Below are 71848 nucleotides of genomic sequence, written 5' to 3' on the forward strand. Positions count from 1 at the left end.
CTGGTTATTGCGAACGCGGAAGGAGGCGCCTCCGCCCAAGTGGAGCTTACTATGAAAGTCTGCTCGGCTTGTGTGTGTGTGTATCTGTCTGTCTGTCTGTCTGTCTGTGTGCAGTGCACTGCCTGGGTGCGGCCGACAGAGGGCGCCAAAGTGCAGCGCCAGTCAAAACACAAACACACACACACACACACACACACAGAGTCCGTAAATACACAATATTTTCGAGCTGCGTTCGCTTCCAGCGTTCGTGCGTCTTACTTGTTAGTAACAGGAAATAGGTGTAACCTAACAGCGTGTGACAAACTATTTTCGTTCTACGTCTCACTCTCTCCCAGAAACACACGCACGCTGTTGAGAGAGAGAGAGAGAGAGAGAGAGAGAGAGAGAGAGAGAGAGAGAGAGAGAGAGAGAGAGCACAAAGCAGAGGATTTGAAATGTGCCTAATTTTGCGGTGATAATTAATGAACAGCCGTGTCATTATCAACCGGTCAGGATGTCCGGGGAGATTTATTTTTTCCGGTCTTTGTCATAAAAAAACAACAAAAAAGCCATGGGTTTCCGAGGCTAGGACAGAACAGGATAGCTAAATACAACTAAAGGCAAGAGAGAATAAGTGATTTTTTTGTACGTTTTTAAATGCCCCAATCGACTGGGCAGATCTAATGGGGAGGGGCAACATATTCCAGAGCCTGGGGCCCGCAGCCGCAAAAGCACGGTCACCCCTGCTCCTCAAATTAGGCGACCAGCAACAGCTTGTCCGCAGACCTTAAGGCCCAGGTTGGGATATAGGGCTCGATTGTATCAGAGAGATAAGTGGGTGACAGGCCGTGAAGGGTTTTAAAAACAAATAAAAGAACCTTAAAATCAATTCTAAAATTAACAGGGAGCCAATGAAGAGTGGCCAGAATTGTGGTCACGTTTATTAGTGCCATATGAACATGAATGTTCATATGAAAGTGTGAAAAGAGAAGAGGAGAGGTAGGCTGGTCCTGTGTAAAAAAAACATATAAATAAATGTTTTTAATAAATTCAACGCAGAGGTGAACCAATGTGTGCGGGCATTGTTTTTTTTTCCTTTTGGGTTGGACTTTTGGCACTTTGAATCACTGCACAACAGAAGAGAGAAAGCAGTTCGCGTTTTTAATTCTGAAACAAATTCCCAAAAAGTCCATAATACATTTTGACGTTGTGTAAAGGTGAAGGAATGGCATTATCATTATTCCTATTCTACAGTAACTTTTTTGAGTTATTTGTTTAACATCTCTTCCCACCGACAAACAATGCAATGATACGCCCCATTCCTTCCTCAGTACTTGCCCTCAAGGTTTTTTCCTAAGAATGTTTTTTCCTCTACTTCCTCAATACCTGAATGCACCCGCCACACCTGACTGGTGCTCTGATCTAATCCCAACCTCAACTGGATATAAATATGAGTTACTTTCAGTCATTGTATCATACCATACCTGCGCTGAGCCACTCCAAACTTACCAAGGTAAGCCTTGATCTCCTTGTAATAGAACATTTAGAAATAAAAGCAGAAAGGGATTTGTATTGATATTCATATCAATACAAAGTCGTTATATTATGAGTAAATTATGAGTGAATTTACTAGGATACTAAGTTTATTTTTATTTTTATCGATTCTGACATTTGTGTATCTCTGTCAGTCTTGTCCCCCCCTCCCCAATATCCACATGATATTAATATTTGTTTGATGAAAAAGAGTTTTTTTCCTTGTTTCCATCGAGTGCTTCACCTGCTGCTTCAGTGCCACTACACCGAAGAATGCTGTGAACTTGTATGACTCACAGTTATTCTCTCAGTCCGGCCTAGGGATGTGAACGACTCTGTTTTGCGAGTCGAGGTGTTGGAGGCAGTCAGTTGATGTGTTTGTTTGTTCGTTTCGCAATTAGCTATCATGTTCAGAATTTGCATCTAAGCCCTAATGTTTCAAAGCCATGCTTAAATAATTAGAGGTGCTTTTTTTTAAGTAAGCATGCGTTTACTTGAATTCCTTGTTGTAATAATAATTTACTGTCTTGTCAGTGAGAGGGGAAAGGCTCACTTTAGCTGAAATCCTGCATCCTCCATAACTGCATAGGGCAGCATTTGTTTCGCTATAAACCCCCCAATGTTTAGTTATGGAGTTTGATGTGTCTGAAGTGCATGGAGACACTGTTTAAATGCTACAGGGAGTGTTCTTTCCAACCCGACTCTCTCTTCCTCGTGCTGTCCTTGGAGACCTCTTGAATGAATGTCTGTGAATGTGGAATGAATGTGGAAGTATACTGCTGCCAGAATCTGTACATGTTGCACAATGATTGCATACGGTCAGCGTTTTATCCACTATGCTTTTTTTTTTTTTGCATTATCATCATAATAGCCCCCCCCCCCCCCCCCCCGTTAACGTCTAGTTCAAATGGTACAGAGCATTTTCCATCTTATCCGTACCCACCCCAGAAAGACCAAATACTTATTCTTAAACTCAATTTACACAAAATGGATTGATCAAAAGTCTATACAGTGTAATCCAGGACATATTTATATATATATGTATTTTTTATTTTTTTGTATGATATTGTTTTATGTCACATGTGATCAATGTCTCTGGATGGGGGTGGGTGGGAGGGAGGGAAGTTGGGGAGGGATGGATGAATATTAAAAAAATGAAAATACTCCTTTTAATGTCCTGCAACAATTGTAAAACTTGTTGGCACAGAAAGGTTTAGTGTTGTATAAAATTATCACAATTTAGAAAGATATTTTAAAAGACTTTGATGACAACCAGATTGACAGAACCACAATAGGAAGCGTATATTGTAGGTAGTAAGTACAGTTGCAGAACATTACCTGACAATACAGAGCACTATGGGTGCTCAAAGACTTTGCTGGCATGAAATCCTCCTGATAGTGTAGTAAATGTTATTTTACATTACAGGGAATCACATGCTGATGAAGTCTTGAGGAAGACTTCGGGATCCTGACTTTCACGGCAGATTCTGGTTATAGGTCAGAGACAATAACTTACTCCATATTTATTTCACAAGGTATTTCAGCTTCAAACAATACTGGCTTTACACTAAATATATACAGTAAATTACATTACATGTCGTCACTATTACATTTTTTTTTGCCGTTAAGCAGATGCTTATCTGTAATGACTGCAGAGAAAGCTGAAAGCTAATTAATGATAGATCACTTATATTATACACAGGCAGTATTAAGTAATGCAAGATCAAACTCAGTGTTCAGTATCTGTAGGCAAGTGAGCATGTTTTGTATGAGTTTGAATGAACTGACACATGTTTGTGTATTTTATCCAGTACAGTGTGAGCGAGCCATGGACCCAGCAAGCCGTAAAACCACGGACAGACAGAACAGTGGAACTATAGCGCTGGCAGCTCTCGGTCGACCCTTCAGTCTTGGAATGCTCTATGACTGTCGCAGAGACTCACTTATCCCAGGTAACACTTTAAATGTAGGACTAATGTGAATGTAGGCCACTGGCTTTTTGATCGATTGATTAATGTTTTTTATCGACAAAACAAATATTAGTAAAATATAAACCAATAATAAGTATAGTCATACAATGTTAACATAGCAGAAAATTAAAATAGCAAAGAACAACATGGGTCCATTAAAAGGAACCTATTACAACTCAACTAATTGAGATGTCAAGCCTGGCCTTTGACGAAATATCAAACATATATAATAATAATGGATTGTATTAATAATGCACTTTACATTTGTGAAAATCTCAAAGTGCTAATACATAATATTGTTGCTGTATGGCTGCTCCAGTGAGAATCAACCCTCCTAATCTAACAGTATTACCTCCAGTTCTACCTATTGACCTACACAAGACCAGCAGTCTGTTTCACTTTGTCTAATTGTCTGTTGACTGTGCCAGACCAAACAACTCAAACTTTTCACTCACTATACTTACATATAAACACAAATGTTTCTGTTTTGGTAATGCTTCTCAGCAATAGAATTTTATACCAGGTAGGCCTAGCCCTGTAGCCTACCCGTAAGCTTCTTTTTTTTCATCGGTGCAACCCACATAGCCTACTCAGCTGCGTTGCTAATCCCACAAAGGTATGTGCCTTACAAACGGGGCAGCATTTATAAGGGGAAAAACAGGCTTCCCAACGGTATATAAGTAAATTCCAGTAAGCATTGTTACAACAGAGAAATAATATACCAAACGCAAATATCAGAAATATTTGTTTATATATTGTCACTGTCGAGCAGAAAACAGCTAACTCCAAATGTCAGCTTTTTTTCATAAATCAACGCTATTGAACACCTTTTACGTCTGTTGATGGTTAAAACAATATTGAACCAATGAAAAGTATTAAAAAGCGCTTCTAACAAAACCTTCTAACTCCATTTGGATCCTCAAACTGTCGACCAAACCAGCTAACTACTCCACCCCCTCTCCCCTGCATGGCACACAGAGCTGCTGCAGACTCAGAGCGGAAGAAAGCAAACTTTAACGAGGCACTGACGCTAATGTTATGAAAACAAATCATTGTTTTTCTGAAATCTATGTAGTGTTTTCTGAAGAGAGCAATGTGACAAGAAATGAGTTCAAATATTCAAATAGCATTTATCTCGCTACTCCCTGAACCCCTCTTTGCAGAAGTTATTGAAATATTTAAAGTCCGGCTTATTATTGTATAAGCCTATATAAGCCTATATACGCAGTGTCATGAAGCAGGACAATAATTCACGCGTTGTGATGCATTGTGAGCTTGGAGATCCATTGTTAGCTGTTTCTATCAATGATGGACAAAACCTCCTAACTCCACTTGAGCTGGATGTGGGTAAAGTGGTGATAATATAATGACACAGAAGCGTCTGACAATATACAAAGTCACAATACCAACTTTGATGAGTCAGTATTGCCTTGTTTTTTGCCTGATGGGGGGGAAAGGAACCGGTTGGAATAATGTGTTCCTTCCATGCGCTACGTCCAACCGGGGAAATTCTCCCCTGTCAGGTGATAAGAAGGTCAGTTGGCTCTCATGCATTGAAGGAGGCATGAGCTCGGCCCTGGCCTCCCTAGGTTGGCAGAGGGAGTGTTGTGCCAAGGATTACATAGACAATTGGCACTGGGTGTAAAGAAAATGGGGTTACAAAATCGTGGGATAAAAAAAATAAATAAAAAAAGGTATTGACTTTTAAAAACGTTTTTCTTCATATGTCAAGACATTTTTATTTTGTTTTTTCAATTCCTGAAAAATGACAATTTTGGAGACAGCTGGTTTCTGCCCGACAGCTGAGATATATTACAGTACATTTGAAAAAACAATAAGATAGAAAAAGAAGCGCTCGTTTTGAGGCGCTGGTCAACACGTCTCCTCATACCTCCAAGCCGTCAAGGGGTTGTCCCACTACCCATATCCGAGGCCTTCATTTTCCCATACACCTGCTGGCCTGAGTCCCTCTGTTTTGATCGAGGTTTTCCCCCAAAGAGGGGAGAGGGGAACAGCTAGGACATCCTGGAGTCTGTGTCTCCCCATAGAATCCCACTCTAACAGACACGTATCCTATATACTCAGCTGTGCTGCTCATCCAAAGAATGCATGTTCCCTACAAACCATTGGAGCACCAATTGGAAATAAACAGGCTTTCCAATAGTGTTAAAGTTATTGTCAAGAAGCATTGACACTGTGTCTTAACTTTATTTAGGTGTTATTTCGTTTTGATGGCAACTGAAAGCACTTTACGATCAATATATTATATATAAATACACATAAGATATAATAAATGTTACTACTTCAAATACATAAAAGCGGCCCAGTATGAATAACATCACATGTAGGCCTAGTTTATAACTTGACCGGTTTATTCCATCTATTACAGGACTTACATTGTGGGATTATGAAGATCTGAAAAATCATATACAACAAAGACCCCAGCCCAACACTGAATTTGACATAGTTACATCTGAATCAATAGAGGACAAAACTGACTCACTGAATGTTGAAGCATCCTTGAAAGCAAGTTTCCTGTGTGGACTGGTAGAGGTTGGTGGCTCTGCCAAATATCTCAAAGATAATAAGACTTCACAAAATCAGGCCAGAGTAACCCTGAAATACAAAACCACCACAGAGTTCCGACAACTGTCAATGAATACACTTGGAAGAGGCAATATGAAACATGAAGATGTCTTTGCTTCAGGTATAGCAACACATGTTGTAACCGGTATCCTTTATGGGGCACAAGCCTTCTTTGTATTTGACCGTGATGTGTCTCAGGAAGAGAAGGGTCAAGATATTGAAGGCAGCCTGAGAGCAGGAATCAAATATATTCCCTCCGTGGGCATTGGGGGTGAAGTTTCTGTACAAAATAAAGACACAGACATCACAATTGATGATAAAGTGTCCTGCAAATTCCATGGGGACTTTTCACTGAAGAAAAATCCAGTGTCTTTTAAGGATGCAATAGAAGCTTACCAATGCCTGCCAGAGTTACTGGGACCAAATGGAGAGAATGCTGTACCAGTGACAGTCACACTGATGCCTTTGACAGTTTTAGATTCTTCTTCTGCTCAGCTTGTCTGTCAGATTAGCAATGGATTAGTGAATGAAGCTGAAAGTGTCATTGAGGACTTCAGGGAACTGGAACTGAGGTGCAACGATGCACTAAAAAGCCCTATCGCACAAGAGTTCCCTCAGATTGGCAAAAAGCTGAGAGATTTTAAAGATCTGTGTGAAGAGTACACGCTGGAGTTTCGGAAAACCTTGGCAGAGAAACTTCCTTCAATCAGGGAAGGTAAGGAAGCTGAGAGTGTGCTTGCAGAGGCCCTGAAAAGAAGAGCCTCCTCTCCTTTTGACAACACAACCCTGAGTGAGTGGATGCGCTACAAAGAGAGAGAAATAAATGTCATGAGCTCCCTCACAACGATGATGAACAAAACAAAGATTGTCTCAAGTCAGAATGAACTTGAGAAAATTATCCTCAGTTCAGAAACCCAGCACGCTGTATGCTTTGCTTTCACATCACTGGAAACAACTGAACCATATCTGTCAGCTTTGTCAAGCTACTTAAGAGAAACACCCAAACAAGTGAACACTCCAGATACGGCACTGCTTTCCTCGCCCCTCCCGTCTGTATGCGAGAGCTGGCGAAAACTGTCGGTAACTCAGATTACTGCACTGCCTACCCATGATGAAAAGGAACAATGGTACTTTTCAGAAAAAGTATTTCAGTCAATGAGAGAGAAAGCAAAGCTTTTCAGAGATTTTTCAGAGGCCAACGAGAACAACAAGAATATTCAGTTCCTCACAACAGCTAAACCAAATGAAACTCAAAAGGGTGCAAGTGTCCACCTTTATAAGGATGGGTTTGTGGTCAATGACAACTTTGAACCACCTTCAAAGCCTGAAACACCAACAGCAAGTGACATAACCCATAACAGTGTGACACTCAAGAAGTGTCCAGCAGACGACAGCCAGTACTTTATTGAGTACTGTGTCACTGGACAGGATGACTGGCAACAACAGACAGCATCCAAAGCTGATGAAGTCACAGTATCCAATTTGACTCCAAACACAGAGTACAAGTTCAAATACCAAACAGCGTGTCCAGTTGGCAGAGGGCCAGCCAGTGAAGTCAGTGACTTCGTTAAAACTCTACCCACAAGTCCACCAGAACAACCTGAAGTTCAAGCACGCTCAAAAAAACTATTGGTCAAGTGGAAGAAACCTACTGAGCTTGGAGATGGTGTGACTGTGGAGAGCTACAGTGTGGAGTACACAAAAGAATCCCCTGGAATGAAACCTGAACAACTGAAATGGAACAAAGTGACATCAAAAGATGAAAAGGAGACCATTACTGGTCTTGAACCAAAGACAACGTATGTTGTTAGAGTCAGTTGTGAGTGTGGTGTAGCTGGCAGAAGCAAGGAAAGCATTGAAGTCACAGTCACAACCGAGTCACAAAAATCTGTAAAATCAGTCAAAAATAAGAACTAAATAACATAAGCCTAACCTAACCCTAAAACCGAAATAAAGTAACAAAAAAACGCATGCTGCGCGACTGGTGTGCACCCTCACAATTTTCAACTGCACCCTCAGTCATTTCATCCTGGCGCCGGGCCTGATTCCGACATGTTTTAGACCTGTACACTAATTGGACCCATGATATTTATCCCGAGATCCGATTTGTTCAGAGATATTATAGAACCGACCCTGACTGTATTATATGGACCTGACAAATAATTGCCATAAGAAAAACATTTGGGTATTACACATAATTATAAAGCTGGGACCCGAGTTAAAATAGTATACACCAACCCGGACCCAATTGACAATAATAAAACACAGACCCAAAACCATTTGGATGTCGCGCATTGGTTTGGGTAGATTCATGAAGACCTTTACCAGGAGCTAGTTTCACCATAGAATAATGTAGGCGTCCGATTTAAGAACAGATTTGACGAAGTCTAGTCAGTACATCCTGGCTTATTCTTTTACATGTAGGCCAAGCCAGGTTAAGGAGTGACTGGCTTGGACCAGCTTGCACCCATTCAAACTCGATCCTTCACCCACACTGCTCCCTGGTACACTGACAAACTGCACCTTCTAAAATCTAAGGGTTGACAGTTAGAAAGGCTTGCAAAACAAAACAGTCTCACCCTCCACAAAGACATCTATAATTACCTGCAGCTCTACAAAGACACTCCACCAGCTCTTCCTACTACTCCGGAATCATCCAGTCTGGCAGTGGCAACCATAGAGTTCTCTTCTCCACCATCAATAAACTCTTCAAACCCATGGGCAGCATCTCACACTCCTTCACTGTCGACAAATGCAATAAATTCCTTTCATTTGTCCATGATAAAATCAACACTATCACATAACCCGCTGTTCATCTCACCCCCAACCCCCTCAACCTGCTCCCCATTCTCTCCCCACTCATCACTAAAACTTTAAACGCCTCCCTCTCCTCTGGTTTTGTCCCCCCTCCCCTAAAGCTTGCCGTCGTCACGTCACACCCATCTTTAAAAAAGAAAACGGTCTTACTCTTGACCCCGACTCCCAACTACAACTACCGGCCCATTTCCAGGCTACCTTTTCTGTCAGATATCTTGGAACGTTGTGGCTGTTCCATTCACCACATATCTGGAATCAAATGACATATTTTAACAATTGCAATCCGGTTTCCGCTCCAAACACATCACAGACATCATCAAGGTCACGAATGACTCTCCAGCGACACCAGCTCACTCAACATCCTCATCCTCCTAAACCTCAGTGCTGCATTTGAGACCATAAACCACTCTATACTCATATCATACCTCAAATCCACCCTCTGAATGTCTGGCACTGTCCTCTCCTGGTTCACATCCTACATTTCTGACATGCATCAATTAATTTCTATAAACAACTGCAAATCAATAACAACTCCTGTCACCCATGGTGTCCCCCAGGGCTCGGTGCATGGCCCTCTCCTTTTTATCCTCTACATGCTCCCTCTCGAACAGATCCTTTGCCACCTGACCTCTGTTTCCACTGCTATGCTGAGACAGTCCAGCACAGTCCACCAAAACCATTACTGCTACCACCCACTCCACCCACCACCTGCCTGACTGACATTAAAACTTGGATGCAATCAAACTTCCTGAAACTCAACTGCAAATAATCCTTATAAGTCCGCATCATTGGTCCAGACTCCCTCACCAACTCCACTCATAACTTCTCCCTGCACATTGACGGCTCCACTGTCACTCCCTTCACCCAAGTCCGTAAGCTTTGTGTCATCCTGGACCCCACCTTCTCCTTCCAGGCCCATGTCAACCTGATCACCAACATTTCCCGCCATCGTCCCACACTATCCCACACTGCAGAGACTACTACAATAGCCTCCTATACGGCGCCACCTCCAAAGTCCTCAAGAAACTACAGTATGTGCAAAACTCTGCTGCCCACCTGCCATCACACCAGTCCTCCACCACCTTCACTGACTCCCAGTCAAACACAGAATAGATTTCAAAATACTGCGCACCACCTACAAGCAATCAACAACAAAGCTCTGACCTCCTTCACCGCCATGCCCCCTCCCACTCCCTCAGGTCTGATGATGAAGACAAAGAAACCTGGGGTGACGGGGCTTTTTCAGTTGCAGCCCCCTCCCTTTGGAACTCACTCCCAGCTCATATCAAAGCTGCCCCCACCCTTGCCTCAGTTAAAACCACCCTCAAAACCCACCTCTTCAGACTTGCATTCCCCACCTATTCAAAATAAAATCCCTCTTTTGCATTTTCATTTGTTTGCTTAGTTTTTAGCGGCGCTAGTTAGCGGCGCTAGTTAGCGGTATAGAGCGGATATTAGCCCTCTATGCCTGGCTTTTGCGTCAACGTTCTGATTGGTCAGGCGCGTCAACGTTCTGATTGGTCACTATTCATGACATCACTATGTTACTATTCATGACATCACTATGATGTCATGAATATAGAATATAGAAGAATGTCTATATAAACAATGACTAAATAAACAATGAGTAATATCTAGAAATATTTAATAATTTCATTTTATTATTCATTTGGCTAAAGTTTATTTTTTAGGTACCCACTCTATCAGCTATGACAGATCAGTTTTTGCCACTTACCTTGGAATGTATTTGGTGATTCACTTCCAATGGCACTATTTAGTGCCAATGGAAGCCTTGAAATAAATTGACAGAGATTTAATATTGTTTCTCTAGTAGAAACAAATATCTATGACAAAATATATCAAAGGCGCCGCTACCTTCACACAGGTGTGATATTTACCCTTTTAACCAGTTATTATTTTTTGTCTCCGCCAGGAGACATTGTTTTCACTTTCCACATGTCAAGCTAACATTGTTCAAGCCTCACGTGACACGTGACAATACGGTGAAATAGTGTGATCTGATTGGCTAGTGACGTATAGCGGCCTATAAATACATGTAGGACACTTACATATGACACTTACATAGACAGGACGGATAGGACACTTATACAGACAGGACGGATAGGACACTTATACAGACAGGACGGATAGGACACTTATACAGACGGATAGGACACTTGTGTCATGTTACTATGACACAGTAACATGTTCTATTTTTTGTAAGAATTAGAACATAAGAAGTAGAACATTCCCAACATTCCCAAGTCTGCTGGCGGAGACTTGTGCTCCAAGGAGCACTTTTTCTAGTAATTAAGTTGTTTTTGTTTGCTTTGTTTTTAAAGCGACTTAGACTGCGCTATGTTGATTGGATGTATTATTATAATCACTATTATTATTATTGCAGGTGAAGCCAGGCTAAATTAAATCAGATGAATGCGTGTTCACGGCTTCTTTTACCACTTGAATTCCAGCATCCATATTCTGAGGGGAACATTAGCCAAAAATAGTCGATCTACAGCGTTGTGAGCTTGTACATCAGCTATGTCTGGCAAAGAGATTTGGTGTAGACAGAAAAAAACAGTCCAAGTACAGAGACAACCAGGTCCAGTTTACTAGGCTAAGTCTAGAGATTTTAAGTGGTTAAAAGACCATGGGGTCGACCCCAGATTTGTTCACCAGACTATGAGTTAATTCTATCACAGATGTATTGATCCTTGTTGTGTGAGGACATGACATCATCTGTATCATGTGACTGTGCCTTTAACTATCTCTCCTCTGACATCTGCAGCTCATTCCTGATTGCAGCCGCAGCCCTACCAAACACAGCTTTAAAAGCTGACCTCAAAGAGATTCCAGAAGAGACACCACTAAATTGGTCGTCCCACAACCAGCTTCCAAAGCTCTACCTCCATCATATTGGAGTGATAGCAACTTGTGGTTGGTTAAAAGAACATTAAAAAGTCATGCTGTACAAACAATTGTATTCTAATCTACTATCAATTCAGTCTGTGTTCAACTGCGAAAAAGTATTATAAATACATACTAATATAACCATTTACTACATGTATTTATTATATTTATGAATGGATTGTTTAATTCATGAAAAAACAATCTTGACAATCATGGATTCATAATTACAAATAATGACTCTATTATATAAATGGACATTTAAACCCACAGTGTCAGTCTCTGCTAACGGGTAGATTAGACTATAGACATCGGGATGAGCTGTTAGAACTTCACTGAGTTTAAATGACATTATATTGATGCAAAATACACAGGACAGCCTCATCAACAAAGCAAAGGCAACACAGAGGATTGCATAACATTGCATTCAGACTTGTCTTTCTGTCATTGTGTCTGTGTAGGTTAGGTTCATATACTGTGCTGTTATATTTTAGACACCTATATGGCGGTAGCGCTGCCTCTGCGCCATCTAGTGGTGATGCCAAAGGTTTGTTCTGGAATCTCTTTGCTGGCCTGCTGCAGTAGGCTGGAAGACACAGACCCAGCCAGTAGCCTACTACTGCACCCAGTTTGTTCGGTCGGGCTTAGATAGCCTTTTTGCTTGTTTCATTTTAGTTTGTTATTTTAGTTTGGCCTGGTGATGACCGGTAGTTCTATTAAAGCCGTTAGATTTTAGTTCAGAGATTTATGTTTTCTAGTTAGGGGGGGGGGCTAGCTCCAACGGCCCTATAGGGGCTGGCCTAGCTCCCCCTCCTTTATTTTCAGTTTTGCCGGTGTTTTCAGGCCTTTTTTTGTTCTTTGATTCATTTCCTTATAGATTTCTGAGTTCAATTATTCTGTTGATGAGATTGACTTGATTTTCTGGTGTGGGTAAGACAATAAAAAAAAACTTTTCTTCATCCTTTGGCATCCTTCCTTTATGTTGAGGTCTTTTGTGTCTTTTGAGTGTTTCTAGTTATCTTTGGTTCCTCTTATTGGAAGCCGTAACATCCTGAAATGGAGAAGACATACTTAAGAGTAAGTAAAGCAGATGAAAAATTGGTATTGAATGAACGCAGATACTGTAATAAAACGGTGAGAGCAAAGAGCAAAAGAGCAAAATAATCTCCAAAATGGAGCCATTCCATTTGTGCACTTTCAGAGTTATGGGGTTCCTTGAAAATAAAAAGTTAGAGAACCACTGTCCTAGTGGACTCCTAATGTGCCATAGTCATAGTAAATCAGCGTCATACATATTCTGAGGGAAACCTGGAGACTGGCATTCAATAATTAGGTCTAATGATCAAAATAAGAACATAATAATGTTATGTAAAAAAACTAAAAATCTAAAATGTTCCACTGACGAGGCCAAGTCTTGCCACAGACACATTTATTAATAATAATAATAATAATAATAATAATAATAATAATAATAATAATAATAATAATATATTTTATTTGTAACACACTTTATATTTGAACAAAATCTAGTGCTACATTTCAAGAAATAAATAATTTGAAAGATTTAACAATAATATTAATAAAAACAATGAAATTAATAAAATTCAGATCAATGGTCAACTACACAGCTAAGAAAAAGTAAGAAAAAAACACACAAGGGATCAATATGTTCATTTGGCAAAATGCCTTGTTAAAAAGAAAGGTTTTTAGTCCCCTTTTAAAAGCGTCAAGGGACTGTGGTGCTCAGATGGTCAGGGAGGGCATTCCACAGCCGAGGAGCAGCTGCGCAGAAGGCACGGTCCCCCATGGTGTGGAGCTTCGTCTTGTGGGTTTAGTGTGTTTGAATTTCCAGAGCGGAGGGAGCGGGTAAAGGTCCAAGGTTCGAGGAGTTGCTTTAGATAGGAGGGGGCATTGTGGGCAAATGTGTCCGTATACGGACCCCTGAGCGCAAGAACAAATGTTCTGTTGTTATTCTCAGTGTCAGTTGGTTGCAGTGTTTTTCTCTTCCTTCATCAAGTTGTTACTGTAGATTGTTACAAACAGGCTTAGATTTGCATCCAAAGGGGTCAGGGCACTAGAAAGAATAACAAACAATATATTTATTGAGGAATCAACTCAACTAATATAAAACTAATCGATCAAAACCAATGTACCAGCCGAGGATCAGTGTATAAGCAAGTGTCTCTGGTGTGTGCTCCATGAATTATTAATACTAATTATACTAATTAGTAATTATGAATACTCCATGAATTGAGTACGTGAGGACCCCATTTGAAACAAGCCAATGCGGCTTTTTTCTGGGCTTTTCAATCCTATTTAGTTGACCTTGTATTGTGAACTGTACTTCCATGTTCTTTTTTCTCTGCAAACTTCTAAATAAAGTAGGCTATTCAATCAATCAATGTGCCCAATATACTGTAAAACAATAGGTTCTCAAACCTTTTCATATGAAGGACCCCCAAATCGATATGTATTTGGCTACAGACCCCCATCTGTAACGAAAGAAAATGGCCAAAGTGCACTAACAGTAGGCCTATATTCACAGTATGTCGTCCAATTCTACGGTTAGTGAGAAATATACAATCTGTACCCAGCACAAATCATATCTATCTAGGTTATCTCTCTCTCTCTCTCTCTCTCTCTCTCTCTCTCTCTCTCTCTCTCTCTCTCTCTCTCTCTCCCCCTCTCTCTGTGTCATACCTCCTCCACCAGGGGGCGAAGGGCATTAAGGCAACCCCTAACTCTATGCTCGATCCTTCATTGCGCACGCGCGAGCTACGTTGACCCGGAAGTAAGTGTGTTGTGGTTTACAGGGTTGCCATGCCCGCTTATTATAAGCGACGTTGGGCTTGTTTTTCCTGTAAAGCTGCTTGAAAATATTGGTAGTTGAGGCCGGGGTTGAGTTTAATTGGGGTTCTTCTTAAGTGTAGTTGCTTATTTGGGCTTGTTCCCTGTTGTTATTTAAACCAGCGGTTCTCAAACATTTTCATGTTAAGGACCCTCAAATGAATATGCATTTAAGCTTCCAAGGACCCCCCCATCTGAAAATATTGTGTGACAGGGATCCCCCCCCCCCCCCCCCCCCTCCACAAGATGTGTGTTGTTAAAATGTTCAAAAATATTCTGAATTTTTCACTTTTTTTCCCTCCAAGATTCCTTTGAAAATTGCACATCTGCTATTTTCAATTAGCCAAAGTTTAAAGCGCACGTGTCTTCTTTTGGGCTTGTTGCAATAGCCCTGGTTGCTTATTTCTTTCACACAATCTGGCAACGCTGGTTGTAATTTACTGTGGTCGTTTCTCATCGTGATGCTGTGGAACATTAAAGAGCTTGGAGAGAAAACATGTCTCATTTTATCCGAGTGAAAATAGAGTCTCCAGATGAACACCTGACGGTGGGAAAGGATTACTCCGAGCATGATGATGATGATGCTGTGTCTAGTAAGTTAACTGAGGACACACGTTTAAGATGGTTAGGTTATTGTGCGACAAAGGGGATTATTATCATGCCAGGGACCTGTTTGGACTGGATATAATGGTGGAAGAAGTACTCTGTGTTTTACTTAAGTAAAAGTAGCAATACCACAATATAAAACGTAATCTGTTTAGTAAAAAGGCGTGTTCCAAAATGTTACTTGAGTAAAAGTACAAATAGTATTGGCATCAAAATATAATTAAAGTACCAAAAGTAAAAGTAAATATAGCTGCAAGCAGCGATAATACGGGGCCAGTGAGAGACATGGAAACTGGAGAGAGAGAGAGAGTAATGGAAACTGAGAGAGAGAGAGAGAGAGAGAGAGAGAGAGAGAGAGAGAGAGAGAGAGAGAGATGGAAACTGGAGAGAGAGGGAGGGAAAGAGACAGAGAGAGAGAGAGAGAGAGAGAGAGAGAGAGAGAGAGAGAGAGAGAGAGAGAGAGAGAGAGAGAGAGAAAAACTGGAGAGAGAGAGAGAGAGAGAGAGAGAGAGAGAGAGAGAGAGAGAGAGAGAGAGAGAGAGAGAGAGAGAGAGAGAGAGAGAGAGAGAGACGTGGAAACTGGAGAGAGAGAGAGAGAGAGAGAGAGAGAGAGAGAGAGAGAGAGAGAGAGAGAGATGGAAACTGGGGAGAGAGAGAGAGAGAGAGAGAGAGAGAGAGAGAGAGAGAGACAGACATGGAAACGGAATAGATTGAAAAGAGACATGGAAACGGAATAGATTGATGAGAGAGAGAGAGAGAGATGGAAACAGAATGGATTGATTGGACATCTCAACCTATTGCCATTGACAGGAATCGAATTCTCAACCTTCGGACTAATAGGCTTCAACATTACCTATAGTGCTATAGCTTTGTCCAGGCTGATGTTGTCTGTTGAAGATCATAAACTCTTGCCTTCTGTCATGAACCAAGCCAACACTAAGATCACTCGTTCACAAACCATTTACCAATAGAGAAATTGTATGTCTCCTCGCAACCGAAAACAGTGAAAGCAGCTGATCTACAAGCTCAGAAACACGTTGCTATCTGAAAAGTTTTGAGATTGTAGATCGGCTATTTTCAGAATGAAGTATGTCATACATTGAAAAAGCGTACTCTCAAATAAGCATTTCAGGTTATCTTTACCATTTGCACATGTATTCATTGATACAGTCATGTTGTTTGCAATTCAACTTAAATGAAGTCTGCATCAAGTGAGGCTTGAACTGGCGACCTTGAGATTGTGAGGCACTCATTTAAGGGAGACGCCATTGGACCAACAGACAAGGAACTGTGAAAAAGGAGACCACACAGATGATACAGTTTCACGCAAATAGCTGAAAAATCCTGGGTTTAAGTGTTTTTCAAACTGCTCAAAATTGCGGACAATCTAAGGGCGGAGCTTACTGGTCAAAGCGATAGATGTGTTCCTCATGAGTCAAGGCACAAGTGTAAGCAAGTTTCACGACTTTCGGCCAAACGAGGCATGACTTTTGCCTGTTTAAAGTTTGCATTTTCAAAAAATTGCTATAGCGCCCCTTTGGCCAATTGGAGTGAGATTGGTTTCAGTGATATTTGGAATGACTCTCTACATTACTGCAACGTTTCAAAGAAATGTGAGTCTTGCATGTATGTGTTAGGGGCAGATGAATAATTTTCATAAAACTGCAATAGTTAAAATCTATTTCCTCCTGGGATTTTTGAGTAATCTGCACGAAACATTTTACACATGAACTTAGGACCTTTGCCGACAAAACAAAAGGTCAGAGGTCAAAAGTCAGAGGGTGAAAGTTCAGCATGAGGAGACGCATATGTGTATCCAAGTTTCATGGCTGTAGGTCAAACAGGGCATGAGTTGTACCTGTTCAAAGTTGCCATTTTCAAATGAGTGCTATAGCGCCACCTTTGGACGAAAGATTGTGGCACAAGTGTAAGCAAGTTTCACGACTTTCGGCCAAACGAGGCATGACTTTTGCCTGTTTAAAGTTTGCATTTTCAAAAAATTGCTATAGCGCCCCCCTTTGGCCAATTGGAGTGAGATTGGTTTCAGTGATATTTGGAATGACTCTCTACATTACTGCAACGTTTCAAAGAAATGTGAGTCTTGCATGTATGTGTTAGGGGCAGATGAATAATTTTCATAAAACTGCAATAGTTAAAATCTATTTCCTCCTGGGATTTTTGAGTAATCTGCACGAAACATTTTACACATGAACTTAGGACCTTTGCCGACACAACACAAAAGGTCAGAGGTCAAAAGTCAGAGGGTGAAAGTTCAGCATGAGGAGACGCATATGTGTATCCAAGTTTCATGGCTGTAGGTCAAACAGGGCATGAGTTGGACCTGTTCAAAGTTGCCATTTTCAAATGAGTGCTTTAGCGCCACCTTTGGACGAAAGATTGTGGCACAAGTGTAAGCAAGTTTCACGACTTTCGGCCAAACGAGGCATGACTTTTGCCTGTTTAAAGTTTGCATTTTCAAAAAATCGCTATAGCACCCCCCTTTGGCCAATTGGAGTGAGATTGGTTTCAGTGATATTTGGAATGACTCTCTACATTACTGCAACGTTTCAAAGAAATGTGAGTCTTGCATGTATGTGTTAGGGGCAGATGAATAATTTTCATAAAACTGCAATAGTTAAAATCTATTTCCTCCTGGGATTTTTGAGTAATCTGCACGAAACATTTTACACATGAACTTAGGACCTTTGCCGACAAAACAAAAGCGGCGGATTTTCCATAAGTGAAAAAATGCAGAAGTTATGAGCCAATGGCTGTTTTTCATATAATTCAAAATGGTGGGCGATCTAAAGGTCAGAGGTCAAAAGTCAGACCACGAAAGTTGTCGGGCATGAAGAGACGCATGTGTGTATCAAAGTTTCATGGTTGTAGGTCAAACAGGGCATGAGTTGTACCTGTTCAAAGTTGGCACTTTCAATTGAGTGCTATAGCGCCACCCTTTGACGAATGAGTGTGAGAATTATTTCTTGATAGTTTTTCATGTGCATCTACCATATGGCCGAGTTTCGTAAAAAGCCTATGCACGGTTAAGCCAGAATTGCCAAAAACAAGTATTTTTCAAACTGCTCAAAATTGCGGACAATCTAAGGGCAGAGCTTACTGGTCAAAGCGATACATGTGTTCCTCATGAGTCAAGGCACAAGTGTAAGCAAGTTTCACGACTTTCGGCCAAACGAGGCATGACTTATGCCTGTTTAAAGTTTGCATTTTCAAAGAATTGCTATAGCGCCCCCCTTTGGCCAATTGGAGTAAGATTGGTTTCAGTGATATTTGGAATGACCCTGTACATTTCTGCAAAGTTTCAAAGAAATGTGAGTCTGCATGTATGTTTTAGGTGCAGATGAATAATTTTCATAAAACTGTAATAGTTAAAATCTCCTGGGATTTTTGAGCAATCTGCACGAAACGTTTAACACTTCAACTTTGGACCTCTGCCTACAAAAATTTTCAACGGATTTTCCATAAGTGAAAAAATGCAGAAGTTAGGAGCCAATGACTGTTTTTCATATAATTCAAAATGGTGGGAGATCTAAAGGTCAGAGGTCAAAAGTCAGAGGGTGAAAGTTCAGCATGAGGAGACGCATATGTGTATCCACGTTTCATGGCTGTAGGTCAAACAGGGTATGAGTTGTACCTGTTCAAAGTTGCCATTTTCAAATGAGTGCTATAGCGCCACCTTTGGACGAAAGATTGTGAGAATTATTTCTTGATAGTTTTTCATGACCATCTACCATATGGCCGAGTTTCGTAAAAAGCGACTGCACGGTTCAGCCAGAACTGCGAAAAGTGGCAGAAGAAGAAGAAGTGACAGAATACTGCCAATAACAAAACAGGTCCAGAGCTGAGCTCTGGCCCCGTAATAAAATGTTTGAAAATAGCCGATCTACAAGCTTGTGAGCTTGTAGATCGGCTATTTTCAAATAGCTGATGAATATAAATGTAATTGCTCATGTGCCCGATTTTGGGCTTGTTTTCATAGACCTGGTTGCTTATGTCTCTAGCCAAACCTGGCAACGATGATCAATCAGACTGAGTCTGGGCACACTCAGAGCAAAGCCGGCTAAGTGGCTAGGCTAGCATAGATAGTGGTGTGTTCTAGTTTTTTTAGGAGGCTATACCATTACCCATAATAGGTTCTATTCACAGCAGCCATATTATGAAGACATTCACAGGTGTTACCAATGATACTAATGAAGGCTCTGTTCCATTTAGTGTAGCACAGTGGTTTCCACGACCCCATAACTCTGAGAGTGTACAAATGGAACCAAATGGACCCGTACACATGTAAAGGGCAATTTGGGAGTGTTTCCAGTGAGCCAACATGCACAACATTAGCACCCTGACTCTGTTTGACCAGAATGTAACAGAGCCTTCATTAGTATCATTGGTAACACTCTGTGAATGTCTTCATAATATGGCTGCTGTGAATAGAGCCTATTATTCCCTCCCACACCTACACGCACATACGTGCATAGTCACCGAACGAAATAACGATGTGGTCACCGAATGAAATAACCGTTCACACAACATACATTGTGTGAACTACATTGAAACTCTCATGGCCAGCAGTCATATTATCACCCTCAAACACCTTCACCTAGTACGCCACCTTTTCACATGATAAAGGCTATTGAAGTCCACATGCCCCCAGCCCCTCCTCCTGCGTATCACATACGCTAACTCGGATTGTTAGTACAGTAGACCAGGGGGGTCTTCAGGGGTTTTCAGGCCAAGGACCCCCTAGCTGAGAGACAGATGAAGCAGAGACCCCTCTCTATCTTTTTTCCCTCTACACCAAACACCTCTTTGCCAAAAATAGCAGATCTACAATCTCACAACGCCTGCTCAGCGCGAGGCGTTGTGAGGTTTAGATCTGCTATTTTTGGCTAAAGTTCTCCTCAGAAAAGGGATGCTAGGGTTCAAGTGGTTAAGGTAAAAAAAAATCATATCCCAAAGATTTGGCGGACCCCCTGTAGTAACTCTGAGGACCCCCTAGGGGTCCCGGACCCCTGTTGAAGACCCCGCAGTAGACGGTATAAGCAGATGGGATATGCAGTATATGCACACGCCTCAGAGCCCATGGTTGTCCCAGGTTCCATTCCAAGCCAGACCAGCAATGTGTCGGTGTGTCCCTGAGCAAGACTCTTAACCCCTAATTGCTCCCCGAGCGCCGTAGAATGGCACTCACTGTGCCTACTGCCTAGTAGTTATAGGATGGGTAAAAGCAGAGGACAAATTTCACATAATGTGCAAATGTACAGTGACAAAAAAACACCCCAAGGACTGGGGACTATTCTATCGTCTTCTATGCTATTGCTCCTAAAAGTGTTTTTATTTAACACACGGAAAGTACAACGTTTTGGCCTCACATGGCCTTCACCAGGGGCCTGATTTGTATTATTCTAAACCAGAGATCTTCAACCCTTTTTCAGGCCAAGGACCTCTTAGCTGAGAGAGAGATGAAGCAGGGACCCCCCCCCCCATTACATATTGTATAAAATGAGTTTGCAGATTCAACTTTTTTCATAGATTTAATTGTTGGATTCATGTTCATGTGTATTTTCAGACATTTAACCACCTAAAACCAGTGGTTTTCAACCATTTTCATGTCGAGGTCCATTATCGGCATTTGAGCCACGGACCACCATTTGATGAGATTTAGCCTCTCAGAACCAAAACTTTGAATATTTTGTTGTCGTTGGATAAGATTTTGTCCACAATTCCATGCTGTATTGATGTTGGTACCATAGGAGAGATAAGCAGGCCAACATTGATCAAAATAACAATTATTTAATCAAGTAATGCAGAATCTGATGTTTAACAATAATTAAACTCCTGAGAGCTTAAAATGAAACCAAATGGTTTCATTTTACACTCAAGAGTTAAAGATCTATACAGGTCCATTTGGCTACCAACTCTCCATCATTTAGCTGGGGACGACCTGAAACCCCCTCAAGGACCACTGGTGGTCCCCGGACCACTGGTTGAGAACCACTGACTTAAACCGTCCATACTTAGTAAACTTGACCTTTCACTCTGTACTTAGTTTGCTCTTTTATCCCTCTACACTAAACGTCTTTGCCCGAAAATAGCTCACAATGCCTCGCAGCACGAGGCGTTGTGAGCTTGTAGCTCGGCTATTTTTGACTTAAGTTCTCCTCAGAATAGGGATGCTAGGGTTCCAAGTGATTTGTAAAAAGAAAGTTCCAATTACACAAAGACTTGGTGGCCCCCCTGTAGTAACACTGAGTCCTGGACCCCCTGTTGAAGACCCCTGTTTTAAACTGTTACTCTTTGTCCAGCACCAGTGACTAACTGGATTTGCTCAACCCTCTTTTGAACTGTATTGAAATTTAGAACATAAAAAATAGCTGCTCTACAAGCTCACAATACAATGTGTTGAGAGCTTGTAGAATGTAGATCTTCTATTTTCACTATATTTGAAATGGGGCTTAAGTGGTTGATTCATAATTAGACTCACTGATTGGCCACTTAGGGAGGCCATCAACAGAGCCAGGTAGTTTTAACCTTTTGCAGAAACCTGTAAGACACCCTGTTTGTTTTGCATCAACCTTTTTTCCTTTCATGCATATAGCTTGTTTTTAAATGTAATGTAATTGTAGTGCAACTTTTAAGAATATGTATTGTATTAAATTCATGTTATTTCAAAATACACTTTTTAATCATTGTTAACACTTCATGAATTAACTGAAATGAACCTAATTTATTTTATTCCATGAACTACTTTAAATTCAGACTGGGAAATTCCAAGTCTGGGTAACACCAAGAAGGCACGGAAGCGGTCAGCAACGTTCACACAACAGGAAGTGGCCATCCTGCTGGAGCAGGTCCACCAGCACCGGGCCGTCTTATTTGGCGGCAACAAAGGCAAGAAGGACACCGACACCAAATGTCGCCGATGGCAGGCTATAGCCAAATCCATGGTGCCCTCCAGTCCCTGTGGCCTGCGGGACTGGAAGGCGGTAAGAAAGAAGTGGCAGGAGATATCCAGCCAAACCAAAAAGAAGGCTGTGAACATCAGGAGAGAGGGCCGGGCCACCGGTGGCGCTGGTGGCGAACCGGACAAGACCTGCCTCACCCCCGACGAGGAGAGGGTCATCGCCATCATCGGCAAGAGAGCAGCTGGGTGGGTTGATGGCGGAATAGATGTGTTGGGGGAGATGGGGCTCTCGGCGGACGACCAACAGCCCCCCGTGAGCGGGGCCACAGCGGCGCAGGATGACGAACAACCATCTGCGAGCGGGGCCACGGCAGCTCGGCCAACCTCCCCGGCCCCCAGCAACGGCAGCATGGCAGATCCGGACAGCACCCCACCCCTGCCACGCCCCAGGCGCCAACAGGCACCAGCAGGCCGGACCATCCTCATGCGGGCTGGCGGCAAGCGGCCGTCACTGGTGCGCTGCACCTGCAGCGAGGCCCTGATGGCCTCTGAGAGGGAAAAGCTGGGGGTGCTGCGGAGGGTGGAGGCCCACCTTCAGAGGTCGAACGCCCTCCAACAGGAGATGTTGAGCGTTAAGAGGGAGAAGCTGGAGCTGCAGAGGGAGAAGCTGGAGCTGCAGAGGAGACAGCTGGCGCTAGCCGAGGCCCGGTCCGTCCCAACCCCCATCTCCGTTCCCCTCGTCCTTCCCCAGGATCCAGGTTGGTGACATGTATGTTGAGCAGCACGTTGATTGCTGATTCTTGATTTATGTTAACACATTGAACCTTTTGTTTCCTTTTCACCCGTGCGTTGTGTGAAACTCAGCTTTGCTGCTAGCCTCTTCCAGCCCTACGTGTAACAGCTGATATGATGGGTGCCGCACTGCATGGTGGCAGTGGGCTTATTTTATTTATACATGATTTAAATTTGGTGGTGGTCGACTGGAGGTCGCACCCCTAATCAATAACATTATTGTAGGGTGTGTCTTAGTAGTCAGAAGAAAGACACATGCATGTAATTTCTCAAGTCAAATTGTTTCTTAACTTTTTTTTTTACTTTTTAACTTAATTGGTTTACTTCACCGAAACAATGGCAATAAATGCCTTTCATAATCTGTTTAAATGTGTGTAATGGGTGGCTACAAATGTCAAGAATACAGCCGTTAAGTGTGCGATAAACCATTTGAAACCTGTGGTCTGTTCACCTTCCGCTCCCTAGCTGGCTACTATTTCCATCTAGCTGGACATTGTATTTACTTGTTGCGTATACTATTAGTCCAGGGGCCAAGCCATATTTTGGTACCACCTAAGGTGACCGTAAAGTTTTTGTATTTTTGTCTTCCTACATGTCTCTAGTTTATATTTTGGTATGATAACCCTTCCAATCTTGTAGCTTAAAGGAGACACACCATGAATTTCACTTTTTTTTTTTTTTTGGGGTATTTTTTGGGCTCCCCAGTGTCTCTTGTACCCCAAAAAATATATTTTTTTTAACATTCAGTCATTCATTCTCATTTCAGAGATTTTCAGAATGGGCGTGTCTGAACAGGCCATCTCAGAATGGCAAGTTTGCTTACCTCACGAAACTTTCTGCCCATGTATTTTGACAGACAGAATTGCTCAGTACCGCAGTACAGCACCCCTCTGCCCAACAGGACGTTTTGGTATTGCAGCTGAAAGTGCTTTATAAGCCTGAGAGAATTGACTTGGGATGAGTATATCTGAGTGTTGATTTAGGCTCAAACCTTTTGAAAATGGTTTGAGGGACATACACCATATGATATTAAATATCAAATCTTTTTTTTTAAATTCATGGTGTGTCTCCTTTAATGGCAGTTATCACTACCGGCTAATGTATCTGGTAGGAGACACAAAGTAGAATCTTTGTGTCTCCTACCGGAAATACACCCAGGCATCAAATTATTGCGACAAAAAACAAAATATATCCATGTATTCAAGGCTTCATGGGGTGTGCAATTTTATAACCTTAGGTGGTACCAATTTGTGAAAATATCAGTGTTGGCCCCTGGACTATATGTGTGTTATGAAACCCATCTGGGCAAGGGAGATTATAGCTAGCAGGACCACTTCCAGACTCATAGCAAGCAGCTTAGCTTTGTTTCCACTTGGGTACCACTACAGTACATTACATTACTACCTTTTAGCGTGTGTTAAACTACTGTTTTAATAGGGTGTGTTTTAAACTGTTTTTTATCTGCAACGTCATTCAAGTCAGAGTATTCATTGACATTTACTTATCTGATAAGGGAAGGCATGCAAATCCCACAAAATGACAGGTAATAACATACAGCAAGGTGTGTTCATACTCAGTGGAATTGATGGAAAATCTGAAAGGCGCAGAAACATACCAATACTGTAGCTCCACATAAAGTTGGTTGTGCATTAACCTACAGACATGTCATCTTTTGGGTTGTGCACTAACCTACAGACATGTCACCTTTTGGGTTGTGCACTAACCTACAGACATGTCACCTTTTTGTGTATTTTTTAAGGAACGTGTTGAACCAAGCAATGTCTTAATACTTGTCTTAATACTAAGATGTAGACACCGCAGGTTCCAGTTGTGCAGTCATTCGTACACAGCAGCACTTTGGTTTAATCTTGAATTAATATTGAAACGTATGGTTTGCCATCCATCGTTCAATACTGAATTGTGACTTTTGGTTTTGCAATACAATGTTGTTAGTACTTTACACATGATCATCATCTGTCGATCATCCACCACCATTGGATTAATCAATTAGCATATCATTAGCCTACTGCATTGACGGCATTTGAACATTGTGTGAGTCTGGCTCGAGAGACTATTAGACCCATGGATCATTTGGTCAAGCTGCTGTGTTGGAAATAACTAAAATCGTAAATGAGAACAACTTGGAAAGAGAAAAAGAAAATGTCAAACATTCAATGCTTTTCTCTCATGTCATCTCTTTCCTAGACTTCCTCGCTGTGTGTAAAGAAGAGGTTTCCCCTGAACAGCAGGAGAGGAACTCCAGTCTGGTCCAGGAGGAACCAGAGACTCCACAGGTTAGTGAGGAACCGAAGGAGGAGTTACTTCAAAGACCAGGGGAGGCTGACGTGTCAACGATGGCATTACTTGCAGTGAAGAGTGAAGACGAAGAAGATGAAAATGGAGAGACAGAGCCTCTAGCCTGCACCTCAACTGAAGACATGAACACGCAAGCTAATGCAAAGTGCTGGGTAGCATCACAACCAACTAGTGATGTCCAGTTCTCCTCGTCACCCTGTTCTGAATCTAACACTGAAGACAGTGATGTAGCAGGGAAAAGTAAAGATGGTGATGGAAATGGAGAGACAGCGCATCAAGCCAGCACCTCAACTGAACACGTGCTGATGTGTTTTCACAAGCTGATGTGTCCTCTACATCAGCTTGTGAAAACACAAGCTGATGTAGAGGACTGTGGAGCATCACAACCATCTATTGATGTCCAGCTCTCCTCTTCACCCTGTTCTGAATCTGATACTGATGACAGTGATGACTGGGCTTCACACTGTTCTGAATTTGACATTAAAAGCGGTGATGAGTGGAAGGAGACGGGTAATGTGAAATCACACGTGAGGAGTCTTTACTTGTTTACTTGTACAACGTGTGGCAAAGGCTGTAATCGTAAAGATTTACTAAAAATACACATGAGGACTCATACAGGGGAAAAACCCTTTACTTGTAATGTTTGTGGCAAAGGATGTAGTCAAAAGAGTGGCTTAAAACAACACATGCGGACGCATACGGGGGAAACCCCCTTTATATGTACATTATGTGGCAAAGGCTATATTCAAAAGAGTGCCTTAAAACAACACGTGATGACTCACACAGGGGAAAAACCCTTAACTTGTTCGATTTGTGGTAAAGGCTGTAATGAAATGGGTGAACTAAGAACACACATGAGGACTCATACAGGGGAAATGCGCTTTACATGTACAGTTTGTGGCAAAAGCTGTAGACTTAAAACAAATCTAGAAAAACACATGAGGACTCATACAGGAAAAAGCCCTCTACGTGCGAAGCTTGCGGCAAAGGCTGTAGCGACGACGGTAATCTGAGGAGACGCATGAGGACTCACACAGGGGAAAAGCCCTTTATGTGTGAAGTTTGTGGAAAAGGCTTCTGTCTTAAAAGGTAATCTACAGCAACACACGAGGAGTCATACAGGGGAAAGACCATTTACTTGTAACGTTTGTCGCAAAGGCTGTAGTCACATGGGTGACCTGAAAAAACATGAGGACTCATACAGGGTGAAAGCCCTTCTACAGAATGTTTGGAATGATCGCCTGAAATGGCACAAGGACTCATACCAGGGGGAAACATTTAGTTTCAGTTAGTGGCAAATGCAATGTGGCAATTGAACAGTAACAAATACTTTTGTTTTCAAAGAAGCCAACTGTGCTGACTCATGATGTCAGAAAAATGTATGATCATTCATTCTAAGTTAGGATGACGATGACAAATGATCCTTCTATAAATACGCAAAATCTGTGCCCGTCGGTGTGTGCGTCTGTAGCTCACGTATCTTGAAAAACATCCAACCGACCGACTTAAAATTCGCTGTGTGCGTCACAGAGTCTGTCGGATATGATATCGCAGATGCAAGGCTGATCTGACCGATATCATACAGTATAAAGGCATATATAGAGATTAGGTTGTCCAGAACCGTCGATCTGACCAACGGTTCTGGGCAATCGGATCCCATATCCGGTCGACGGTTTCGGTTGTCCATGTATGCCTATATATGGGAATATATATACATCGGCCGGATATGCCCATACATATTCTGATGACATCTAGGAACTCCATACATGAGCATGAAAGGGACACAGGCAGATAGAGAGATAGATAATCACATACAGAGATCTTTACAGACATAAAATGTTCACAGACAGACACTCATTTATAGTGGGTACAATGTCAATGGGTACAACAGGTACAACGGATAATGCATAACTGGGTGGGGCATGCATTCCCAAATTGCATCATTCCCAAGTAGGCCGGACTAGCGATGGTGTCGCGTGCCAAGAATAGTTGGCCTACAAGCTCACAACGGGTCGCAGATGCAATGCATTGTGAACTTGCAGGCAAAAATTAGGCTTTCAGCAAAGGAATCACATTATCTGAAAATATCAACACGACTAAATTAAGACTTTGCCTGTCAAGGACGCAGATATGTGTTCTATTAAATGCATCACTTGCCCGCGAAAAACGCAGATATGCGTTTTTCGCTTATCAAATTGTATATATATTTTTTTAAATTCCACGAGGGCCGCTCTAGCACAGCTTAGGAATGATCCCTCGTCACTCAGAGAAGCAGTAGACGGATGTGACGTCGTTCCAAAAAAACGGACTTCCGTCCTCCCCAACTATAGGATTTTTAGGAAAAACACTTCTAACTAATTATTTTTTTTGTGATGTAAACCACCCGTTTTCAATGGGCCACAGCCCCAAAATGGCCGATCGAGGTTGGAATGTTATCGTTCCAGTGGATACACAGATCCCAGCCCACGGAGAGGGTTTTTTTTTTTTTTGTACACAACTTGGCTTCCACGGCGTTTCAAAGATCGTCTATTCAAGTTAATTACGCTGGTAAGGGAATAAAAAAGCAATGTTTAAAATCTTGGCGGGTAATGTGTTAACACATTATCTGCCAAGAACGCACATATGCATAAATAAATCATGTTTTCAGTGATTATGCTAGAGGGCGCTCTTCGGCAACCTATGAATGATCCCTTGACTGCGAGAGAATGATAGAAGCGGAAATGACGTCATCCCAAAAACGAAAACTCTGACTCCATAGACTGTTTAAAAAGAATGGACAGCGTCACGCCATTGGTTTCTACAGAGCGAAAATGAAGCCAATTGTTCAGCTGTGTGCAATCCGCCATCTTTCAATATCGCGTCATATCGCGTCATATCCTTTGCAACCGGAAATTAATGCTATTGTTTGGGTAGCTTGTCAATCAAGAGCAGGGCGGGGAATGAATGCAATTGGTTGTGTAGCTTGTCAATCAAATCATCCCGCCCCTCCTAGAGCATAATCTACTTTATCATCAATTTTAAAATAAATGGGACCATAGTTTACCAAAGCGCATATCATGATGATTGAAAGGAGACTTTAAACTAGTGACTGGAAGCATATAGTATTTATGACATTTTTTATTAAGGTAAGAAAATCTAGTCAAAAACCCAAAAAACCCATCCGCTTTCATTGAGATGAATTCTTTCTGACACCAGCAGGGGTAAAACAGCGAAACTACAGGCCATTCATATGAACTGTCTCTTCCGTATTGGCGTCAACGTAAAATCTCAGGCTGGCCCCTTGGTTGACTCCCATTTTATGATATTTAGAAAAACACATCTAGTTCGGATTTCTTCTTTTTTTGGTGAAAACAAGCCATGTTCAACTGCCGATAAAAACAATGGACGACCGTGGTAAAAATGTTTTTCTTCCGGTGGATAGACGAGACCCTCCCCCCAGACAGCTTTGTTTACATCCATGTCCACATCGTGGTTCTCCGTGGATCGTCAAAATAAGGTAAAAACGCTGGCAAGGATGATGAATGATTAATTAATTCCTGGCAGTCGATGTGTTAAAATGCCACTTTGGTTAACCATTTGCACCCCATCATCCATATTCTGCAGGAAACATTAGCCAAAAAATTGCAAATCTAGAAGCTCACAACGTGTCCCAGCGCAACACATTGTGCGCTTGTAGATCTGCTATTTTTTGGCAAAGAGATTTGGTGTACACAGGAAAAAAAAACTCAGGTCGAGTGTACGATGGACATTTATATAATTAAAATATCGGCGATATGTTTTTGTTTATTTTTCCCCTCAAATATAATCAGATCATTTATAAGCTGCAACGTCAGTGTCAATTCAATTCCACTTCTGTCTGCTCATTACTTTTGTTGCATCACTATCAGTTTCACTTGTTTATCTGGATCGAGTTCTATTGGTATCCCGACCTGAACATTTATTTTCTGTTTACTAAAGAGCTGGAGAGACAGGGAGACCCCTGTTACTGAACAAACACTCTATCAGAATATAGCAATATATCACTTATTTTAACAAAATTATCATCCTTCCTTTGTTGAGGTCTTTTGTGTCTTTTGAGTGTTTCTAGTTATCTTTGGTTCCTCTTATTGGAAGCCGTAACATCCTGAAATGGAGAAGACATACTTAAGAGTAAGTAAAGCAGATGAAAAATTGGTATTGAATGAACGCAGATACTGTAATAAAACGGTGAGAGCAAACGAGCAAAGAGCAAAAGAGCAAAATAATCTCCAAAATGGAGCCATTCCATTTGTGCACGTTCAGAGTTATGGGGTTCCTTGAAAATAAAAAGTTAGAGAACCACTGTCCTAGTGGACTCCTAATGTGCCATAGAGTCATAGTAAATCAGTGTCATACATATTCTGAGGGAAACCTGGAGACTGGCATTCAATAATTGGGTCTTATGATCAAAATAAGAACATAATAACGTTATGTAAAAAAACGAAAAATCTAAAATGTTCCACTGACGAGGCCAAGTCTTGCCACGGACACATTTAATAATAATAACAATAATATATTTTATTTGTAACACACTTTATATTTGAACACAATCTAGTGCTACTGCTACTGATAGCTTAGGAAAAACCAGGATAGTATGCTTTCAAAAAGGATTACCGTAAAAGGAAGTAACACAGAGTCAGTCTTAAATAATAATCAGGTTTACTTGATTATTTGCACAGGAGAGACAAGGTGGTACAGCATCAAACATATTCTCTACTGGTAATACAAACTGTTCCCCAATATAACAGAAAGTTTATCTTTCATTAAGCCCACCCCACAATATAATATCAACATGAACAGGGGGCGAAGGTTCATCTCGTGGCAAGGTTGCCTGGGCTAAGGCATCATGGATAAACTGTAGCCACAACTTTCATGGGTAGGAAAGAGTAGGCCAGGGAGCAAGGACATCTTATATCAGCAGTTACAGAACTGTCCCTTCTGAGCAAATACATCATACTTTATGCAATTATCTAAAATGATACAATACAATAATCATAATCTAATACACTATTGATTATAAATTATCTATCAGCTACATACATCAAGAAATAAAGAATTTGAAAGATTTAACAATAATACCAATACAATAAAAACAATGCAATGAATACAATTCAGATCAATGGTCAACTACACCGCTAAGAGAAAGTAAGAACAAAACACACAAGGGATCAATATGTCCATCTAGGCAAAATGCCTTGTTAAAAAGGAAGGGGAGACCAGGGCACTAGAAAGAATAACAAACAATATATTTATTGAGGAATCAACTCAACTAATAATGTACCAGCCAATAGAGACGAGGATCAGTGTATAAGCAAGTGTCTCTGGTGTGTGCTCCATGAATTATTAATACTAATTATACAAATTATTAGTAATTATTATGAATACTCCTTGAATTGAGTACGTGAGGACCCCATTTGAAACAAGCCAATGCAGCTTTTCTGGGCTTTTCAATCCTATTTAGTTGACCGTGTATTGTGAACTGTACTTCCATGTGCTTTTTTCTCGGCAAACTTCTAAATAAAGTATTCAATCAATCAATGTGCCCAATAAACCTCTCTCTCTCTCTCTCTCTCTCTCTCTCTCTCTCTCTCTCTCTCTCTCTCTCTCTCTCTCTCTCTCTCTCTCTCTCTCTCTCTCTCTCTCTCTCTCTCTCTCTCTCTCTCTCTCTCTCTCTCTCTCTCTCTCTCTCTCTCTCTCTCTCTCTCTCTCTCTCTCTCTCTCTCTCTCTCTCTCTCTGTGACATACCTCCTCCACCAGAGGGCGAAAGGCATCAAGGCAACCAGTGCCTCGATCCCTAACTCTATGCTCGATCCTTCATTGCGCACGCGCGAGCTACGTTGACCCGGAAGTAAGTGTGTTGTGGTTTACAGGGTTGCCATGCCCGCTTATTATAAGCGACTTTGGGCTTGTTTTTCTGTAAAGCTGCTTGAAAATATTGGTAGTTGCGGGGTTGAGTTTAATTGGGCTTCTTCTTAAGTGTAGTTGCATATTTGGGCTTGTTCCCTATTGTTGTTTAAACCAGCAGCTCAAACATTTTCATGTTAAGGACCCTCAAATTAATATGCATTTAAGTTTCCAAGGACCCCCGCATCTAAAATATTGTGTGACTGCTATTGTGTGAGCCCCCCATGTGTGTTGTTAACATTTTCAAAAATATTCTGAATTTTCAACTTTTTTCCCTCCAAGACTCCTTTGAAAATTGCATCTCTGCTATTTTCAAATATCCAAAGTTTAAAGCGCACGTGTCTTCTTTTGAGCTTGTTTTCATAGCCCTGGTTGCTTATTTCTTTCATACAATCTGGCAAGTGGCAACGCTGGTTGTATACTGTGGTCGTTTCTTATCGTGATGCTGTGGAACAATAAAGAGCTTGGAGAGAAAACATGTCTCATTTTATCCGAGTGAAAATAGAGTCTCCAGATGAACACCTTCCGGTGGGAAAGGATTACTCTGAGCATGATGATGATGATGATGATGCTGTGTCTAGTAAGTTAACCAGAGGACACACGTTTAAGACGGTTATGTTATTGCGCGACAAGGGGGATTATTATCATGCCCCTCTCTGTTTGGACTGGATATAATGGTGGAAGAAGTACTCTGTATTTTACTTAAGTAAAAGTAGCAATACAACAATATAAAACGTACGCTGTTAAGTAAAAAAGCCTGTGTTCCAAAATGTTACTTGAGTAAAAGTACAAATAATATTGGCGTCAAAATATACTTATAAAGTACCAAAAGTAAAAGTAATAAAATGTTTATTACAAGCTCAATGTTTATTACAAGCTCACAAATCTACAAGCTCACAACGCGCATCGGCTATTTTCAAATAGCTGATGAATATAAATGTAATTGCTCATGTGCCCGGTTTTGGGCTTGTTTTCATAGACCTGGTTGCTTATGTCTCGCCAAACCTGGCAACGATGATCAGACTGAGTCTCGGCAGACTCGGAGGGTAACAGCCCAACTCACTCCAAAACCAACTCACTCCAAATCGAGCCCAACTCACTCCAGACTGAGTCTCGGCAGACTCGGAGGGTAACAGCCCAACTCACTCCAAAACCAACTCACTCCAAATCGAGCCCAACTCACTCCAGACATCTCCCTCCACAGCAGAGCTACAACTCACTCCACAAATTTGGCCAACTCCCTCCACAGCAGAGGACAACTCACTCCACAAATTTGGACAACTCACTCCACAAATTTGCACAACTCACTCCAAAAATTATTATTGAGGAAGACATTTGTGCTTAAGTACAATATTGAGGAATTAAGTACAATATTGAGGAATGTGTTACTTGAGGAATTTGTTACTTGTGGAAGACGTTTGTGCTTACGTACAATATTGAGGAATTAAGTACAATATTGAGGAATTTGTTACTTTTGTACTCACTCTAACTCTATTCTGTTTTAGGCTTCACTCTAACTCTATTCTGTTTTAGGCTTGGTTAAAGTTTTAAACACTGTCTCTACAAAACAGTCTCTACAAAACAACTTAATGGTTCGGGGGGGGGGGGGGGGCTCGCTGGCCCCCGTCTTGTTAGGCTATTATTGAGCCTTAACAGTATCTATGGCCCTGGACTGTTAACACTTTGGCACTTGGAGTCCAGTGTTTGTTAGAACCTAGTGGTCCCTCCCCACTGCTTACACCTAATGGCCCTCCTCCACTGAGTTCACCCGCATAATCACCCTCCACCCAGGTTAGGGTTATGGGTTAGGCGGGTTAGAATGGGTTAGGGTCCACACACACACACACACACCAAATTTGTGGAGTGAGTTGGGCTCTGCTGTGGAGGGAGATGTCTGGAGTGAGTTGGGCTCGATTTGGAGTGAGTTGGTTTTGGAGTGAGCTGGGCTGTTACCCCCTCAAACGCCTTCACTTCGGACGCCACCTTTTCACACGATAAAGGCTATTGAGGACCCCCTAGCTGAGACAGAGATGAAGCAGGGACCCCCTCTATATTGGTATAAAATTGTGTTTCAGATTCAACTTTTTTTGTTTACTTGGTCTGCTCTTTTTTCCCTCAACACCAAACACCTCTTTGCCAAAAATAGCAGATCTACAGTACAAGCTTGGCAGCGTGAGGCGTTGTGAGCTTTCGATCTGCTATTTTTGGCTAAAGTTCTCCTCAGAAAAGGGATGCTAGGGTTCAAGTGGTTAAGGTAAAAAAAAATCATATCACAAAGATTTGGCGGACCCCCTGTAGTAACTCTGAAGACCCCCTAGGGGTCCCGGACCCCCTGTTGAAGACCCCTGCAGTAGACGGTATACGCAGATGGGATATACAGTATATAACATATACACGCCTCAGAGCCCATGGTTGTCCCAGGTTTCATTCCAAGCCAGACCAGCAATGTGTCTGTGTGTCCCATAACAACACTCTTAACCCCTAATTGCTCCCCAAGCGCCGTAGAATGGCACTCACTGTGCCTAGTAGTTATAGAATGGGTAAAAGCAGAGGACAAATTTCACATAATGTGCAAATGTACAGTGACAAAAAGAACACCCCAAGGTCTGGGGACTATTCTATCGTCTTCTATGCTATTGCTCCTAAAAGTGTGTTTACTTAACACACGGAAAGTACAACGTTTTGGCCTCACATGGCCTTCATCAGGGGTCTTCAACCCTTTTCAGGCCAAGGACCTCCTAGCTGAGAGAGAGATGAAGCAGGGGGCCCCCCTGTAATTCCCTGTAGAGCAGGGGTCTTCAACAGGGGGTCGGGACCCCCTAGGGGGTCCTCAGAGAGTCAGAGTTACTACAGGGGGTTCTCCAAATCTTTGTGTGAAATTACCTTTTTCTTTTATTTACATTAACCACATGAACCCTAATATCCCTACATTCTGAGGAGAACTTTAGAAGAGGTAGAGTGTAGAGGGGAAAAGAGCAGACCAAGTACAGAGCCTAGGGTCAACTTTACTAAGTACTGAGAGTTTGACATGTCTGATAAATACACTGATGACAGTGCTGTTAAACAAGTCTATGAAGCTATCTATGAAATATATGAAAAGGTTTAATCTGCAACACAAATTGTATACAATATGTAGTGGGGGTCCCTGCTTCATCTCTCTCTTAGCTAAGGGGTCCTTGACCTAAAACACCTTGGGGACCCCTGTTGTAGTAATCAGAGTAGACCCTCTCCCTCACACTAAACCTAAATGACTTCTAAGTTCCACTTCTCCCCAAAAGGACAACTTTATTTTCCATCCTGAATGACAAGTCTAATAATATAGCTGCAAGCAGCGATAATACGGGGCCACGGGGCCACATGAACTTTGGACCTCTGCCGACATAATGATGCGAGCGGATTTTTTCTAAGTGAAATAATGCAGAAGTTAGGAGCCAATGACTGTTTTTCATATAATTCAAAATGGTGGGAGATCTAAAGGTCAGAGGTCAAAAGTCAGAGGGTGAAAGTTGTTCAGCATGAGGAGACGCATATGTGTATCCAAGTTTCATGGCTCTAGGTCAAACAGGGCATGAGTTGTACCTGTTCAAAGTTGGCATTTTCAATTGAGTGCTATAGCGCCACCTTTGGACGAAAGATTGTGAGAATTATTTCTTGATCGTTTTTCATGACCATCTACCATATGGCCGAGTTTCGTAAAAAGCGACAGCACGGTTCAGCCAGAACTGCGAAAAGTGGCAGAAGAAGAAGTGACAGAATACTGCCAATTATAAAACGGGTCCAGAGCTGAGCTCTAGACCCGTAATTATTGTATTTTGGCTATGTGCGATAACTGCATAACTTTGTTGGCAATAATTCAACTGTCAGCCAGTGTTTGAGACATATTGTCTTTTATTGCTACAAAATAAATTCTACATGCATAAATAATTTAAAAATATTTTAAAAAATGAAAAGATCGGATCGGGAAAAATCAGGATCGGCAGATACTCAAAATCAAAAGATCGGGATCGGATCGGGAGCAAAAAAACGTGATCGGGACATCCCTAGTTTTCAACCATTTTCATGTCAAGTTCCATTATCGGCATTTGAGCCACGGACCACCATTTGATGAGATTTAGCTTCTCAGAACCAAAACTTAGAATATTTTGTTGTCGTTGGATAAGATTTTGTCCACAATTCCATGCTGTATTGATGTTGGTACCATAGGAGAGATAAACAGGCCAACATTGATCAAAATAACAATTCTTTAATTAAGTAATGCAGATGTTTAACAATAATTTAACTCCTGAGAGATGAAACAAAATGGTTTCATTTTACACTCAAGAGTTAAAGATCTATAGACGGATTTCCGCGCGACGTCATCACAGAGCAGAATGCGCAATCTGCGCATGCTCGGGGGAAACGAATTGTTGCGCCGTTCACTCTGTTGTTATGTTCGGGAGTTAGCTAGCCATAATTCTGCTATTATAGGCATAATAGGCATAATGCTGCTATTATATACAAACAGATCCAACTTCCAACAAATCATTTTTATTGAGTAAACAAGGTATTACAAACTGCATAATTTAATCTACTTTCATTAAACCCGGTGAAGATCATTTCTTTTATGAATGGACATTTGACCAGAGCTGCTGCGGGTAATGGCGCCCTCTATAGGCTTAGTTGGCTTACCCCCTCCTCTGCGCGGTCATATCCTCTCAATGTTTACAAACATGAAACCCGTCTATAAGGGTCCATTTGGTTACCAACTCTCCATCATTTAGCTGGGGACCACCTGGAACCCCCTCAAGGACCACTGGTTGAGAACCACTGACTTAAACCGCCCATACTTAGTAAACTTGACCTTTGTAACCCTTCGTAAACTTGACCTTTCACTCTGTACTTAGTTTGCTCTTTTATCCCTCTACACACTAAACGTCTTTGCCCGAAAATAGCTGATCTACAAGCTCACAGTGCCTCGCAGCACGAGGCGTTGTGAGCTTGTAGCTCGGCTATTTTTTACTTAAGTTCTCCTCAGAATAGGGATGCTAGGGTTCCAAGTGGTTTGTAAAAAGGAAGTTCCAATTACACAAAGACTTGGCGGCCCCCCTGTAGTAACTCTGAGGACCCCCTAGGGGTCCTGGACCCCCTGTTGAAGACCCCTGTTTTAAACTGTTACTCTTTGAACAGCACCAGTGACTAACTGGATCTGCTCAACCCTCTTTTGAACTGTATTGAAATTTAGAACATAAAAAAATAGCAGCTCTACAAGCTCACAATACAATGTGTTGAGAGCTTGTAGATCTTCTATTTTCACTATATTTGAAATGGGGCTTAAGTGGTTGATTCATAATTATATCTTTGTAAGTTTTGGTCCCAAGAGTCCCTTCAAAGAAATGTAGAGGAGTCAAAAGTACAATATTTCAAATTAAAATTTCGCAGAGTATTTTTGACAAAAAGATAAATAACTGGCTTTTACAGTTTAATCCATGGGGCAGACCACACATTTTTCGATATCGGTACCATTAGAGCTGGCAAAGTTTGCTTGTGCTTTTTGTATTGCTACATGTCTGCAGATTATGAATGTGTATGCAATGTCAAAATAGTAGCTGACTGCTTGTTATCACCCCTCAAATATTATAAACAATGAAAATATATGTGGTGTATGACACCTCAGCATCTAATGGGTCAATTTGGATGATTCTTTATATAAAGTATATATTTTCTGAGGTGACTGAAGCAATTAATCTTCAGGCTCACACGTTGAAGGTCATCAAGGGCCACTCACCGCTGATCAGTGAATGAATGGGCTCAGACTGCAATATCACCTGGGCTGGTCAGTGAATTGCAACACTTTCGTTTAAATGACCCAATCTAGCAATCAGTAGTTGTCTAAAAACATTAAGGATGACTTGAATCGGAAGATAATTCTTTAGTCCTACCAAATGGATTGCACGCACGCACGCACGTGCGTGCGACGTGCGTGTGTGTGTGTGTGTGTGCGCGAACAACAGCACATGAAGGAACCAGTGCAAGTTTCTGACCGGAAACAGGACGTTGTCCGTGTTTATGGTGACAGGAAGTAGACAACTTGTGGGCTGGACATAGAAGGCTCAGAGACTCACTGATTGGCCACTTAGGGAGGCCATCAACAGAGCCAGGTAGTTTTAACCTTTTGCAGAAACCTGTAAGACACCCTGTTTGTTTTGCATCCTTTCATGCGTATAGCTTGTTTTTAAATTTAATTGTAGTGCAACTTTTAAGAATATGTATACGACTTAAATTCATGTTATTTCAAAAGACACTTTTTAATCATTGTTAACACTTCATGAATTAACTGAAATGAACCTAATTTATTTTATTCCATGAACTATGTTAAATTCAGACTGGGAAATTCCGAGCCTGGGTCACACCAAGAAGGCACGGAAGCGGTCAGCAACGTTCACACAACAGGAAGTGGCCATCCTGCTGGAGCAGGTCCACCAGCACCGGGCCGTCTTACTTGGCGGCAACAAAGGCAAGAAGGACACCGACACCAAATGTCGCCGATGGCAGGCTATAGCCAAATCCATGGTGCCCTCCAGCCCCTGTGGCCTGCGGGACTGGAAGGGGGTAAGAAAGAAGTGGCAGGACTTATGCAACCAAACCAAAAATAAGGCTTTGAACATCAGGAGAGAGGGCCGGGCCACCGGTGGCGGCGGTGGCGAACCGGACAAGACCTGCCTCACCCCCGACGAGGAGAGGGTCATCGCCATCGTCGGCAAGAGAGCAGCTGGGTGGGTTAATGGCGGAATAGATGTGTTGGGGGAGATGGGGCTCTCGGCGGACGACCACGAGCCCCCCGTGCGCGGGGCCACAGCAGCGCAGGATGACGAACAACCATCTGCGAGCGGGGCCGCGGCAGGGCGACCAACCTCCCCGGCCCCCAGCAACGGCAGCATGCCGGATCCGGACAGCACCCCACCCCCGCCACGCCCCAGGCGCCAACACGCGCCAGCAGGCCGGACCATCCTCATGCGGGCTGGCGGCAAGCGGCCGTCACTGGTGCGCTGCACATGCAGCGAGGCCCTGATGGCCTCTGAGAGGGAAAAGCTGGGGGTGCTGCGGCGGGTGGAGGCCCACCTTCAGATGTCGAACGCCATCCAACAGGAGATGTTGAGCGTTAAGAGGGAGAAGCTGGAGCTGCAGAGGAGACAGCTGGCGCTTGCCGAGGCCCGGTCCGTCCCAACCCCCATCTCCGCTCCCCTCGTCCTTCCCCAGGATCCAGGTTGGTGACATGTACGTTGAGCATGTGAATTGCTGATTCTTGATTTATGTTAATACATTGAACCTTTGTTTCCTTTTCACCCGTGCGTTGTGTGAAACTCAGCTTTGCTGCTAGCCTCTTCCAGCCCTACGCGTAACAGCTGATATGATGGGTACCGCACTGCATGGTGGCAGTGGGCTTATTTAATTTTACATGATTTAAATGTGGTGGTGGTCGACTGGAGGTCTCACCCCTAATCAATAACATTATTGTAGGGTGTGTCTTAGTAGTCAGAAGAAAGTCGCATGCATGTATTTTCATTTTTTTTTTCTTTTTAATGAATTGGCTTACTTCACCAAAACAATGACAATAAATGCCTTTCATAATCTGTTTAAATGTGTGTAATGGGTGGCTACAAATGTCAAGAATACAGCCGTTAAGTGTGTGATAAACCATTTGAAACCTGTGGTCCGTTCACCTTCCGCTCCCTGGCTAGCTACTATTTCCATCTAGCTGGACATTGTATAGCCTTGTTGCGTATGTGTGTTATGAAACCCACCTGGGCAAGGGAGATAATAGCTTGCAGGACCACGTCCAGACGCATAGCCAGCAGCTTAGCTTTAGTTTATAACCCAAACAGGGAAATGGGACTGTAGGATCCACAGGAAAAGGGGTCTTTACAGACAACTTTCCTCAGCCACGCCCCCCCAATGGAATGGTTATTCCATTCCATTCCATTACTACCTTTCTAGCGTGTGTTTTAAACTACTGTTTTAATAGGGTGTGTTTTAAACTGCTGTTTTTATCTGCAATGTCATTCAAGTCGGAGCATTCATTGACATGTACTTATCTGATAAGGGAAGGCATGCAAATCCCACAAAATGATAGGTAATAACATACAGCAATGTGTGTTCATACTCAGTGGAATTGATGGAAAATCTGAAAGGCGCTGAAACATACCAATAGCTCCACATAAAGTTGGTTGTGCACTAACCTACAGACATGTCACCTTTTTTGTGTATTTTTTAAGGAACGTGTTGAACCAAGCAATGTCTTAATAATTGCTGCTAGGAGATGTAGACACCGCAGGTTCCAGTTGTGCAGTCATTCGTACACAGCAGCACTTTGGTTTAATCTTGAATTAATATTGAAACGTACGGTTTGCCATCCATTGTTCAATACTGAATTGCGACTTTTGGTTTTGCAATACAATGTTGTTGTACTTTACACACGATCATCATCTGTCGATCATCCACCACCATTGGATTAATCAATTAGTAGGGGTGTAATGATACGCTTTAACAACGATTCAATACGATACATGAACGATACAGATTCATTTAGAACAATACGATACGTTTCGATTCAGTGATTTAGTCGATACGATACATGAACGATACAGGACAGGTTAATTTAGAATGATACGATTCGATTCAATGATTTAAAATTCTGTGTGAAAAATACCTGGATACTGGCTATAAACCCCTTTTTCTCTTTTTTTCTTCTTAAAATGACTTAGTATTGATACAATTTATAATTTGCATTGCAAAACGATTCGATATGATACGAAGTCAAACAATACAATATTTTGCTGTTTGCATATCGATACAGTAGATCGTTGAAAATTCAAAACGATTTTTCGATGCAGTTACTATATCGTTACACCTCTATCAATTAGCATATCATTAGCCTACTGCATTGACGGTATTTGAACATTGTGTGAGTCTGGCTCGAGAGACTGTTAGACCCATGGATCATTTGGTCAAGCTGCTGTGTTGGAAATAACTAAAATTGTAAATGAGAACAACTTGGAAAGAGAAAAAGAAAATGTCAAACATTCAATGCTTTTCTCTCATTTCATCTCTTTCCTAGACTTCCTCGCTGTGTGTAAAGAAGAGGTTTCCCCTGAACAGCAGGAGAGGAACTCCGGTCTGGTCCAGGAGGAACCAGAGACTCCACAGGTTAGTGAGGAACCGAAGGAGGAGTTACTTCAAAGACCAGGAGAGGCTGACGTGTCAATGATGGCATTACTTGCAGTGAAGAGTGAAGACGAAGAAGATGAAAATGGAGAGACCGAGCCTCTAGCCTGCACCTCAACTGAAGACATGAACACGCAAGCTAATGCAAAGTGCTGGGTAGCATCACAACCAACTAGTGATGTCCAGTTCTCCTCGTCACCCTGTTATGAATCTAACACTGAAGACAGTGATGTAGCAGGGAAAAGTAAAGATGGTGATGGAAATGGAGAGACAGCGCATCAAGCCAGCACCTCAACTGAACACGTGCTGATGTGTTTTCACAAGCTGATGTGTCCTCTACATCAGCTTGTGAAAACACAAGCTGATGCCTGTAGAGGCAAGCCTCTAGAGGACTGTGGAGCATCACAACCATCTATTGATGTCCTGCTCTCCTCTTCACCCTGTTCTGAATCTGATACTGATGACAGTGATGACTGGGCTTCACACTGTTCTGAATTTGACATTAAAAGCGGTGATGAGTGGAAGGAGACGGATAATGTGAAATCACTCGTGAGGAGTCATACAGGGAAAAAGTTTACTTGTACAACGTGTGGCAAAGTCTGTAATCGTAAAGATGTACTAAAAATACACATGAAGACTCATACAGGGGAAAACCCCTTTACTTGTAAAGTGTGTGGCAAAGGATGTAGTCAAAAGAGTGGCTTAAAACAACACATGCTGACGCATACTGGGGAAACCCCCTTTATGTGTACATTTTGTGGCAAAGGCTATATTCAAAAGAGTGCCTTAAAACAACACATGATGACTCACACAGGGGAAAAACCCTTAACTTGTTCGATTTGTGGTAAAGGCTGTAATCAAATTGGTGAACTAAGAACACACATGAGGACTCATACAGGGGAAATGCGCTTTACATGTACAGTTTGTGGCAAAAGCTGTAGACTTAAAACAAACCTAGAAAAACACATGAGGACTCATACAGGAAAAAGCCCTTTACGTGTAAAGCTTGCGGCAAAGGCTGTAGCGACGACGGTAATCTGAGGAGACACATGAGGACTCACACAGGGGAAAAGCCCTTTATGTGTGAAGTTTGTGGAAAAGGCTTTTTGTCTTAAAGGTAATCTACAGCAACACACAATGAGTCATACAAGGGAAAGACCATTTACTTGTAACGTTTGTCGCAAAGGCTATAGTCACATGGGTGGCCTGAAAAAACATGAGGACTCATACAGGGTGAAAACCCTGTATGAGTCCTCATATGTTTTCAGAATGTTTGGAATGATCGCCTGAAATGGCACAAGGACTCATACTAGGGGGAAACATTTAGTTTCAGTTAGTGGCAAATGCAATGTGGTAATTGAACAGTAACAAATACTTTTGTTTTTAAAGAAGCCAACTGTGCTGACTCATGATGTCAGAAAAATGTATGATCATTCATTCTAAGTTAGGATGACGATGACAAATTATCCTTCTATAAATACGCAAAATCTGTGCCCGTCGGTGTGTGCGTCTGTAGCTCACGTATCTTGAAAATCGTCCTGTGTGCGTCACAGAGTCTGTCGGATATTATGTCGCAGATGCAAGGCTGATTTGACCGATATCATACAGTATATAGAGATTAGGTTGTCCAGAACCGTCGATCTGACCAACGGTTCTGGGCAATCGGATCTCATATCCGGTTGACGGTCGACGGTTTCGGTTGTCCATGTATGCCTATATATGGGAATATATATACATCGGTCGGATATGCCCATACATATTCTGATGACATCTAGAAACTCCATACATGAGCATGAAAGGGACACAGGCAGATAGAGAGATAGATAATCACATACAGAGATCTTTACAGACATAACATGTTCACAGACAAACACTCAGGTATAGCTGGCGTCTCTCTCTGAGAAAGAACACATGTGGGACAACATCAAGACATCGATCTCGGATCTGAAACGCGTTGTGGACGACATCTCAGCCAGTGGCCGCACAACGGAGGTTGTCGCTGACCTGAAACGTGTTGTGGACGTCATCTCAGCCAGTGGCCGCACAATGGAGATCATCGCTGAGAGAGTTACTGCTCTGCGGGGCGATATGAACATGGTTAGAACCAGGCTGGATGAGCCAGGATGGGAGTAGATAAATTGTCTGCTCGGGAATACTATGGATTATGGATTATTGGACCCCCCCCCCCCGGTTCTTCCTCCGGTGGCTACAATGTGGAGATGACTTTTTTTTGCGATATGAACATGGTTAGAACCAGGCTGGATGAGCCAGGATGGGAGTAGATAAATTGTCTGCTCGGGAATACTATGGATTATGGATTATTGGACCCCCCCCCCCCCCCCCCCCCCAAGTCCAAGCTAGACACCAAGCTGGCGTCTCTCTCTTGAGAAAGAACACATGTGGGACAACACCCCCTTGGGGGCAGGGCGTGAGAGTAGTGCTTTTTTTGCCCGTTCCATTCCACCCCCCCCCCCCCCCCCTTCCCCCCCCAATTCTTACTACGAGGGAACGGGCGCTGCGCACGCGGCGACCAGCAGTGAGAGATATGTTTAATGTATGAAATATGTTGTTTAATGTATGAAATATGTTTTGCTGACTCTTGCTGTAAACCCATTCGCCCTTTTTGGGACACAATAAAGTAAACCTTAGCATAAATTAGGCTTTCAGCAAAGGAATCACATTATCTGAAAATATCAACACGACTAAATGAAGACATTGTCTGTCAAGGACGCAGATATGTGTTCTATTAAATGCATCACTTGCCCGCGAAAAACGCAGATATGCGTTCTATTATCAAATGATATATTTTTTTGAAAATTCCAGAAGGGCCGCTCTAGCACAGCTTAGGAATGATCCCTCGTCACTCAGAGAAGCAGTAGACGGATGTGACGCCATTCCAAAAAAACTATAGGATTTTTATGAAAAACACTTCTAACTAATTCTTTTTTTTTTGTGATGTAAACCACCCGTTTTCAATGGGCCACAGCCCCAAAATGGCCGATCGAGGTTGGAATTTTATCGTTCCAGTGGATACACGGATCCAGCCCACAGGGTTTTATTTTTGTACACAACGTGGCTTCCACAGCATTTCAAAGAGGTAATTATGGTAATTACGCTGGTAAGGGAATAAAAAAACGATGTTTAAAATCTTGTACCTGCCAAGAACGCACATATGCTCACATAAATCATGCAACCTATGAATGATCCCTTGACTGCGACAGAATGATAGAAGCAGAAATGACGTCATCCCAAAAACGAAAACCCTGTTGACTCCATAGACTGTATAAAAAGAATAGACAGTGTCACTCCATTGGTTTCTACAGACCGAAAATTAAGCCGATTGTTCAGCTGTGTGCAATCCGCCATATTCCAATATCGCGTCATATCGCGTCATATCCTTTGCAACCGGAAATGAATGCTATTGGTTGGGTAGCTTGTCAATCAAGAGCGGGGGCGGGGAATGAATGCAATTGGTTGTGTAGCTTGTCAATCAAATCATCCCGCCCCTCTTGGAGCATAACTTACTTTATCGTCAATTTTAAAATAAATGGGACCATAGTTTACCAAAACGCATATCATGATGATTGAAAGGAGACTTTAAACTAGTGACTGGAAGCATATAGTATTTATGACAATTTTTATTAAGGTAAGAAAATCTAGTCTAAAGTTTGTCAAAAACCCATCCGCTTTCATTGAGATAAATTCTTTTTGACACCAGCAGGGGTAAAACAGCAAAACTACAGGCCATTCATATGAACTGTCTCTTCCGTATTGACGTCAATGTAAAAATCTAGTTCGGATTTCATCTTTTTTTGGTGAAAACGAGCCATGTTCAACTGCCGATAAAAACAATGGACGACCGTGGTAAAAATGTTTTTCTTCCAGTGGATAGACGAGACCCTCCCCCCAGACAGCTTTGTTTACATCCATGTCCACATCGTGGTTCTCTGTGGATCGTCAAAATAAGGTAAAAACGCTGGCAAGGATGATGAATGATTAATTAATTCCTGGCAGTCGATGTGTTAAAATGCCACTTTGGTTAACCATTTGCACCCCATCATCCATATTCTGCAGGAAACATTAGCCAAAAACTCAGGTCGAGTGTACGATGGACATATTTATATAATTAAAATATCGGCGATATGATTTTGTTTATTTTTCCCCTCAAATATAATCAGATCATTTATAAGCTGCAACGTCAGTGTCAATTCAATTCCACTTCTGTCTGCTCATTACTTTTGTTGCATCACTATCAGTTTCACTTGTTTATCTGGATCGAGTTCTATTGGTATCCCGACCTGAACATTTATTTTCTGTTTACTAAAGAGCTGGAGAGACGGGGAGACCCCTGTTACTGAACAAACACTCTACTATCAGAATAAAGCAATATATCACTTATTTTAACCAAATTATTATTATTAAACAAACAAAGAAACAAAACAATTTGCACCACCTAAGTCAAACAGCATTTACATAGGTCTGTCTACTGCAGCATTGATTTCCTTGGAAAATATAGTTTCATGTACAAAAGCTGTATTGTATGAATTATTTATTTTCCTTCTAATTTCTACAATGTTCAAAAAAAAGTTTGTCCCAAGTTTTCAGTTCATTATTTGAAATGGCACACACAAAAGTATAATAATAATTCTGCTCAAATAAATGCTGTCAAATTTAATTATACTTCTCCGATCATTCTTTTTTCTTTCTTAAAGACAATGCATTATCTTAACTTTCATCATATACACTAGCATCCATCACTTTTGACTGAGTGGTCTTATAAGGCGGGGGTCATTGGGGGGGTTACAGGGGATCCCCAGCAAAAGTAGTTAACATAGCATCACAATCATTTTAACCACTTTATCCATTTATATTGGCTATTCAAAAAATAGCAGATCTACAAGTTCACAGTGCGTCACTTAGTTCCGCGCAGCGAGCTTGTACAGCTGCTTTTTAAAAAAAAAGAAAATGTGTATATCGAAAATATTTGGAACATTTTGGATAATTAGTATTTTATTTGACACAAGTCTTCTCTTCTGGGGGTCCATGGCCAAATACCTTGAAATGAAAAAAAAAAAAAGGTTGAGAATCACTGAACTAAGCTATACTTAGCTGAACTGTGCTTACTTAACTCTGAGAGAGTGTACAAAGCCAATCAAATGAACCCAGAATGGTCCATTTGGTTCCATTTGTACACTCTCAGAGGTACAGACCCATCAGGGTCCATTTGGATCCCTAGTGGTCCCCGGTCCCGACGTTGAGAAACAGTGGCTCAGTACATGTTAAGAGAATAAGAATATTGATCAGTTAAACTCTATTTTTCATATTTTCTTTAATAAAATATTTTTTTTAAATGTGTATATGTTTTTTCAATAAAAACACTCAGTACAACATTAATATATCATATTTCTCTTATCACGGTCAAGTAGGTTCACAATCACTAGGCCTGACCTCGATTATTTGAATAGTCGACTAATCAGTCGAGTTTTTTTTTATTTTTTATTTTTTATTCGACTGAGAGATTGGCCTAGTTTAATATATTAGTTAACTAATAGTTTTCCAAAAATAGGATATACATCATTATTTATTGGGAGAAACCAAGCAAGTATAAGTTAAATCAGACACTAAGCACCCCTACAGCTCAAATGGAATGTTCCTCTATTGCATAACATATTTTTTGCATGATTTGACTGAGAGATTGGCAGTCGAATCAGACTGATTCGACGGCCAATCTCTGTCGAATCATGCATTAGTCGACTGCCTAATGGGAATTAGTCGCCAATCAGATTCGACTATACAAATCCTTAGTCGGGGACAGGCCTAACAATCACAAAATATCCAGACTTCAGCATTGATAATGAGAAGGTTAAGTATACAGCAATAGGGAATATACATATTATTTTTCTTTTGTTGATCTCTTTTTTTATGTAAAGCACTTTGGGCTGCATTTGATGTCATGAAAGGTGCTGTACAAATACATGTTATTATTATTATTTTATTATATTACATTCTGTAGACAGCACATGCACATCAAAACTATGCTGACCATTGACCAATGTACATGCCTTTAGATCAGGGGTCTTCAACAGGGGGTCCGGCCGGGACTCCTACGTCCTCAGAGATACTACATGGGGGCCACCACATCTTTGTGTGATAGAAACCTTTTGTATTTTTACATGAACCACTTGAAGCTCTAGCATCCCTATTTTTTGGGGGGCGGGGGAGACATTCGTCAACAAATAGCAGATCTACAAGCGCTGTGAGCTTGTAGATTGGCTTAAAAACGTTGAAGACCTCTGCTTTAGATTTTTCTCTCGCCTCCCTTCATTTCTTTATTATTATTGTTGCGACAATGTAGAACCAAACCAAATAATTGGATTCCTGTGTTCTCACATGCATTAAAATCTTGAACCTAAATGAGAGTAATATCTGAATATTATGTTTGTTATCTGAGGTGATCAATCAATCTGTCTGGATGTCATTATTATAGGAAAATACACACAGATTAGTTTTATCTGTGTAACTACTGTACATAGGCTTCAGTGTGGTACAATGCTGCCCTGTAGAGGGGATTAGCAGTAATGTAGTAGGACAAATACAAACTGTCATGTGATCACACACAGTATACTAAGCACATCTTCCGATATAGGAAAATAAGAAATGACAGTCATAATCAGGTCGCACTTGTAGTTTTATTTCGGTGATCCAGCACTCCAAAAATGCAGGGGGAATGCAAGGCAGACGATCCAGAACAAACCAGACACAGTCCAGACATATGTACTCGTATTTAAATAAATGTAAACATCCTTATTTGTGGTGAATGGTCAGAATACTTTGCATTGTATACCTCATCTGAATAGCTTATGAGAGCATACGGTAATACAGAATAGCAGAATAATACATTTCTATCCAAAATGTAATGAGAAGATTTTTATGGAATTGGAAAAAACATATCTGTGCTTTATTGTCATAAATTACACCCTTCTACCATATGAATCTGGTCATAATTACACAATCATAATTATTGATGTAATTCACATAGCCCTAAACCCTCTATTGTCAGTAAAACTGACTCACACTTCTTGGAATCCGTTTTTCGGTCGAGACCAAATCTCTTTGCCAAAATTAGCCGATCTACAAGCTCACTTTAGGCTTATGTTCCCGCCAGATTAGGCATAGCTGGAGTTAATTTGGTTAATGCTATTCATAAAAGCTGGATTTTAATGAGGTTTTCTGTTTACTCATTCTTCTGTACTGTAATTCTACTCTTATTTTCCCTTTTCCTTTTTTCCTTTTTTTTTTTTTTTTTCAAATAAATATCCTGTCATAATGTGTGTGTTATGCTCTGTGCCTTGATGTTAATGCTTCATGTTTTGTGTAGAGCCGCAGTTCTCAAAGTGGGGTCTGGGTACTCCCAGGGGTCCTTGAGGGGGTCCCCGGGAACCACTTTAACCCTATATACCCTATTTTCTGATGGGGGTCCACAGCCAAAAAAATATTAATTTGGGGGTGCTTGACATGAACACGTTTGAGAACCACTGGGGTAAAGCATTTGAATTGCGTTGTTGCCTTACACTATACAAATAAACTATTAAGTTATTATGCTCTTAATTATTACTGTCTTATCCCTGTTATTACTGCTGCTACTATTTTACCTATCTACCTTTGAATTGTTATTTGATTTTATATTATTGATATACACACTGTTGAGGAAGTTACAAGTTACAATCATTTCACTGCGTACAGTATAATGCTGCAACCAGCTGTACTGAATGCAGTATTTGTGTCAATAGACACCTTGAACCTTAAACCTGGGCTTGAACCTTGAAAGCAAGCTGTGGCTTTATGGATGAGAAACTAACCATTCTGTTTATTCAATTGATTACTGTGAATGATTATCAGAGGCACTGTGTGTGTGTGTGTGTGTGTGTGTGTGTGTGTGTGTGTGTGTGTGTGTGTGTGTGTGTGTGTGTGTGTGGTGTGGTGTGGCGTGGCGTGGCGTGGCGTGGCGTGGCGTGGCGTGGCGTGGCGTGGCGTGGCGTGGCGTGGTGTGTGTGTGTGTGTGTGTGTGTGCGCATGCGTGTGCGTGATATTATGCATTATAAGCCAAACATAAATTTAGGAAAATATATTTTTTGCCTATCTTCCACATTTCCTTTCTATCCTCCTCTCTTTGCTGTTTTCTTTCTTTTCTCCTGGCTCTACGCTGACATTTGACCACCTCAATGCCAATATTTCAGAGTAGATACACTATGATTAACCTGATTAAAGTAGACAGCTACAGGACTTGAAATATCATGGTTGCTGACAGCACTCTTCACAGACTCACAGATTCTTCAGGGCTCTAGTTGTCTTTCCAATATACACCAGATTGCAAGGACATTAATCAAATATATGAATTGTTTTTGTGTTGCATGATATTACATGATGAAAAATAACATGCAATATACCGTCCCTGCGATCGCCTTACTTGGGTAATTTTACCAGGTGGCCTCGCCTCCAGTCTGCTGGGACTTGTTTTTATCATTATTTTTTGATCCAGGCTCAGAATTGATTAATAGCCTACTGGCATGCATATATAAATGTGGGCTCGATAATGCCAGCACAGTAATGTTAGGCCTATTGCATATTTTGTTATGAGTCCTTTTCTGATTTAAGTTGATGCCTTCAATGCGACAATAAATAGACTATGTTTCCTGCATTAAGGTGCCAGCATTTCGGGTGTGTCAACTAGCTCAGGATGTAGAAGGGGGTGCATTGCTTAAAAGGTTTAGGAACCGCAGGTCTAGACCCAAGGGTTTAGAAATAATTGGCATCATAATACTTACCGTACCAATTTGTCCATCTTTTGAAACAGCAGAGCTGTTAAATCAAAGTACTGTAACTAAAAAGTACAATATTTAACTCAGAGATGTACTGGAGTGGAAGTATAAATAATTGAAAAATGATAATCAGGTAAAGTTACCTAAAAAGTGTACTTATTTAAAGTAAGTTAATCTCTCAAGACAGATTCAGAGCTCTGCAGGTGAATCTGTCGGCAACTCCCATTACAACGTGTAGAGTTGTGACATCCGGTCTCTACACAGGGAATTGGGTGGTGCCCCCAGAGGCAATGTGTGTCTCCCCAGGCCGAAGGCATGGCCAAGACTATGTTTTGCACCCTGTCCGTCCGTCCGTCCGTCCGTCCGTCCGTCCGTCTGTGAACAGCTAATCTCCGGCACTGTTGGCTTGATCGCAGCTAAACTGTGCACACAGTCTCCCTGGATGCGAGAGTGGAACTGGTTTCGGATGTTGTGCATGCCCTGTCCACCCTAGACCCTAAAAAGTCTGCTGGCCCAGATGGCCTTGACCCTTTCTTCTTAAAATTATCATCGGCTGTCATTGCTCAACCTGTTACTGATTTGTTCAACATCTCTATCCACTCAAAGTTTACCTGAAGCGTGGAAACAAGCAAATGTTTCCCCTCTTCTCAAGGCTGGTGACCCTTGTGACGTAAGCAATTATAAACCTATATTTAACCTCTCTGCCTTGGCAAAGATCCTAAAAGGTCAAGTATCAAAACAGGTAAAAGTTTTTCTTGATTCGCACTCGATCTTAAATCCCATGCAGTCAGGTTTTAGAGCAAAACATAGTACTGTAACCGCGTGCCTTAATGTTATTGATGATCAGGGCAGCCTTGGGCAAAAAATCTTTTTGTGCTGCCTTATTCATTGATTTGAGTAAGGCCTTTGATCCTGTGGATCCTCATGTATTGCTCGAGGTCCTTTCTAATGCTGGCTTCTGTCAAAATGTGCTAGGCTGGTTAAAAAACTATTTAGTTGGCCGCACACAGTGTGTAAAATTGGTGATACTGTTTCCGATTCCATCAACCTTGAGAAGGGAGTCCCTCAAGGTTCCATTCTTGGCTCATTGCTTTTTCTGTTGTATGTCAATCATATTTGCAGTCAATCTAAGCATTGTAAGTATCACATGTATGCTGCATGACACAGTTCTGTATTCTTGTGCCCCTTCACTTGACGTGGCAGTGTCAAACTTGGCCTCAGATTTTGTCTCTCTGCAGCATGAATAGGTAAACAGCAAATTGCTACTAAACAGCCAAAAAAACAAGGCCATGCTATTTGCTCCAAATAGTACTGTCATTAGCCCCCCAAACATCACCACTTTGGATGGAGTAACCATCGAATGGGTGGCGCTTTACAAGTACCTTGGGATTTGGTTGGATAACAAGCTAAACTTCAATCACCACATTGATGCCTTGGCTAAGAAGTTAAAGTTCACACTGAGCTTCTTCTATAGAGGAAGTCCTGTTTTTCTTCTGCCTCACGGACAAGGCTGGTCACTAGCCTTTTTATGTCGCAACTTGATTATGGCGATGTTGTGTACCGATTCGCCTGTTCCTCAACATTGGGCAGACTTGATCCCCTTTTTCATGCTGCATTGAGGTTTATTACCAGCTCTACCTACAGGACACACCATTGTATTCTGCACGCCTTAGTAGGGTGGTCCTCCTTAGCATCTTGCAGGTTGCTACATTGGTGCACTTTTATCTATAAAGCCATTCTTGGTAATCTCCCTACTAATATTTGTTCAAAATTTGAACTAGTCCAAAATTCGCTTTACCTCAGATCAAATGCTTGGATGCGCTACTGTATGTTGTACCCAATACCAAATCTGAGGCAGGGAAAAAAAGCCTTGCATTTTTTGGGCCCTGGTCGTGGAATGGCCTACAGGCCAGATTAAAATTGGCTTCTTTGATCCCCCTAGTGACTTTTAAGAGGATTGCCATGGGCACACTCTCCAGCCATTGCTCCTGCTTTGACGAGTAGCAAACACTGTGATCTTAGATATTAGCTTAGTAGTTTCATGATGTATTGTTCTTAATAGTTTTTTTTAATTAGTCTGTTAATGGTTAGCTATTTAGACTCTCTCTGAGCCTCCCTGGTAGTAGTTTTTCTTGGTATTACGGATGTTATTTGTTTGTCTTTGTCATGTCATGTATTTGTTGTTACTGGCAGAGCTGTGTAACATTTATTTGCCTCTTCTCTTGGCCAGTGCACACTTGTAAAAGAGACTATGGTCTCAATGTTCTTTTACTGGTTAAATAAAGGTTACAGTAAAAAAAAAAAAAAAAAAAAAACCTCTGCCTGGCCTCAGATTGGTCTGTTATAGCAAAATACTCAAAGCACATCATGTTTGTATTTATTCTAATATAATCAGTGGATTATTCCCCTGATTGAACAGCCATGACGAGTTTATTTAGGAACACTCGTTCATAGCATTGCCAACCTGTGCCCTGCACTCGACTACAGGTAAGCCAAATTATGTTTACGGCCACCTAAACTCAGTGCATGTGCATACTAAACCGTGTGCATCTTTTACATTACATTACATTACATTACAGTCATTTAGCAGACACTTTTATCCAAAGCGACTTACAATTCAACATAGGTAGGGAACGAAACTACTAATCACCATAAGTCCTAGGTGCATTTTCTGCTAAAACAAGCAACTAAGAGTATACCAAGCGCTAAGGTAAAAGTGCAATATATCAGCTACCTACTTTCTTAAACAGATGATACAAATAGCAAAATCAAATGAGCAAGAGCTAAAACAAATAAGTGTATCGACTAAACAAGATCCAATAAAACAATACAATAATAAAACAACTGCTTGTTGTTAACAACTAGTTAACAACAAGCAGACAAGGCGAAGAGGAAGGATAGTGTTTCCTGAAGAGGTGGGTTTTCAGTCTGCGGCGAAAGAAGGGCAGTGACTCTGCTGTCCTGACATCAGTGGGGAGTTCATTCCACTACTGTGGGGCCAGAACAGAAAAAAAGTTGTGACCGTGTAGATCGACCAGAAGGACCCTTGAGCGACGAGGCAATCAGTCGCCCCGATGTGGCAGACCGCAGTTGTCGGGCAGGGGTGTAAGCATCGGGTGCAGTACGTTAGTCCGACAGCGCATTCCTCCGACAGCGCAGCGCTCCGACGTTTCCAATACTAAACCCGAACCAAACCCGCACCCTAACCCTAACCGCACGCGGATGCCACATAGTCGGAGAAAAGGTCTGTCGGATTAACGCATGCCTCCCGTAAGCATCGACCATAGCCCGGAGGTAAGAGGGAGCTGTTCCTTTCACTGCCCTATAGGCTAGCACCAGGGTTTTAAACTGGATGCGAGCCGCTACGGGGAGCCAGTGTAGAGAACGGAGAAGGATAGTTGTGTGGGAGAACTTCGGTTGGTTGAACACCAGACGAGCCGCAGCTTTCTGAACAAGCTCCACAGGTCTGATGGCAGATGCCGGAGCACCAGCAAGGAGGGAGTTGCAGTAGTCCAGGCGGGAGATGACAAGAGCCTGGATGAGCACCTGGGCTGCCTTCTCCGTGAGGAAGGGGCAAATTCTCCTGATGTTGTAAGGTTGGTATGGGACTCAAGGGAAGGATGAAGCCCGATATTACTTATGGATGCATTATTCTGTCGATCAACCTATTTAATCTGCCAATAGGAATTAATTCATTAAACAAATTACATGTCTACACTTATATATGAATTTACCATGTATTTGTGTCATAAATAGGGAGGTCACTTCTACTGTTGCCTTTACTATGCCAAAGATTTTTAATTTTAAAGATACGCAATCTCCGGTTTACTTCCCGTTTCTGCGTGATGTAGGTGGACACCTTTTTAGGAGACAGGAAGCAAGTTGGAGTCTATTGATTCCAATGGAAGAGTCAACGTGAACACAGCTTCTGAACCATTCCTTAGCTCCATAGATACTGAACTAAATATTGGACCCAATCATCACAAGCCACACAATATGTACAAGATTTTCATACTAAAATGGCTTTTTTTAGAGACACAAATTAGGAGAAAATCTACTTTGTTATTGACCTCTCTCTATCCCATCAACACACTCTCGCGAGATTTGGGGAGATATCTGAAGAGTCCATCTGCAGTCTGACGGACGAGACATAGAGGGCTCTGTCCCTTATTTTTTAACTCTATGCTCTGTCTGTCCCTATAAAATGTTCTAAAAACTGATTAACTGAGATTATATATGTGAATATAGTACGTGAAAATCATTATGGACATATTAAAAATTGAATAAAATGTGTGTTCCAATGCTCAATAATATAATGTTCCATTATTAACTGTCTTGGTTGATGGGGTATGATTTGGGAATCATAACATTTTGCTAAACATAACATTCATGCTAATTTTCTAAACATACTATGGTCTATAGTGGTAAAATATATACCTTATAAATAAGGGCCTTTTATTTATAAGGTATATGTAATATTTTATATATATATATATATATATATATATATATATATATATATATATATATATATATATTTATAATTATAGTTATATATCTCTATTATATATGGTTAACATTGAGCAGAAACAGGAGCACATCTAGCATAAGACTGAATAATGTGTGTTTGTAGTGGGAATTTCATAGGTTTCTTAAAAGCATATTTGCCAATAACAGTTTGCTTTCAAACATGCAAAGCAATTATTTTCTTTAATGAAGAAAATACACAAATACATTCATATGACGTTGTCAGCCAGGGAGAGGGGAGGGGGAGGGTGGTGGGGTGTTCGGGGGAGAAGACAACCATGCCTACTTAGGAGACCATTTGTAGGATTTGTGTACCACTTCGCCTCTAGTGGATCCAATGGAGAATGCGTATCTTCTATATTAACAATCTTTGACTATGCCCCTGCCTGTGTGGTGAAACATTTAGTGGAGGAGCTTGACCCCATTTTTTTACATTATTGAAACGAAGCGGATAAAAGCGCCACATTTTTTATGAGGCTTCTTTAGGACCTACTGATGGATTCTAGCCTTGGGTACCAAACTTTATTTTGAAAAGTATCCATACAATTAACCATATCAATATTCATTAAAAAAAACAGGCCGATTCACTTTTTGGCCTATAACTCTTGAACCGTAGGTCATAGGATAAAAAGTATTTTTTCCTGGACTCCTTGGATCACGACACAACTTCTCTTATAGGTCCCGCCCCTTTTCCGATTTCAATTAAATTAAATCCAATTTTATTTTATTAAATCCAAAATTCACACAAATCGGCACACACTGTGTCTTTGGTCATGTGATGTAGATGTATCAGTCCGATTTCTCATATTCCCCTCAGATTGGCTACGATTGGCTTCTAAAATTTGTACACCTGCATTTAAATGCGCTTGGCAGCCAACTCCCCTGCAATCAATTAGCTTGTCACTTCTCCTTCTCCACATGACCAAAGACACAGTGTGTGCTGATTTGTATGAGTTGGACAACATTTGTAGGAGTAATAGCAAAATGTGTGTTTTGAAAATAACGCAAAATGGCGTAAAATCTTGAAATCGGAAAAGGGGCGGGACCTATATGGGAAGTTGCGTCATGATCCAAGGAGTCCAGGGAAAAAATACTTTTTATCCTATGACCTACGGTTCAAGAGTTATAGGCCAAAAAGTGAATCGGCCTGTTTTTTTTAATGAATATTGATATGGTTAATTGTATGGATACTTTTCAAAATAAAGTTTGGTACCCAAGGCTAGAATCCATCAGTAGGTCCTAAAGAAGCCTCATAAAAAATGTGGAGCTTTTATCCGCTTCGTTTCGATTATCTTGTTAAGCTCTCCCACTAATTCCACTCCCTCAGCCAATAAAAACAGCTGACTTCCTCTTGTGTCACAACCTCTATGTCATATAACGTAACATCCATGGGGTCACTCATCCCTTTCCAGTACTGGAGGGACAAGAGCAGATTTGTGTCATTCATTGAAACGATTCAAAGATCTAATGCTGCTGAATGAAGAACAAAATGCATGTGATAACGCAAAGCTGTCTCCTTTTCATATGGGTGCACACTGTGAACTTAGTGAGTGCTGAAGGTAAGAACATTCTCATTTAGAGAGCACAGTGATCATGTGTTGAAGACGCTAGAGAGCACATTAGATCATATGTTGAGGACGTTATGTTTTGGTGATCTTTTTATTTGCAAATGTAGAATTAATGTCAAATTACCAAACACATACAAATGACCGTTCTCTTTGTATTGCTTTATCTTTAACCAGTCGCTATTATGACTTAAATGTTAACACATACTGGTTTTGAAGACTCCTCTTGCCCTGGAAAACAAGTCAGAGTGGGTTGTAATGTTGGCTTAGTAGGATCTTTCAAATGACAGTGTGTGGAGGGTGGACGGATAACTCAAGGTTCTAAAGTGTCCTGCAGTTCTACTTGCCTATGTGGAAACATAACATGAACTAGAAAAGATGCTCCTGGGAGCACAGGTCTCCACCAGGTCAGGTATGTTAGTGTGGGCCAACAATGTTCGGAATTCATGAATAACTACTTGCTGCTTCATCTGTCCATTGTGTCAAATGGAACAATATGTCTGTAATGTCTTGAAGAGGCTTGACAACGACTTTATATATACGTGACTTTATTTATGCTCAGCAGGTAGTGGTACAAACATACAGACCGGTGCGTCTCCATAGCATAGCATAGCATACAGTGAACTTTACGACACTGCCGTTAAATGTACATCAGCTACGGGTGCCCGTGAGGCACAACCATATATACCATATATGACATCTCCTTTTTTATAGATTTTTTTTTCTTTTTACATAGTGATATATTTATATTTTTTTCTTATCTTGTCTTTTTTTTTTTTTTTTACATACTGTTCTTTTTTCTTTTTTTTTTTACATGACTTCTTACCCCTCACAGTGTCCAAAACACAAAACCATAAACCAAACATTTTACATGCTGCAAATGTTACCCTTTAAGTAAAGATTACATCAACTGTCATGAATAGAATCACAGATTAAACAGTACAATCATGTTTAGTATATGCATAGATTCAACCTACACCATATCTAATAGGTGGTCTACTTTGTCTACCAGACCTGGTTTGATACGTTTCAGATTGTTCACCAGTTGTTGTCTTTGGCTGGACGTTAACAACTGGGTGCTCTGGTGAACCTGTTGGTGTTGCATGGCTGACACTTGTGTCACAGTCTGTTGTCCCTGACTCTGTGTTCAGGTCAATGTCCTGTTCACTAGTGGCAAAAGTTTCCTCACTGGTTTTCCTCAAATGTTTTCTGTTTCTCCTGTACTGTCTCCCATCAGGAGTACGGATAACAAAGGATCTCGGCTGCTCATGTTGCCGCAAGACCACAGCTGGTTGCCAGGTCTCTCCTCTTTGCACCCGGACACTGTCCCCTGCTTGAAAATCAGACAGGTTCTTGGTTTGCCTGTCAAAGTACATTTTTAGTTTATCCTGTTTTTCTCTTAGCTTTGTTGTGTACCTGGTCAGATCCCTCTGGAGTAAGCAGTGTGGTTGAAGTTGGCAGTTTTCCTTTTAGGCGCCTTCCCATTAGCAGCTGTGCTGGTGATAATCCTATTCCTTCCAGCGGTGTGTTTTGGTGCTCCAATAATGAAATGTAGGGGTCACCTTGGCTGTCCTCTGCTTTCTTCAGCAAGTTTTTAATAGTCTGTATTGCCCTTTCTGCTTGTCCATTTGATTGGGCGTGACCAGGACTGGACGTGATGTATTTGAATTCCCACTTGTCTTCCCAAAGTCTTTAAACTCAGCACTGGAATACTGAGGCCCTTTATCTGAAATTAAAAGATCACAGATTGCATGCCTAGAAAAGATAGATTTCAGTGCCACTATGACACTGCTACTGGTGGTATTTTTCAGTTTAACTATTTCTGGGAACTTAGAGAAATAATCCACACACATTAAAAAGTCAGATCCTCTGAAATGAAAGAGGTCAGTCCCTACTTTCTCCCACGGTCTATCTGGTATTGGGTGTGAAAGCAAAGGCTCTTTTGGGTTGCTGTGTTGGTGCTCATTGCAAGTGGCACACTGAGACACCAGTTCCTCGATTTGTGAAGACATGTGCGGCCAATACAAAATGTCTCTGGCTCTTTCTTTGCACTTTACAATACCTAGGTGGGACTGATGGATTTTGTTCAACATTTCCTGTCTCATTTGATTTGGAACAATGAGCTTTGCTGCTTTGAACATCAGCCCACATATGTGTGTGATTTCATCCCTAAAGGTCCAATAAGGCTGAATTGTTTTTGGTACTGCACTTCTTTCCTTGGGCCATCCCCTCAGTGTGATTTCTTTCAACAACTGTATTTCGGGGTCCTCTGCTGATGCTGACCTGAACTTGCGCAGTTTCTCCTCTGAAACTGGAAGTGTGATCACATTCACTTCCAAATCTTTCTCCAGCAACTCTTCTTTCTGCTCATTTAGGAATGTGCGACTGAGCGCATCTGCTATATGAACCTCTTTGCCTGGATGATAAGTGACTTTAAGGCTGTATCTTTGCAGCCTCAGAAGCATCCTCTGAAGCCTCATCGGAGCTTGATGTAATGGTTTTTTAAAGATGCTCTCAAGCGGCTTATGGTCACTCTCAACTAGAATGACCTTCCCATACACATACTGGTGAAACTTCTCACATCCATATACAATGGCAAGTAGTTATTTTTCTATTTGCGCATATCGGCGCTGACAGTCACTGAGTGTTCTTGACCCATAGGCAACAGGCTGTCCCTCCTGCAGTATGACTGCTCCTAAGCCTTCTGAGCTGGCATCTACTGACAGAGTTATTGATTTTGTCACATCATAAAATCTTAAAGTTAGAGCATTTGTGACCAGCTGTTTAAGTTTCTCGAAACTCCTCCTCTGTGGTTCCTCCCAGTGCCACTCTGTGTCACCTTCAAGCAGCTTTCTCAAAGGAGCACTGATTTCTGACAGGTTAGGAATAAACTTTGCGAGATACTGGATCATGCCATTGAACCTCAATAATTCCTGTGGCGGTGTGTGGTCAATTTGAATATGGTACTGACCAGGTATGCAACCCAGTCCATTAAACAGATCATCATACTCCTTAAGAATGTCCTCCTCTTTTCCAATTTCATGCATCCTCTTCACTAAGCCTAGTTTTACACAAGTGGCTCCTCCCAGTATAGCTGGTACCTCTTCTTGTGTGATTTCAAACTCAATGTTGTGCTTTTGGCCTTTATATTCACATGTTAACGCTCTCTTGCCCAGTGGTGCTATCTTTTGACCAAAGAAGGCAACAAGTTTGCTTTTACTCGCCCTGAGCCTGCCTCTGACCTCCAGAGCATTGAATGTTTTAAATGACATTGCATTACAGTCTGCGCCTGTGTCCAATTTAAATGTCACATTTTTAGTATTGATTCTCAGGCTTTCTGTCCATTTTCCTCCCTCAGTTTCGGTCTCAGCAGACTCCATCACACTGATGTGTTTGTCATGCTCCTTACTGAGTGTTCCAATGAACATGTCCTCTTCCTCCTCACTTTGCTCCACTGCATGCACTCTCTTTTTATATGGCTGCTGCCAAGAGCCTGACTGACTTGGCGTCTGACTCTCAGATCTGCACATTTTGGCAAAGTGATTGTTCTTTTGGCATTTTTTCAAATTTGGCCAATTGCAGGACATTTATTTGTTCCATGTTTGTAACCACATCTATTGCAACTTGCACCGGTCTGTTCTGTTCTCTCTTTTACTCTAAAGTCTTTTTTCCTGACAGTTTTTACAGTGTTCATCTCCACCTCTTCTGTCAGAGCTTTGACTTGAGTGTTTGTTATTTCACTTGCCCTGCAAATATCAATGGCCTTTTCTAGAGACAAATCTGCTTCTCTTAACAGCCTGCCTCTCACTTGGTCATTAATTATGCCACACACAATTCGGTCACGTACCAGGGAATTATGCAGATCTCCAAATTCACAGTCTTTGGCTTTAAGTCCGTTACATAGGAATCAATAGGCTCCGACTGCTTCTGTGCTCTTGTGAAGAATATGTGCCGGATATACGGTAAGTTTTTCCTGGGCTCACAGTAGTCCTTAAACTTCCTCTTCATCACGGCTATTTTGTTTACCTCCGCGTCTGCAAAGACGAAAGTATTGGATACTTTAATCACCTCTTCTCCCGCGACGTGTAGGAACGTAGCACATTGCACTGTTTCGGACTTCTCCGCAACTCCGCTGGCAACACAGAAGAGCTCGAAACGCTGGCTCCAGCTTCTCCAATTTTTGGCAAGATTGCCTTGCAAACTCAGGTTCGGTGGAGGTTGAAACTGCGCCATCCCGTTCTACTTCTTCCGACTTAACTTCTGACACCATGTAATGTCTTGAAGAGGCTTGACAACGACTTATATATGTATATACGTGACTTTATTTATGCTCAGCAGGTAGTGGTACAAACATACAGACCGGTGCGTCTCCATAGCATAGCATAGCATACAGTGAACTTTACGACACTGCCGTTAAATGTACATCAGCTACGGGTGCCCGTGAGGCACAACCATATACCATATATGACAATGTCATGCGTTCCTCCTTGAAAAAGAGTTCAAACCTGGCATATAGGGACAGCTGTGAAACACTTGATATATCTGATTTATTCTTCATAATCTTCTTCAGGTTAAGGTTCTGAACCTTACATTTATAATACTACGGTACATAAATATGTAAATCTCCATTTTGTTAAGTATTGAGGGTCTAAGTGGTTACATTGAAGTGATAATGATGAATTCCAAATATTATCAAAGTATTCTTTGGCACCCATGCACTTGCGTCACGGCACCCTAGGGTGCCACAGCACCCACTTTGATAAACCCTACCTTACACTCATGTCTCTGTAAATATGTCAGGTTGGTAGGAGGAACCAGTCACTGTACTGGCACACTGGAGATACAATACTGGAGATACAACTGGATACCAGTGCATCGTTCGAACTGGAAATTGGCTGGGGTGTGTAGACACCTTGACTGTGGCTCAACAGTTATTTCAGTACAGTAACGACCAAAATTATTTCAATGACAGTGATGATGATTTTCTCTCTCTCTCTCTCTCTCTCTCTCTCTCTCTCTCTCTCTCTCTCTCTCTCTCTCTCTCTCTCTCTCTCTCTCTCTCTCTCTCTCTCTCTCTCTCTCTCTCTCTCTCTCTCTCTCTCTCTCTCTCTCTCTCTCTCTCTCTCTCTCTCTCTCTCTCTCTCTCTCTCTCTCTCTCTCTCTCTCTCTCTCTCTAACTCCAGGGTCTGTGAGGTTGGTGAATGGGACTAGTTCATGTTCAGGCAGAGTGGAGTTGAAGTCTAATCAGACGTGGGTCTCAGTGTGTGAAGGTGACTTTGACCCACGGGATGCAGAGGTGGTCTGTAGGGAGCTTGGCTGTGGAGCTCCTTCAGTCCTTCAGGGGGTGCTCTATGGAGAATTGAAGGTTCCAATGTGGACCAAAGAGTTCCAGTGTGAAGGCAGTGAGACTGTTCTCCTGGACTGTGGAACCTCAGATTCAATTAGAAACACGTGCTCATCTGACAAGGCAATTGGACTCACTTGCTCAGGTAAAAAAAACTAACTATACACTATTTCTTCTTAAAGTATTTTATTTTTATTTTTTACTGTTAACTGCCTTGTCTCTCTACAGAATCTGATGATGTTAGGTTGGTGGGTGGAAAAAGTCATTGTACTGGAACACTGCAGATGATACACCAAGGAGAGTGGAGACCAGTAGTTAGTTACTATTGGAATCTGGAGGCATCATCAGTAGTGTGTGGACAGCTGGACTGTGGCTCTGCTGCTTCAACGCAAAGTTCTGCTTCCAAATCTCAACCAGTATGGCGTATTAGATCTCCCTGTGATGGGACTGAGTCTTCGCTGACAGAGTGTGGAACAAAGGACCCTGATATCGATAACACTGAATTTGAATTACCAGTGGATGTGATTGATGTGATCTGTTCAGGTAACACATTTTTTTTCATCCCATCATAATTAACTGGAAAAGCAAAGTGGCTCCAAACACCAGATCTACTGGATAGTGGAGGGTCTTCTATTTCTGGTCTATCTCTGGCATTAGCCATTATTGCAACAGGTTAGCTTAGCTTGTAGCATTCAGCGTGTCTCTCTCTCGTCTTCCCTTTTTTTAATTTTTTCTCTGGGTGTGGGAGGAGCAGGCAACTTGCCGGTTGCTCTAGCTGCATAGTTGAGCGCAGATCCATTTAGACAGCTTTCTTTCAACGAGTCTGGTTGAGAACAGAGCGCACCGTCCGAAGTTGATTAAAACAAATAGTATTGATAGTGTTCGGTTCGTAGCGAACCAAGACCGAGACCCTCGTATCGAACGGTTCAACACAAATACATGTATTTTTATAGGCTTATATATTGTGGGGAACTGATCAAAGCCAAACACAAAATGCAGGGTACAAGCCCACTTAAGGGTATTTATTTGACACCTTTTCAGATATATGACCCGCAGGCCCTTGGTATTACTTTTCATGTAACTTCAAATAATAAAGTCCAACTCAAAATTCACCCCGGGTCGGGGTATTTTCATGCATCACAATGTCTCTTTGTTTGGATCCGTGCGCCACAGCGTCATCGCTCAGTATCCATGCATTGTGCTCAGGTATGTGTGATTAACTCCCACAGGTTGCCTAGGAGTAAACAGAGAGCGTCCTTTAACACTACAATTCATAAACATTCAGTAATGTGCAGGAATAGTGGAGAATTGCCTTACCGCCTGTAGCACCCGTCCATTCACCAGGAGAGCCAATGCCAGACTGAGACAGAGTAGCCACTTTTGTAGATTGGTGCCACACCTAACCTGTCGTCGCAGCTGCGCTCAGTTGGGGCTGATTCATGATGGTGAGTGGCAGGTAACGCCCTTCTATGACGCTGCCCAGGCTGGTGCGCTCCCTGCGAGGTCTCCCTCTGTCTCTGTCCCATGGCCTCTCCCTGGTGTGGTGCTTACCTGACAGGCGGCATTGTGGCGATACTCCACATATCCCCCCCCTAAGCCCGCCGCTTGGTCCGGGGGCTTCCAGCTCCTCTACTTCATACATGCGGGACAGGGCGTCTGCGTGTGGAATGTCCTTCCCGGGCCGGTGCTCCACCTTGAAACAATAGTCTTGTAGCTCCAGGAACCACCGCGTCACTCTGGCGTTCCGGTCCTTGTTGGTGGCCATCCATTTTAGGGGTGCATGATCTGTAATGAGGGTAAAGGTACGGCCCCACAGGTAATAACGTAGGTGGTGAATAGCCCATTTCACCGCTAAACACTCTTTTTCTACTGTTGCATAATTTTTCTCATGGTCTAGTAACTTTCTGCTCACGTAGGTAATTGGATGCTCCTCGCCATCAAATACCTGTGCGAGGACCACCCCCAACCCGGTGCCCGACGCGTCTGTGTGGAGGACGAAGGGCCGGCTGAAGTCGGGGGCTTTTAACACTGGCTCCTCACAGAGCGCGCTCTTCAAGGTCTGGAACGCGGCCTCCGTCTCGGCCGTCCAGACAATGTGGTTGGGGCGCTTTTGACATGTCAGATCATACAGTGGGGCTGCAATAGTAGAGTAGTTTTTTACAAATTTTTGATAATACGCCATGAGGCCAAGGAATGATTTTACTTGCTTTTTTGTCCTGGGCTGGGGCCATTCCCGAATCCGCTCCACTTTACGCGTCTGGGGCCGCACACACCCTCGTCCGATCGTGAAACCCAAGTAGTCGGTGGCCGTCAGCCCGGCTCGTCTGAGCGCCCCGAGGATGGCGTGGAGGTGCTGCAGATGGAGGCTCCAGCTCGGGCTGTGGATCACGATGTCGTCCAGGTAAGCGGCAGCGTAGTCTCGGTGGGGGCGGAGTACACGGTCCATCAGCCGTTGGAAAGTGGCGGGCGCGCCATGGACTCCGAACGGCAGCACTGTGTATTGGAACAGTGGGGAACTGATCAAAGCCAAACACAAAATGCAGGGTACAAGCCCACTTAAGGGTATTTATTTGACACCTTTTCAGATATATGACCCGCAGGCCCTTGGTATTACTTTTCATGTAACTTCAAATAATAAAGTCCAACTCAAAATTCACCCCGGGTCGGGGTATTTTCATGCATCACAATGTCTCTTTGTTTGGATCCGTGCGCCACAGCGTCATCGCTCAGTATCCATGCATTGTGCTCAGGTATGTGTGATTAACTCCCACAGGTTGCCTAGGAGTAAACAGAGAGCGTCCTTTAACACTACAATTCATAAACATTCAGTAATGTGCAGGAATAGTGGAGAATTGCCTTACCGCCTGTAGCACCCGTCCATTCACCAGGAGAGCCAATGCCAGACTGAGACAGAGTAGCCACTTTTGTAGATTGGTGCCACACCTAACCTGTCGTCGCAGCTGCGCTCAGTTGGGGCTGATTCATGATGGTGAGTGGCAGGTAACGCCCTTCTATGACGCTGCCCAGGCTGGTGCGCTCCCTGCGAGGTCTCCCTCTGTCTCTGTCCCATGGCCTCTCCCTGGTGTGGTGCTTACCTGACAGGCGGCATTGTGGCGATACTCCACATATCCCCCCCCTAAGCCCGCCGCTTGGTCCGGGGGCTTCCAGCTCCTCTACTTCATACATGCGGGACAGGGCGTCTGCGTGTGGAATGTCCTTCCCGGGCCGGTGCTCCACCTTGAAACAATAGTCTTGTAGCTCCAGGAACCACCGCGTCACTCTGGCGTTCCGGTCCTTGTTGGTGGCCATCCATTTTAGGGGTGCATGATCTGTAATGAGGGTAAAGGTACGGCCCCACAGGTAATAACGTAGGTGGTGAATAGCCCATTTCACCGCTAAACACTCTTTTTCTACTGTTGCATAATTTTTCTCATGGTCTAGTAACTTTCTGCTCACGTAGGTAATTGGATGCTCCTCGCCATCAAATACCTGTGCGAGGACCACCCCCAACCCGGTGCCCGACGCGTCTGTGTGGAGGACGAAGGGCCGGCTGAAGTCGGGGGCTTTTAACACTGGCTCCTCACAGAGCGCGCTCTTCAAGGTCTGGAACGCGGCCTCCGTCTCGGCCGTCCAGACAATGTGGTTGGGGCGCTTTTGACATGTCAGATCATACAGTGGGGCTGCAATAGTAGAGTAGTTTTTTACAAATTTTTGATAATACGCCATGAGGCCAAGGAATGATTTTACTTGCTTTTTTGTCCTGGGCTGGGGCCATTCCCGAATCCGCTCCACTTTACGCGTCTGGGGCCGCACACACCCTCGTCCGATCGTGAAACCCAAGTAGTCGGTCTCCGTCAGGCCGATGCGGCACTTTTTGGCGTTGGCCGTCAGCCCGGCTCGTCTGAGCGCCCCGAGGATGGCGTGGAGGTGCTGCAGATGGAGGCTCCAGCTCGGGCTGTGGATCACGATGTCGTCCAGGTAAGCGGCAGCGTAGTCTCGGTGGGGGCGGAGTACACGGTCCATCAGCCGTTGGAAAGTGGCGGGCGCGCCATGGACTCCGAACGGCAGCACTGTGTATTGGAACAGCCCGTCGGGCGTGGAGAACGCTGTCTTCGCCTTGGCCCGGTCCGTCAGCGGCACCTGCCAGTAGCCCTTGGTCAGGTCCAGCGTGCTGACGAACCGGGCCGGGCCCAGGCGCTCGATCAGTTCATCCACTCGGGGCATCGGGTATGCGTCAAAGGCGGAGACGTCATTCAATTTTTCGAAAGTCATTACAGAAGCGCAGCGTCCCGTCTGGCTTCGGCACTATCACGATCGGGCTGGACCATGGACTGTAGGACTCCTCGATAACTCCCAACTCTAGCATCTTGGCCACCTCTTCTTTAATGGCAATTCGTCTGGCTTCAGGGATTCGATACGGCCGCTGGCGCACTATTTTCCCAGGGTCCGTGCGTATATCGTGCCTGATGAGCGTGGTTCGGCCGGGGAGTTCGGAGAAGATGTCCCGGTTCCGCCCCAGCAGGTCCTTGATGTCCTGTGTCTGGGCTGGGACGAGGTCTTCTCCTATGGGCACCGGGGGCAACGTCTGCGCGGGCACGGTGGTCATCAGCGCGGGCAGCGGTAGTCGGGGGGCTGAGATCCACTTCTTCAAGATGTTGACATGGTAGATTTGGTAGCCTTTTCGTCTGCCGGGCTGGCTCACCCGATAGTCCACGGGCCCCATGTTCTCCACGACCTCGTATGGTCCCTGCCACTTCGCCAGGAGTTTGCACTCCGAGCTGGGGACCAACACCAGGACCTTCTCTCCCACCTGGAACTCGCGGAGCGTGGCGCCTCGATTGTATATGCGAGCCTGGTCCCGTTGCGCTTTTTCCATATGCTCTCGTACCAGGGGCCATATGGTCTTCGCCCGGGCCTGGAGACGCTCCACGTGTTCCACCACACTGCGGTGGGGAGAAGGCTGGCGCTCCCAGGTTTCCTTGGCGATGTCCAATAGGCCACGGGGCCTCCGGCCATACACCAGCTCAAATGGTGAGAACCCCGTGGACGATTGTGGTACCTCTCTGATGGCAAAAAGCACATACGGAATCAACTGGTCCCAGTCTTTCCCGTCCACATCAGTTAGTTTTTTCAGCATTTTTTTTTAAGTTTGATTAAACCTCTCGACTAAACCGTCCGTCTGTGGGTGGTAGACGGAGGTGCGAATGCGCTTCACTTTCAGCCATTTATACAGTTGTGACATTACTCGGGACATGAAACAGGTGCCTTGATCCGTTAGTACTTCCTCTGCTATGCCCACCCGACTAAACAGCATCAACAACTCGTGGGCCACCGCTTTAGCCGAGGCCGCCCGCAGGGGAATGGCCTCGGGATATCGAGTGGCATAGTCTAGTATCACTAAGATATAGCGGTGACCGCGACTGGATTTTGGCAATGGGCCCACAATGTCCATGGCAAGGCGTGAAAATGGCACTTCGATTATCGGCATTGGTACCAGAGGATTATGAAACGTGGGCCGTGGAGCGGTCTTTTGACATTCAGAGCAACCCTTGCAAAAGTCTTCTACTGCCCGCTTAACCCCCGGGCCAGTAGAAGCGGGCCAATATGCGCTCGTATGTCTTCTGTATTCCTAAGTGCGCTCCTAGTTGGTGCGTGTGTCCTAAATATAACACCCGTGACACATATTCTCTTGGTACCAGTAGTTGCTCGACTAGGTCCCCCCCCTTGTCCAACACACCCCGATATAACAAGTCTTTTTTTACAAGGAAGAATGGGGGATTCAATGCACTCACCCCCTCACATTTCTTTCCGTCGATGGCGGCCACGTTCCGGCGCGCCATGTCCAGATTCGGGTCGGTCCACTGCGCCGTGGCGAACCCCCCAGCCCGGGGTGGTTCGAGAGCTTCGACGCCGGGGAATTCGGCGAAGGGGGGGGACGTGGCCTGTGTGTCCTCCACCTCCCGTCTCTGGTCTTTTCCTCTCCTCTCATCTCTCTCGTCTCTCTCGTCTCTCTCGTCTCTCTCACCTCTCTCGTCTCTCTCATCTCTCGCGTCTCTCTCGTCTCCCCCATCCCCGGCCGGGGAGCTGTCACTCAGGCCGGCCGGCGTGGCGGCGCGGAACGCGGGGCAGGCGTGGAGCGCGCCTGGAGGCGCCGGGCGCGGGGCGCGTCGGCGACGGTGGCGGGCTGTGCCGCGTAGTAGGCCGGGGTCCCAGTACCGGGCGAAGAGGACGCAGTCGGCGCCGATCAGCAGTGGCACGGGCAGGTTGGGCACGACCCCGGCTGGCACCACTGCGTCCCCCCGGGGCGTCTGGACGCGGAGCTGTGTCACCGGATAGTGACGCACATCGCCATGGACACAGGTTACTGGAACGGTGGTGGAGCTGAGCTTTCCGGCCAGGTCGGCTCGTACGAGAGTCACCGCGCTGCCGGAATCGAGCAGGGCGTGCGTGTCGGTTCGGCCAATCTTCACGGGCAGGCGCGTCTGGCGGTGAGGGCTGGTACCGGTGTGCAGACAGGGCCGCGCGCTGTCGGAGCTGGCTGCTGTCCCCATGGAAACGTCGCGCTCTCTCTCGGGACACGACCAGGATATGTGGTCCGCCTGTCCACAAACATAGCAGCGGCGTTGATGTGGGCCTCGGGTGGGCCCTTCGGCCACCGCGGCCTCGGTCCGGGCGGCAGGTGGGTTCGGTGGCGTCGATCTTCGACGGTCGCGGCCGGGCTTCTCCTCTCCAGGGCCCTTGGCGGCTTCGGTGCGCGTGGTCCTCATCATGTCCACGCTCACTTGGTGGTTCTCCAAGAGGGCCACGAGTGCCTCCAGTGAACTCGGACTCACTTGGGAGGCGTATCTGCGGGCGTCAGGCGGCAACGAACGTATGCATCGGTCGATCACTAAGCGGTCGATGACAGGTGGATCTCCCCCGGTGGTAAGCCAGCTATGGGCGCTGCGCAGTAGAGCCGCCACCTGCGGTCGGGGTGGAAAGGCCGAGTTGTAGGCCCAGTTGTGGCGAGGATGGCGTCCTTCAGTTTCCTGTAATCTCTGGCATCGGCGAGGGTTAAGTCCCGGCACACACGCTGGGCCTCGCCGGTGAGGAATGGGGCCAAGAGTGAGGCCCAGTCTCCGACTGGCCACCTCTCTCGGGCTGCGGTGCGCTCAAACACCTCCAGGTACGCTTCAATGTCATCTTCTGGTGTCAATTTAGTGAGTACTTCTCTAGGGGCGCGTGTGCTAGCCACATCACGGCTAATTCTGTCAATTAATTTTTGTACCGCTGTCTGCAAATCTGTTTGGCTCCTCAACAGGGCCGTAAGTGCGTTGGCCTGCTCCATGTTTTTTTTTTTTTTGGGTTTGGCGTGGATCAGAATACCTGTGTTCTCCACCAAATGTGGGGAACTGATCAAAGCCAAACACAAAATGCAGGGTACAAGCCCACTTAAGGGTATTTATTTGACACCTTTTCAGATATATGACCCGCAGGCCCTTGGTATTACTTTTCATGTAACTTCAAATAATAAAGTCCAACTCAAAATTCACCCCGGGTCGGGGTATTTTCATGCATCACAATGTCTCTTTGTTTGGATCCGTGCGCCACAGCGTCATCGCTCAGTATCCATGCATTGTGCTCAGGTATGTGTGATTAACTCCCACAGGTTGCCTAGGAGTAAACAGAGAGCGTCCTTTAACACTACAATTCATAAACATTCAGTAATGTGCAGGAATAGTGGAGAATTGCCTTACCGCCTGTAGCACCCGTCCATTCACCAGGAGAGCCAATGCCAGACTGAGACAGAGTAGCCACTTTTGTAGATTGGTGCCACACCTAACCTGTCGTCGCAGCTGCGCTCAGTTGGGGCTGATTCATGATGGTGAGTGGCAGGTAACGCCCTTCTATGACGCTGCCCAGGCTGGTGCGCTCCCTGCGAGGTCTCCCTCTGTCTCTGTCCCATGGCCTCTCCCTGGTGTGGTGCTTACCTGACAGGCGGCATTGTGGCGATACTCCACAATATATATATATATATATATATATATATGTATGTTTGTGTGTTTGTGTGTGTGTGTGTGTGTGTGTGTGTGTGTGTGTGTGTGTGTGTGTGTGTGTGTGTGTGTGTGTGTGTGTGTGTGTGTGTGTGTGTGTAATCCCTGTATTTAGTCTGTCAGTGTATTACAGTATATGTATGTACAGTATGTATACTCTGTTTTTGTGGGTGTGATGGCAGAGCTGATGGTATCTGGTATTACAGTATGTAGGGACTACTGGAGGCTGGTGATTGTATGTACCGTTAGATGTGGACTGATGACGATGATGAAGACGAGGATTATGATGATGATGATGATGATGATGATGATGATGATGATGATGATGATGGTTTATTTCCTTATGTACTTTTAAACTCTCTCTCTTTCTCTCCAGAGTCAGTGAGGTTGATGAATGGGAATAGTCTGTGTTCAGGCAGAGTGGAGGTGAAGTCTAATCAGTTATGGGTCTCAGTGTGTGAGGGTGACTTTGACCAGCAGGATGCAGATGTTGTCTGTAGGGAGCTTGGCTGTGGGGCTCATTCAGTCCTCCAGGGGGCACTCTATGGAGAGGTGAAGGCTCCAATGTGTACCAAAGAGTTCCAGTGTGAAGGCAATGAGTCTTTTCTCCTGGACTGTAGAACCTCAGACTCAACTAGAAACTGCTCACCTGACACGGCTGTTGGACTCACTTGCTCAGGTAAAATACACTATAGTTTTGTTTTGGATTCTTATTTCATAATTAATTAATTTAATTGCTTGATTGATTAATTACTTGTTTAACCGTTTACTCTCTTCTCTCTGTACAGAGTTTAATGATGTCAGGTTGGTGGGAGGAACCAGCCACTGTACTGGTAGACTGGAGATAAAACACCAGGGAGAGTGGAGACTGGCAGATGTTTGGGAAAACTGGAACATGAAGTCATCAGCTGTACTGTGTAGACAGCTTGACTGTGGCTCTGTTCTTTGGTTCAAATTGAATAATCATGATAGAGATCATCCTTTATGGAGCATTACACCTTCTTGTAATGGGTCAGAGTCTTCACTGAGGGATTGTATAAAAAAGCAGTCTGTTACTTCCCCTACTTCCTATACTTTGTATTCACTGGAGGACGTGGAGGTTGTCTGCTCAGGTAAAACAACATAACAGTAACTTTCACAGTCTCTTATCGAAATGCATGTATGTATGTATGTATGTATGTATGTATGTGTAAGTGCGTGCACGTGCGTGTGTGCATGCGTGCGTGCGTGCGTGCGTGCGTGCGTGCGTGCGTGCGTGCGTGTGTATGTATGTATGTATTTATGAACAGTATATATGCATGCGTAGATAGATAGATTATGTGGACTTTTGGATGTGGATGAGGATGATCATCACTTTATATTAATTAACAAAAGCTCCTAAAGTTCGTCCGGGGTAAGCAAGCACAGGATCACTCCATTTGCCCCGAAACTTGCCACAGACTGTTGATCAGAGCTATGGCTATGTTTTAGGCATCTTACCCCACCTCGATCTGTGATCAGACTCTCGGCTTGATTGATTATCTGATTTGCCTATCAGACCCTCAGCCTCATATGGCAGGTTGCCATAGCAACCATATACAGGAATTTTGACCTCTTTATCACAATTACGGCAAACTCAAAGAGTGGTGGTGTACAAGCAGACATACCTGACCTACAGAAGGAGCCACTTTGCGTCACTCTGCGTCAATCCATGCTACATGGACCATGTGGGACAGCCAACCCTAACAGCCCCTGCATGGTCAATAACAGCTTCCTTAAAGACTTCTGTGACAACACTCGACTGCCTCATGATGGCCATGGTTACCCACAGTACAGGCGGCCTAGTGACCGAGGTTGGGAGGTTGGCACTAGAGGTTAGGGCCGCAAAACAAAGCGGGGAGGGAGGAGAGGAGAGGAGAGGAGAGAAGAGGCCAGAGGGGCCGGACTTCGCATGACGTGTGTGCAGAGTGACTAGGCCAGTGCTGTCTGGACCAACCTTGGATCGGGCCTAGATTCTTAGTTTCTTATGTATAAATTCAAACTCACCTCATCTCTCTCTCTCTCTCTCTCTCTCTCTCTCTCTCTCTCTCTCTCTCTCTCTAGAGTCTGTAAGGTTGGTGAATGGGACTAGTTTGTGTTCAGGCAGAGTGGAGGTGAAGTCTGATCAGTCGTGGGTCTCAGTGTGTGAAGGTGACTTTGACCAGCAGGATGCAGAGGTGGTCTGTAGGCACCTCGACTGTGGGGCTCCTTCAGTTCTCCAGGGGGCGCTCTATGGAGGAGTCCAGGCTCCAATGTGTACCAAAGAGTTCCAGTGTAAAGGCAGTGAGTCTGTTCTCCTGGACTGTAGAACCTCAGACTCAACTAGAAACACCTGCTCACCTGACAAGGCTGTTGGACTAACCTGCTCAGGTAAAAGACAAACTATAGGGAAGAGAGAGAAAGAGAGAGAGAGAAAGAAAGAGCGAGAGAGCGAGCGCGTGAGAGAGAGAGCGTGAGAGAGAGAGAGAGAGAGAGAGAGAGAGAGAGCGCTTGCAAAGCAGAGGATTTGAAATGTGCCTAATTTGCAGTGATAATTAATGAACTGCCGTGTGATTATCAACTGGTCAGGATGTCCGAAGAGATTTTTTCCGGTCTAAATAAACGGTCAAAACCGGCAATTATCGGACTAACGCGACCTCTGGTCCAGACCAAGGGGCAAACTTTGTTCGCTGCTCTTCCTATTAATGGCCCAGCAGATGACGCTATTTCAGATTCGGTGGTGGCAATACATTACAATCTCAATAGAATGTTTCTAGGCTTTCTTCTGGTTCTACCGAGTGAAGACCGGCCCTCGCTGCGGTTGCAGCCAATCGCAATAATTCCCGTTTGCATTTCGGTCCGGAAATAGACCAGATATATAATGATGGCGGATTTGAAATCGCTGAAAGATAGGCTTAATTTACAGTCTGTAGAAACCAATGTGTGACGCTGTCTATATTTTTTACGGTCTATGATCCAGACCAGTCCTCAAATTGCCCGGCACGACCATTGCTGCACAGCAGCTATAATTTTGGTTTGGATTATTATTATAATATGATGAAGTGATTATTTTATTCTGCTTACTCTCTTATCTCGGTACAGAGTCTCATGATGTCAGGTTGGTAGGGGGAACCAGTCACTGTAATGGCACACTGGAGATGAAACACC

General features: G+C 43.2%; 3 protein-coding genes across 9 annotated transcripts; all 3 read left to right on the top strand.

The window, feature by feature from the left end:
• Positions 1 to 1439: 1439 nt before the first annotated feature.
• Positions 1440 to 12751, top strand: LOC311046223 (verrucotoxin subunit beta-like). Of its 3 annotated transcripts, none has more exons than XM_084058420.1 (4): positions 1440 to 1492; positions 2939 to 3009; positions 3329 to 3464; positions 5872 to 12751. In XM_084058420.1, the coding sequence occupies exons 3-4, from the start codon at positions 3341 to 3343 to the stop codon at positions 7983 to 7985; spliced, it is 2238 nt and encodes a 745-aa protein (XP_083914546.1). In that variant the 5' UTR covers positions 1440 to 1492; positions 2939 to 3009; positions 3329 to 3340; the 3' UTR covers positions 7986 to 12751. The 3 variants fall into 3 exon arrangements, with proteins under 3 accessions (XP_083914546.1, XP_083914547.1, XP_083914548.1); XM_084058421.1 differs by having other exon boundaries at positions 1452 to 1492; positions 3324 to 3464; XM_084058422.1 differs by lacking the exon at positions 2939 to 3009 and having other exon boundaries at positions 1460 to 1492; positions 3324 to 3464.
• A 2370-nt stretch (positions 12752 to 15121) lies between these two features.
• Positions 15122 to 42481, top strand: LOC311046226 (uncharacterized protein). 3 transcript variants are annotated; one of them, XR_014600849.1, is made up of 4 exons: positions 15122 to 15232; positions 22020 to 22922; positions 25162 to 26881; positions 42018 to 42481. XR_014600849.1 is itself a non-coding variant. In XM_084058427.1 (3 exons), exons 1-3 carry the CDS (start codon positions 15136 to 15138, stop codon positions 26283 to 26285), a joined length of 2124 nt encoding a protein of 707 aa, XP_083914553.1. In that variant the 5' UTR covers positions 15122 to 15135; the 3' UTR covers positions 26286 to 27732. The 3 variants fall into 3 exon arrangements, 2 of the variants coding, with proteins under 2 accessions (XP_083914553.1, XP_083914554.1); XM_084058427.1 differs by lacking the exon at positions 42018 to 42481 and having other exon boundaries at positions 25162 to 27732; XM_084058428.1 differs by lacking the exon at positions 42018 to 42481 and having other exon boundaries at positions 22020 to 22933; positions 25162 to 25243.
• On the top strand, positions 31641 to 41605 carry LOC311046224 (uncharacterized protein). 3 transcript variants are annotated; one of them, XM_084058424.1, is made up of 4 exons: positions 31641 to 31774; positions 37556 to 38437; positions 40289 to 40706; positions 40770 to 41605. In XM_084058424.1, the coding sequence occupies exons 1-4, from the start codon at positions 31672 to 31674 to the stop codon at positions 41434 to 41436; spliced, it is 2070 nt and encodes a 689-aa protein (XP_083914550.1). In that variant the 5' UTR covers positions 31641 to 31671; the 3' UTR covers positions 41437 to 41605. The 3 variants fall into 3 exon arrangements, with proteins under 3 accessions (XP_083914550.1, XP_083914549.1, XP_083914551.1); XM_084058423.1 differs by having other exon boundaries at positions 40289 to 41605; XM_084058425.1 differs by lacking the exon at positions 40770 to 41605 and having other exon boundaries at positions 37556 to 38448; positions 40289 to 40386.
• Positions 42482 to 71848: the final 29367 nt, after the last annotated feature.

Source organism: Gymnoscopelus microlampas (genome assembly GCF_963454915.1).
Source record: "Gymnoscopelus microlampas genome assembly, chromosome: 5".
Lineage (NCBI taxonomy): Eukaryota > Metazoa > Chordata > Actinopteri > Myctophiformes > Myctophidae > Gymnoscopelus > Gymnoscopelus microlampas.

What these genes read in the sequence shown, in the direction of transcription:
- LOC311046224 (XM_084058423.1), top strand. Translation starts at nt 31,672, where the DNA reads ATGTCTCATTTTATCCGAGTGAAAATAGAGTCTCCAGATGAACACCTT. An exon ending in TGATGATGATGCTGTGTCTA is followed by an intron (nt 31,775 to 37,555) that starts GTAAGTTAACCA and finishes TGTTAAATTCAG; the next exon opens with ACTGGGAAATTCCGAGCCTG. An exon ending in CGTCCTTCCCCAGGATCCAG is followed by an intron (nt 38,438 to 40,288) that starts GTTGGTGACATG and finishes TCTCTTTCCTAG; the next exon opens with ACTTCCTCGCTGTGTGTAAA.
- LOC311046226 (XM_084058427.1), top strand. Translation starts at nt 15,136, where the DNA reads ATGTCTCATTTTATCCGAGTGAAAATAGAGTCTCCAGATGAACACCTG. An exon ending in TGATGATGATGCTGTGTCTA is followed by an intron (nt 15,233 to 22,019) that starts GTAAGTTAACTG and finishes CTTTAAATTCAG; the next exon opens with ACTGGGAAATTCCAAGTCTG. An exon ending in CGTCCTTCCCCAGGATCCAG is followed by an intron (nt 22,923 to 25,161) that starts GTTGGTGACATG and finishes TCTCTTTCCTAG; the next exon opens with ACTTCCTCGCTGTGTGTAAA.
- LOC311046223 (XM_084058420.1), top strand. Translation starts at nt 3,341, where the DNA reads ATGGACCCAGCAAGCCGTAAAACCACGGACAGACAGAACAGTGGAACT. An exon ending in CAGAGACTCACTTATCCCAG is followed by an intron (nt 3,465 to 5,871) that starts GTAACACTTTAA and finishes CATCTATTACAG; the next exon opens with GACTTACATTGTGGGATTAT.